The sequence below is a fragment of the Medicago truncatula genome, chromosome 5 (assembly GCF_003473485.1).
Source record: "Medicago truncatula cultivar Jemalong A17 chromosome 5, MtrunA17r5.0-ANR, whole genome shotgun sequence".
In the NCBI taxonomy this organism is placed as follows: Eukaryota; Viridiplantae; Streptophyta; class Magnoliopsida; order Fabales; family Fabaceae; genus Medicago; species Medicago truncatula.
The window spans coordinates 21,740,570-21,812,658 of record NC_053046.1 but is presented as its reverse complement, the minus strand read 5'-3'; the positions used below and the strand labels follow the sequence as shown (position 1 = coordinate 21,812,658).

The 72,089-nt window shown below is 34.3% G+C and overlaps 3 protein-coding genes and 1 non-coding gene across 9 annotated transcripts; 2 read left to right on the top strand and 2 right to left on the bottom strand.

Moving 5' to 3' along the window:
• Positions 1–21,920: 21,920 nt before the first annotated feature.
• Positions 21,921–23,343, bottom strand: LOC112422089 (uncharacterized). Its single transcript, XM_039834677.1, has 2 exons — positions 23,081–23,343; positions 21,921–22,773 (listed from the first exon to the last, which is right to left on the bottom strand). The coding sequence occupies exons 1-2, from the start codon at positions 23,341–23,343 to the stop codon at positions 21,921–21,923; spliced, it is 1,116 nt and encodes a 371-aa protein (XP_039690611.1).
• A 205-nt stretch (positions 23,344–23,548) lies between these two features.
• Positions 23,549–23,655, top strand: LOC112422255 (small nucleolar RNA R71). Its single transcript, XR_003012622.1, has one exon. It is a non-coding gene; the product is annotated as a small nucleolar RNA R71 (small nucleolar RNA).
• A 23,544-nt stretch (positions 23,656–47,199) lies between these two features.
• On the top strand, positions 47,200–51,078 carry LOC25494693 (transcription factor bHLH49). 6 transcript variants are annotated; one of them, XM_024784217.2, is made up of 10 exons: positions 47,200–47,495; positions 47,721–47,801; positions 47,995–48,915; positions 48,999–49,226; positions 49,308–49,373; positions 49,474–49,542; positions 49,902–49,973; positions 50,070–50,270; positions 50,527–50,614; positions 50,695–51,078. In XM_024784217.2, exons 3-10 carry the CDS (start codon positions 48,001–48,003, stop codon positions 50,730–50,732), a joined length of 1,677 nt encoding a protein of 558 aa, XP_024639985.1. In that variant the 5' UTR covers positions 47,200–47,495; positions 47,721–47,801; positions 47,995–48,000; the 3' UTR covers positions 50,733–51,078. The 6 variants fall into 6 exon arrangements, with proteins under 6 accessions (XP_024639985.1, XP_024639984.1, XP_024639983.1 ...); XM_024784216.2 differs by having other exon boundaries at positions 47,721–47,814; XM_024784215.2 differs by having other exon boundaries at positions 47,721–47,814; positions 47,991–48,915.
• Positions 51,079–55,576: 4,498 nt separating this feature from the next.
• Positions 55,577–59,505, bottom strand: LOC25494692 (protein SRG1). Its single transcript, XM_013598416.3, has 4 exons — positions 59,238–59,505; positions 56,696–56,943; positions 56,260–56,584; positions 55,577–55,974 (listed from the first exon to the last, which is right to left on the bottom strand). The coding sequence occupies exons 1-4, from the start codon at positions 59,466–59,468 to the stop codon at positions 55,714–55,716; spliced, it is 1,065 nt and encodes a 354-aa protein (XP_013453870.1). The 5' UTR covers positions 59,469–59,505; the 3' UTR covers positions 55,577–55,713.
• Positions 59,506–72,089: the final 12,584 nt, after the last annotated feature.

Below are 72,089 nucleotides of genomic sequence, written 5' to 3'. Positions count from 1 at the left end.
TATGCATCGAGGCAGTTGAGGATTCATGAATGTAATTATCCTACTCATGATCTTGGGTTAGTTGCAGTAATTTTTGTACTTAAAATTTGGAGGCATTATCTGTATGGTTCTAAATTTGACGTGTTCAGCGATCATAAAAGTCTGAAGTATTTATTTGACCAGAAATAATTAAATATGAGGCAGCATAGGTGGCTTGAATTGCTAAAGGATTATGAATTCGGATTGAATTACCATCCGGGTAAGGCTAATGTTGTTGCAGATACTTTAAGTAGGAAAACATTACATATGTCTGCTATGATGGTTAAAGAGTTGGAGTTGCTTGAACAGTTCAGAGACTTGAGTTTGGTTTGTGAAGTGTCGCCGCAGAGTCTAAAATTGGGAATGTTTAATATCAACATTGAATTTTTTAATAGTATCAAGGAAGCTCAGAAGGTATATGTGAAGTTGGTAGATTTTATGGTTGGGAACAATCAGGCTCAAGATAGTGACTTTAAAGTTGATGATCAAGGAGTGTTGCGGTGTCGGTATAGCATTTGTATTCCTGATGATACAGGAATGAAAAAGATGATTCTAGAACAAAGTCACAGAAGTAATTTGAGTATTCATGCAGGAGCTACAAAAATGTATCATGATTTGAAGAATTTATTTTGGTGGTCCGGGTTGAAGCGAGATGTGGCACAATTTGTGTATGCGTGTTTAATTTGTCAGAAGTCAAAAGTTGAACACCAGAAACCTGTTGGTTTGTTGACACCTTTAGATATTCCAGAGTGGAAGTGGGATAATATATCCATGGATTTTGTGACGAGTTTTCCGAATACTCCAAAAGGACATTATGCGATTTGGGTAATTGTGGATACACTAACGAAGTCGGCCCATTTTATTCCGATTAACATCAGTTTTCCTGTATCTCAGTTGGCGGAGATTTATATCCGTGAGATTGTGAAGCTACATGGTGTTCCGTCGAGTATTGTATCAGATAGAGATCCAAGATTTACTTCTAGATTTCGGAAGAGTTTGCAGGAGGCGTTGGGTCCTAAGTTGAGTTTGAGTTTGTAACACCCCGTTTTCCCAACTTAAAAATTTCACATATAAATCAAAGTATTTCAACATAAACGGAATGTCACACTTATTTTCATTAAATCATAACAGAATAAAATAACTATTTATCCTTCAAATTCAACAATATATCATTTATTACATCGCATCGGAATTTATTCAACATTTAAACATCTTTGGCACACGACCTCAACATAAAATCTCTTAAAGTCATTCCAACAACATGTTTATAAAACTTCATAAAATAATACGTAAGGAACAGAAAGCAACAACAAAATTCTCATCCCGTTACGTATCAGAGCGACCGTAAGACGACGACACGTGAGAGAGTCGACTCACTTCACAACTAATCTTGATTACCTGCAAGTTACCCAATTGTGAGGGCAACATTTCCAAGCAGAATGGGTGAGATTTCACATTCAATAATAATAAGCATATAATTCATCAAAAACATTTAACAACTTAAACTTCATCAATTAATAGCATTAACTCTTCTTATAATATTTCATTAATAAATCAATCAGCTTCTAATCATTATTAACTTCACATCATAAACATCTTCATATAAAAATATAAATCATCACATCATAAACATCATCTTATAACATCGTATATTTCACATCATAAACATCATCATATACAACATAAATAACAACGATTAATAAATATTAATATTTCACATAGTTCTTTATTAACAACTCATTGATAAATGACAACTTAACGACAACGACAATGCGACTTCTACAACTTAAACTCAACATATGCAACTTCAAATTCTTAATCATGCATGTGGTACCAACCAGGGCATCAAGCCCTCAACACAACATAAAGAGTATAATTATACTCACAGAGCATCAAGCCCTCAACTTAAAGAACAAAAGGTCACAGAGCATCAAGCCCTCAACGTATAGAGCAAAAGCTCACATGGCATCAAGCCCTCAACTTCAAATGAGTATGCATGGACTCAACAACTTACAACTTAGACAACTTCAACAACTCATGTGACTCCGATATCTTGGAACAACAACTTTGACCAACATATGCAACTAAATGATTTAATAATCAATAACAGCAGAGACAGCAACATACAACAACTTGAATCATAGCAACATTAATAATAACCACTTGGATGGTATAACAACATTATTTGTATATCATACAATATTCACGTAATATATACATCTCAAATTACCCAACAACATACTTCATATTAATTCAGATTCATTGTAAGACAATACAATTATATACAACTTTCATTCATACCCCAAAGACAAGCTCACGAACTCATTAGACCCTTTATACAAGGTTATTTCTTTCCTAAAAACATTTCTAGATGGTTAGGATAAAGTCCCTACACTTAGGAAGAAGTTTGGAAGCAATTGGAGTGAAGAAAATGCATTTTAAAAGTTTCTAGTCAGGCAAAATCGTAGCCCGATTTTTCCCCATCGCAGTACGATTTTTTTCGTGCTGAAACACCCCAAAACCTGGTAAAAATCGTAGCCTGATGCCTAAAATCGTAGTCCGATTTCTCCCTGACAGACAACATCAGATTTTCCAATTGTCACGTTTTCGCGCGTAGAATCTAAATTGTTAACCCGTTTTCAATTTCGTTTTCGCCTACACACTCCTGACACTTAGCTCTATCATAATCTACATAAAATCGATTTTCAGAACCTCACATAATCCCTTATTTGCAAAAACGTTTAGACACCGACTTTTCAAGCGAAAATCCCAATTTTCATTAATCCAACCCCAAAACTGGTTCTAATCATTGTACTATGAACAATTTAAGGTTTGAACATTGTTTCTTCATTAATTCAACGGGTTTCTATCATCTAATCAACCAATTACAACTTCTAACCCTAATTTCCCAAATTCCCAAAACTACAACCCACAACCTGTTAAATTCAATTTTCAGAATCATATACTCAGAATTATTAAAGGTTAGTCTCACCCTTACCTTAGGTTAATCGATCGAAAGCTTCTCCTCCTTAGTTCTTCTCTTCTCTTGGTTTCTCCCTTTTTCTCCAAAACTTTTTTCACGTAAAAACTATTCTGACCTATTTTCTCCTATTCATTCCCTCAGCCCTCTTTATCTTATTTCCACTTATTCCACTAAACTCTCTAAATTCTCAAAACAGCCCCTCATCTCAATATTATTTTATTTTCAAATCTTATTCTATTAAATAATAAATAACACCACTTAATAAAATAACAACACACCACATAATCATTTAAATCACATAAATCATATAAATATATTCTAAACTCAATAAAATAAATAAATAATAAAATATGGCGTTACAGAGTTCGGCGTATCATCCACAGACAGATGGACAGACGGAGAGGACAATTCAGTCGTTGGAGGACTTGTTGAGAGTTTATGTACTTGAGCAAGGAGGAACTTGGGATAGTCATCTTTCATTGATCGAGTTCACTTATAATAACAGTTACCATTCTAGTATTGGAATGGCACCGTTCGAAGCGTGTTGTATGGTCGGAGATGCAGAACTTCGTTGTGTTGGTATGAGTCCGGTGAGATTGTGATACTGGGACCAGACATTGTTCAACAGACTACTGAGAAGGTTAAGTTGATTAGAGAAAATATGAAGGTGTCACAGAGTAGACAAAAGAGTTATCATGATAAGCGTAGGAACAAGGAGATCATGTGTTTTTTAGAGTCACTCTTGTGACCGGTGTTGGACGTGCGCTAAAATCAAAGAAACTGACTCCGTGGTTTATTGGCTCGTATCAGATTTCGGAAAGAGTTGGGACAGTTGCGTATAGAGTGGGTTTACCACCACATCTTTCGAACTTACATGATGTGTTTCATGTGTCACAACTTCGGAAGTATGTTTCAGATCCATCTCATGTGATTCCAAGAGATGATGTGCAAGTGAGAGACAACCTTACGATTGAGACCTTCCTAGTGAGGATTGAAGGTCGTGAAGTGAAGAAGCTAAAAGGCAAGGAGATACCTCTTGTGAAAGTCGTTTGGGAAGGAGCGGCTGATGAAAGTTTGACGTGGGAGTTGGAGAGTAAGATGCTGGAGTCGTATCTAGAGTTATTTGAAAGAGGTACATTTTCAAGGACGAAAATATTCTAAGTGGGGGAGAGTTGTAACGCCCTATTTTATTATTTATTTATTTTATCAAGTTTAGTGTCTTTTGGCATAATTTATGTGAATAATTATGATGTGTTATATGTTGGTAATTATTAGTAGCTTAATATGAGCATTATTAGTGACGGAATATAATTAAATTAGATTAACGAGGCATAAGGGCAGAATTGGAATAAGGGAGAATATGTAAGTTTAGAATAGGAGAGGTTAGGAATAGAGAGTCAGAACACGTAAAAACAATTTTTGGGAGAAAAAGAGAAAGTGAGAAGTCAGAGAAGAGAAGAGCTTTGTGAGAAGAAGAGAAAACTTGTAGAATTCAGAATTTAACCAATCTAAGGTAAGGATGGGACTAACCTTCTTTAATCATGAGTCTATAATTCTGAAAAAGGGTGACTGCTTTGTTGTGCCTTCGTTTGCATGCTGTCAGGACTTTAGTTTTTGAGTTTTTGTGCTTTTTCACCCATTTTCTGATTTGAATTGGTCTTTGGTGTAAACATGAAAGTTGTTGATAATTGTGTTATCTTTCCAATAGTCTTGCTTTGACGTGAAAATCTTTTGTGGATAATTTAACATGTTTTTACGAAGATGTATGAATGAATTATTGTTGTTAAATATGATGTTTATATGATGTTATTCATGTTAATGAATTGTGAGATTATCATGCGAAGTTAATGTTGTTGTTGTTGCATTTAGTTGTGCATTGCATAATCATTGTCAAGCAAAATGGGATGTAGCCTGTCAAGCCGAATCACAACAATAGCGAAGGGAGCTGTAGCTCTGTTGTTTATAAGCGAAGGGGGTTGTAGCCTGTCAAAGCCGAATTACGACATTAGCGAAGGGAGTCGTAACTTTGTTGGTACCACATGCATAATCGCATGACATTGCATTTTTTGAGTCGTTTTTGTTGCATTGTTGAGTCGTTGTTGTTGCATTGTTAAGCCAAGTTAATTGATGATTTGTAGTTGGAATTATGTGACGCATTGTTAATGATGAATTGTTGCTGTTTTGTGTTGTTAAATTCTTTTACATGAATTATTGGTTATTAGCATTGTTAATGATGAATTGTTGCTGTTTTGTGTTGTTAAATTCTTTTACAGAATTATTGCTTATTATAATCGAAAGTGAAATCTCACCCCTTCTGTTTGAATGTTGTCTCTACGTGGGTAACGTGTAGATATCCAGGAGTAACCGCTGATGTGAGTTGATTCCTCGTGTCGTCATAAGAGTCATGCTCTGATACGTAACAGGATGGGGATGTTTTTGTGTTTTTTTTTCCTCTGTTACGTGTCTTTTACTAAGTTGATCTTGGACCACTTTTAGGTGAAATTTTATTATGTTGTTGAGATTGAGGCCTTAGTGCCAAGTATTGTTTAAACATTTAATATTTTTCGTTGCGACATTGTTTTAATTATTGAAAGCAATTATTTAAATAAATAGTGAATTTAACTCTATTTGTGTTAAATGATATTTTGACGAACGAAATGTGACATCCTGTTTGTGATTAACTCTGATTTATTTTATATTATTTATATGTTGGGAAAACGGGGTGTTACAACTATAATCAATATGGTGGGCCGATCACTTTTAGTTCGAGATCGGGAGTCAGTTCTTTGACTCAGGTTTGGTTTTGAGCTTTTTATGGTTTCTTTCGGTGGATTGGAGGTTGAGAGGTGGTGGAAGTTGATTGATCTTTTCGGGTAGGAGCTTTTCAAACGTGGCTCATGTAACACCCCGTTTTCCCAACATATAAATAATATAAAATAGATCAGAGTTCTTCAACTTAAACAGGATGTCACACTTCTATAAAAGATAAATAGAGTAAAATTACTATTTATTTAAACTTCGTTTGTCAATAATTTCAACAACGTCGCGGCGGAAAACAAATATTCTTTCAACAAAATTGGCACTAAGGCCTCAACATAGAAAACGTCGTTAAATCCAACAAATTGGTCCAACAATAAATTCATAAAGATAAATACGTAACAAAGGAAAAAAACATCAAAAGTCTTCATCCCATTACTTATTAGAGCGACTCCTAACACGACACGAGGAATCAACTCACATCAGCGGTTACTCCAAGTTATCTGCACGTTACCCACGTAGAGGCAACATTCAAACAGAAGGGTGAGATTTCACATTCAATAATAATAAGCATATAATTCTATAAAAGAATTTAACAGCACATAACAACATCTATTCATCATTAGCAATACTAATAAACAATAATTCAAGTAAGAGAATTCACCAACACAAAACAACAGCAAATCATCATCATAATTATACTTCATTATTCTCATCGTCAAGATAAATTAATCATCATAATTCAAATCATCATCAACAATGCTTCACATAATTCCAACTATAAATCATCATTTAACTTTACTCAACAACACAACAACATGTATGTGATACCATCAAATGCAATATCTATGTGATACCATCAGAGCATCAAGCCTTCAACTTTAATATGAATGATTATACATTCCAGAGCATCAAGCCCTCTACTTTAATATGAATGATTATACATTCCAGAGCGTCAAGCCCTCAACTTTAATGATTATGCATGGGCTCAACAACAAATGCAGCAACAACCAACAACTTCAACGACATTGACGACAACAGCGGCAATGACAACATCAACGACTTTGCATCATAATATCGTAATTCATCAATCAAAGATATTCATATAATAATCCATCAATCATGAACAACATCATATAACATCATATTCATCAACATATACATTCATATAATAATTCATCAACCATGAACAACATCATATTCATTAACATATACATTCATATAATAATTCATCAATCCTGAATAACATCATATAACATCATATTCATCAACATATACATTCATATAATAACATCATATTCATCAACATATACATTCATATAATAATTCATCAATCATGAGCAACATCATATAACATCATATTCATTAACATATACATTCATATAATAATTCATCAATCATGAACAACATCATATAACATCATATTCATCAACAAATACATTCAGATAGATATTAAATCATCCAACAAAGATATTCACGTCTAACCAAATTAGATTCATCACAAAATAGGTTAAATACTCTTAAACACCTTAATTGAACTCATAGTACTTCTAGTTTTGAGGTTTGGAATTATTCCATAAGTTTTGGATTAACTTAGAAACGGTTATGCTAAATTTTCATAAAATTTCACTAAAACCTCCTTGGAGTATTTTTATCATATCTCAAAAACTGAAAATCATTTTAAGTCAAACCAAAGTCATTGGAAAGCTAACAAAATTATCTAAAACTTTCATGTTTATACCAAAACCCGGTTCAGAGCGGAAAGGGGTGAAAAATAGTGAAATCAGAAGGATCAGGTCAACAAAACCACTGAACTTTCAGCCAACAAAATTGTGTCACGCCTGCAAATTCGTGACACGTTTTGACAGCATCAGGTCCAGAAATCAGCTTTTCAATAAGTGCGTTTTTCATCATTTCGCGCGTAAAATTCAAACCGTTAATCGGATTTTGATGTCGTTTTCGCCTACACGCTCCTGACACTTAAGTTTATCATAATCTACAGAAATTTCAAGTCTCAACCATCCCAAGAATCATTTCCCAAAACCTCACATAATCACTTATTGGCAAAAACACTTAAACATCGACACTTCACACGAAAAACCCAAAATCTCATCTACCCAAATCCCAAATTTTATAGAAAACTCTTCCTATGTTTATTCTACAACCTGAACATCAATTTGTACACTAATTAATTAGATTACCTACTCTTTTGACAATTAAATTCAATCTACCCTATTCTCTATAACATCAAAACTAACAACAACAACAACAAAGGTTAAACCCTTTTTTCAGAATTATACACTCATGATTAAAGAAGGTTAGTCCCACCCTTACGTTAATTCAATGGATTTACCTACTCTTTCAACAACCAATTTTGCAATTAACCCTAATTTCTATAACATCAAAACTAACAAAACAAAAACATGTTAAACCCCCTTTTTAGAATCATACAACCCATTATTAGAGAAAGCTAATCCCACCCTTACCTTAGATTAGATGATCGGACTCTACAAGATTGCTCCTCTTCTCACAAGATTCTTCTCTTCTCTGACTTCTCACTTTCTCCCTTTTTCTCCCAAAAGCAGTTTGCACGTATATTCTATTATGACTTTCTAACCTTTCTTTTTATAAACCTAACACATTCTCCCTTATTCCTATTTTGCCCCTCAGTCTCAATATTGTATTTTAATATATATATATATATATATATATATATATATATATATATATATATATATTTCTACACCAAATAACATAATATAATATAATATAAAATGCTACTAAAAACACTAACATATAACACAAAAATAGCACACATCACAATAAATTAAACAAATTACTCTAAAGGACTCTAAACTCAATAAAATAATTAAATAAATAAAATAGGGCGTTATAGCTCAACTTTGGTGTTGAGGACTAGGAGTTTATTTTAGAGGGTTGTTTCGTTGGGGGTGAGTACTGATGATGGGTGGTGCGGGATATCGTTTTTACAAAGGTTGTTTTCGTGAAGGCGTCTGTTTTAGATGGTGACGTGTATTTTTGTAAGTGTTGTCCTCAGGGGTGTTTTTTAAGGTGTTTTTTAAGGCGTCTGTGCGGGATATCGTTTTTAAGGTGTTTATTTTTAGTTAGATTTATTTTAATTACTTTTATTATGTGTTCATATGTGTTTGTGTGTGATTATTCATCATTGGGTGCATTTTCATGGTTTCCGTATTAGAAGGGTATTTTAGTCATTTTGAACTTAGGGGTATTTTGGTCATTTTGTGAGAACGAGTAAATTATAAGTTTTGGTGAGAATTACTTTTAGTGATTAGTGAGAACCGATGTTTTACTAAGTTACTAGAGTAATATTTAAGGTTTTACCGTTTAGTGACCATTGGCGATATTTTACCGTTATTGACCGTTATTAGTGAATTACCGTTAGAGTGTAGAAACATTTGAGATCTGAATAGAAATGGGTTAAGTCCATTAAGTGGAGGGTTAGGCCCATTAAGGAGACTTCGTATAAAAACCTACACTTATGAGAAATTTCCTCACACTTTCATTTATAAGATATTTTTGGAGAGAATAGAGAGAGAAAGTGTGAGCAAGAGGAGAAAAGGGTTAAAGAAGAGGACTTGAAGAATCAAGGGTTGGGAGAAGATCTAGGAGAAAAATTGAAGCCTAAGATAGAGAGATTAACCTAACTAAGGTAAGGGGGTTAGAATTCATCATAATCACTTATTGTAATTTTCAATTATTTGTATGAAAAGTGCTTAATTGGATGAATTGATTAATTGTTCATAAGTGATGAAATTCGTGCTCTAATTATGATGACATGTTTAGATGTATGAAGTTATGAATAATTGAATTGTGTTAGTTGAATTACATGTTCAAAGTGTATGAAAATGGGTATGTGTTGAAAATATGCTCAATTGGTGAATTATGCATTGTTGTTGATGAATTGTGATAAGTTTCATGATCAATTGTTGTTGTTATTGTTGTTAAGTCATGTTGTTGATGATAATTCATGGCTTGGGTTTGCATGATTCATGGTTTGTTATTGAGAAATGAGATGTTCTTGGTGTTTTGGTGAAATTTTTGAATTGGTCCAATTGTCAAGTGTTTTCAAGTTTAATTGAGTCTTTGTGAGTCTTTTTACTCATATTGACCTATAAACATGTTCTGGAAACGCAATTGGGCAATGAGGGATCAAAATTGGGGATTTTGGGTGAAAAGGGGTTCAACCCCGTAACAATTTCTGCAAAACTATGAACGTTCGCTTAGAATTTCGCTTAAGCGACCTGTAAGCGAGCATTCATACTGACTTTCTGGGTTAGGTCGCTTAAGCGACCAATTAGCGTGCTGGTAGGCGAAGTTTTCTGGTTGCTACTGGAACTCGTTCGCTTAAGCGAACATGTGGTCGCTTAAGAGAACTGGTGAGCGACCAGAAAGCGTGCAATGTGGTTTGCCACTGTAACTCGTTCGCTTAAGCGAACCAGGTGGTCGCTTAAGCGAACAGGTCCAGTTTTCAGCCACTTTGATCTTTGTTCCGGATCTTTGGGGGCTAATCCGAGCTTTGTAAAATGATTCCTTAAACCTGTTTAACTACTGTTTATGCCTCCAAACTCACTGGAACATGATTAACTTGCATGAACTTGAAATTATTCAATTGAGTCTTAACTTGGGAAGTTTTGGAACTTTAGACTTTTGTCGGAAACAAACTTTTCCAAACGTTGGAACTTATAAGTTGAACCTACAACTCATATAGACTTAGGTAAAACTTGTAAGAGTGGTCAAACATCTTAATCATGTAAAATGTGATATTTCGGGCGGGAATGTGAAAGGTTGTGAAATTAGGTTTTTCATATGAACTTAAGTTATTCTCTAGTTAATGACTAATGATCCGGAGGTGGCTTAAATTAATGAATACATTGTCGATTAAGATTATTTGAAGGTTTTCAACTTGTCTATTGTTATCACGATTTTGGGGTATCAAGTCATTAATTAGGCTTGAACCTTTCAATCTTTGATATTCTCTATTTTTTCTTGGGAAGGGTAAAATTGAGAAAACCCTTAGAAACTCTAAGCTCGGGGGTCGTTTTCGTTACGGGAAGGTGTTAAGCACCCGTAACAACTATAGTATTCTATAGGAACCGCTTTCCTAGCTTTATGTCTACGCTTTACTTTTATGCTTATTTATTGAAAAAGAGAGTTTATTTAGGTTAAGGATTTGGAAAGAAAGTGTATGAGATTTCATTTTATTGGACTTGGAGAGGTTTTGACCTCTTGCCTACATACCCTTTTAAGGGATCAAAATTCCATGTAGTTCTCTTCCAAAAGTATTTTTGGTGTGTTTCAATTGATTTTAGTTTTTGAAAATGGTTTTGAAGAAGAGAAAGAGGCCGTAAAGGCATGAGAGGAAAAGATAGTGAATTGTTGGTTCAATTATTAACGAAAAAAGTGTCTAAGTAGAAATTAAGATTCATTTGAATTTGATTAAGAAAATAAAGGAAAATACAATGGAGTTTTGACTCCAAGGTTTATTAGGAAAGATTTGAGTGATGGAATTAATTTGCTTTGAAAAATGAATATTTTCTAAGTATCGCATCTCCTAAACATACATCTAAAACGGTAAACATACAACGTGTGTGCGTGTCGGTGCTTGTGTCGGTGTACATCACTATAGAGAGTCCATTGTCCTTTACATTGCCCTAGTTTACATGCTATGGTCTTGTAAGGAATTAAAAGGAAATTAAACTACCTAAAATTACATGTCCATTTGACATAGAAATTAAAAGGTAAAGTGGCTAAACTATGAGAGATGGGGATGAAATGGTAAAATGCTCAAGAAATGGATGAAAAATAAAATAAAATGGTTAGTAGTATAAGGCATAAAATGGTAAGAAAAAAGTAAGCAATTGAATATGAGATAAAACAGCAAAATGACAACAATAACCAAAATATAAAAGGAAACATATTACTTGAAACACAAGAAACTAACAAAACATATTAAAAACAGTAACACAAGCATATGATCACTAGCATATTCATCACAAGATTGCATATTAATCACTCATACCATGGATCAAGATATTATGAACAAAAAGTGGCAAGAAATTGCACAAAATTCCACTAGAAAAGAAGAAAAACAATCAAGAAAATACACATATATTTTTATCAATTTTTGACATGTAAAAACAACACAAAGATATCAAAAATGCATTAAAGAACACATAGGGATCTTTTAGGAATTTTATGAGAAAAATTGAACAAGCAGAGGTTCAAACAGCAAGCAAACAAGGTGTGAATAGCAAGAAAATAGCAAGAAAACAAAGAAAACCAAAGACAGAGGCCCAAGCCCAACGCCTAAAAGCCTGGGTGCACAGGAACCACAGGATTGATCCAGGGAATCAAACCCTAGATCAAACGGCCAGGATTGAAGGGAAATGGACCGGTCCGGTTCACTGGCCTATATATATGTAAAGACACCGGTTTATTTCATTTGCAATACTCCTTTCTCTCTCTAACTCCCTCGCTCTCTCACTAGCCTCTCGTCTTCTCTCTTCTCTTCGCCGGTTTCTGGAAGGAGACGGCCGGAGAAGATGAAGATTCATCGGAATCTTCATCGACTCCGCCGTGAATTCCAGATTCCGGCGAGCCCTAACCTCACCAGAAAATCATGAATCCTACATCAATCAACTCGTTTCTTCACCCTAAACATGAATCTAACGCCAGAAATCACATGTAAGGCTTGAATCTTTGTAGATCTACATTCTTTGTTACGGTTTTGAAAATTATTTTTTTAGGTTTTCAAATTCTTTGAAAGAAACTGTTTGAAACCTTGAGGATCTACATGGATTCGTCCTTATTGATGCTTTTTAAGAAAGAACGGTGGAGTTATATGTTTACCTGTGATTTAATCGGAGATTTCGAACAAGATTTTTTAGAAATCTTCGATTTGATTCTGTTTGTTGATTTTTGACTTGAAACCGAAAATAAATCGGTGTTTCTTGCTGGTTTGATTCCTTCTTCTTCTTCACCGGATCATATTCTTCATCTTCTTTCTTTCTTCTTCTTCTTCAAAAACTCTGTGATCGTGCTTGAGTTTGTCACCACTTGGTGATGAATTCGCACTTGAATTGCAGAGGAAAACGATTCAATGATGAAGGTTCACCATCGATCACTGAGAATCGATGAAAATTTGATGAATTTGTTCATGAATCTGGTTCTGGAGAATTAGGGTTCTTGCTTGTTCTTGATGGTTTCTGAATTTTGATCTAACTGAATGGAGAGAGAAATTGGAGTTCTGTTTGTGATGTGGCGTGAATTGAATTGCTTTTTCTGACACTGTGCACTATTTATAAGCTGCCAAGTGTGCCTTTGGACCAGTGAAATGGTGACACCTGTACTTGGACTTGAAATGGCTCGGCCTTGTACAATTTGTGACTTGGGACCTTTCTGCAAAATAAGAAACTTGAAGGACTAATCTCCAATTTAAAAAACCTAAAAATGCAATTTTTAAAGAAATTGGGACCAAAATGCAATAAAAATAAAATTGGACTAGAAATTGATAAATTGGACAAAACGTAAAGTGAAATCTAAAATAAAATCAACAAAAGGACTAAAATGAACCAATTACAAAAATGAGGTATTTTAATGGGAAAAGACCAAAATGCCCCTAGGGACTAAACTGACTCAAACTGACTCAGATGCAATTTTTGAAATGATTTTTTAACAAAGACTCAACAATGATTTGTAAAACAAGTTGAAAAGTGTTAGAGACAAACACAGGGACTAAAATGGGTTCCACTGCAAGAAATGACCAAAATACCCTTGTACGATTTTTGCAAATATTTGAATTAAAATGCAAGAAAACAAAGCAATGATTCGGAGAGACCTTTTTTTAATGACTTGTAACACAAGAAAAGACACTTTGGATGGTTTTATGCAAGAAAATCACAGACAAAATCACAATTGAAAATACTTTGAGACAGAGACAGTAAAAGGTGCAGATGAAACAAAGTAAAGGTTCAGAGTAAAACAACAGTAAATTGACAATTATCAGTAGTAGAAAATAAATTTGAATGAGTATTTTTAGGTCCAAAATCAGGGTATAACATCTATGTTGTTTTGTCTTCGGACTTATCAATTGGCCGTTTGCCACTTGGTATGGTTTTTGGTCGGAATTGTTTCTTGAGTCAATTGTCTTATGAATTATTGTGACTATTCTTATAAGACTAAGTGACGTTGTATGAAAGAATGATTGTATGAGATATGTTGTTTATCATGAAATGTGTATGCGATCTTACTTAGAATGTAAGGAGTACTTGAATGGTGAAACTATATGTGATAGTTGATGTTGAATGACATTGTTGATTATTGATAATCATGTTAATGTGTGATGGTGAATACTATGAATTATTTGTGTATGGGCATGTTTTCTTGATAATGCAAATGTTGTGGAGATAATCAATATAATTGGGTCTTGTCCTATATATTGAGGTGAAAATTGTGGATTGTTGTCGCATTATGGAGTCCTTGTACATGTCCATGCATCATAGTCGTGTTGAGATTATATATGATGTTTTCTTCATTATTGGGCTCCGGCCTAGCAGAGATCATTAGTGATCTAGTTTGTGGACTTCAGTCTTGCAGAGATCCTTAGTGATCTAGTTTGTGGACTTCAGCCTTGCAGAGACCCTTGGTGGTCTGGATATCGGTGACGACCTTGAGTTGATTTGGTACCACATGCATATATGTGTCGATAGGTGCATATCATGACATGAGTCTTATTGATATATGTGTTTGGTGATTGTGTATGAATAATTGGAAACTGATATTTGTTCATAACACATGTGATTGGTGATTATTGATGTGAGATATTGGGGTTGATGTAAGTATATGTATGAGAATATTTTTATTGATCAAGTGCATGATGTTTAAATTGAAATATCCATGTTAACTGTTATTTGGATTATGATGATGTAATACTTACCCCTAGTGGTTTTGACCGCCTACCTGTCTGTATGGATGGGTAGACGTTGTGCAGGGTTAGTTGCTCGGTGAGTTTTTGTGCTTGGTGGATATCGGGAGTTTTCTCCGATATCGGTGTTTAGAGTTTAGTCGGCTCTGATCTAGGCTTCGTTGTGTCGGTCAAGATTATCTTTTACTTTGGATTTTGTTATGATTGGAGATTTACCCGTATGCTAGGATTTGTTGAAATTCATCTATGTTGATGTAATAATTGATTCATGACATATATATTTGGATTACTCTGGTTTATATTCCGCTGCAACTGTTGAAGTTTATATACATGTTTATTGGTTTTGAATTTTTGAATGTGACGTAGCCTCTATTTCTTGAATAAATGTATTATTCACATGTTTAATTGCTTTAATAGAAATAGGAGTGTTACATTCTGTCTATATGCGGCACCTTTAGTTTGTATTCTCAGTTTCACCGGTCTTTGTTCGTCTTGAGCAGGGACCTGAAGAATAAATAAAATTTGTTGTTTCAAAAAAAAAAAAAATCTTGATTACAATTTGCACAAGGACACACCATGAGACTTCTATGCTCTAGGACTCTACCTAAAAAATTATTTTTCTCAAGTACCCATGCAAGAGACTTCCCTACCTTAAGCACAACTGCTTAAGACTTTACCCTTTTTAATCACAACTGACTGAGACTTCCTAGGTGCTCAAGGTTTCATCAAGAGACTTGTATGCTCAAGCACACAAGCTAGAGACTTTCTAAAATGTTTACCCCAACTACAAACAAGTTAATTTGTTCTTACATTCTTTCTAACTACTGAGTGTAAACTGAACAAATGAACAAACTCACTCCTTAGGATTTCTAAGATATAAACTTGAAAAATAATCATAATTTTTTGCGCTATTTGATTTAACAGAGTTGTGGCACAGAAAAATAGCAGAGTCTTGTTGCTTCTTCTTCAGGTCGTCAGCTCCATTTATAGGCAATGACTTGAGAGACGTTGGAGAAGAGTGCCAACGTAAATAGAGTCGTTAAGAATCTTTGATCACGAATGTTGGCTCTTTGCCTGATACGGATAATCCCATTGGAAAGTACTTTGAATTTCCTTTGTTGAAAGGGGAATTATTTGTTCCTGATGTCCTTTACACGTAGACGAAAGAAGACAAAATAATTGCTCTACCAGATTTAGTGATAGAGACAACTCACAGAATAAGACAAAAGTTTACATGGATTACGGGTCCCTCAGATTCGAGAAGCCTAGTCCGCTTCTGTGTTTGATGCCCTTCTGTTAGCCTGTAATTTCATCATGCTCAATTAATGCTGTCAACATTTGTTGCCTTTTGTCTTTTCAGGAATCAAAGTCTTTTTTCTTCAACATGAGAATTTCGACATAGTTTGGACTTAGCGTTTAGAACAGTTTAAAAGCTTCAAAGTTCGACAAGACGTGAGTCAAGATGTAAATTTGTCGGTCAAGAAGTTACTGTCGAAGAGGAAAGAATTTCAATTCAAAAGCAGTGGCTAATAAAGTGTGGAGGACAAGCGGTTTTTCGATCGAAGGAGTGTTGTTTGCGGCAGTTACCTTTTTCCATTCATTTTTACTATGTATAAATAATAGTTTTTCATATGAAAAATAGGTCACAAATTATTTATAGAATTCAAGCACTCGAAGTACCAACTTCTGGAGAAAAGAGTCCGACATAATATACGTAAGTTGATTTGTCGAACCACCTTTACATTAATGCAATGCGATTTACCTTTTCTTTAAGTTTCTGCATTTTAAACTTTTAAAGTCTTTTACTTGCATTTCCTTTACTTTTTTCTGTCGAAAGTCACTACACAATGTCATCAGGTTCATAAAGCAACCTATGAATTTGATAAGCACTCACTCAATCTTGGAAAAAATTTGCACAACATGCCCTAGGATTTCTGGTTAGATCATTCTTGTCATAAACAAAACCAGCCCTCTTGTTTACTAATGGGACAAAACCGCAAGTGCATGGTTCTATCGAAGTAGTAAAAAGAGAGTATCGTTCCAACAGGTAGTTGTTCAATTCAATTAACTATAGTTGATGATTAGAGAGAGTTTAAGTTGCAAAGTTGGGATTTTTAACGGTTGAAAATAATAATAAATGAGAGCCTTGGGAGTATTGATCCGTCATGGCGACAAATCCTTCACAAACCAAACCATTAAACCTAGAACGTTATGTTAGACCTAGTTTCTAACTCTTTAGCCTATCACATCTCCTTTCGGTCTCAGTGAGTGTGTTCCTTTAGCAACCACGCCTATTTTCATGGTTGATTGCTATTAGAATCCTTGAAGTTCGAAACATTATATGTCTCAAGGTTTGCTAGACTATTTTCATGTTTCGCAATCCTTGTCTAAATTCACTAGTTCGAATATCAAAACTCCACTTTTATTTTATGAATTGATATTTGAGATGATGAATTAACAATTACTAACCCTCCAATTTCGCTTCTACAGTTTGATAATTGTTAATTCATGTTAAAAGGGTGAATTTATATTAGATACTAGGGTTACATAAGATTAGGATTTAAGGCTTGGTTTGATTAGGATTATATCATTAGACTTATCCAACAATCTCAAGACAAGAGAAGTCTACTCACTCATGTTCATCGTAGGCATGGAGAAGAAGAAGAAAAGCATAAAGTAAATAACAAAGAAATAAAGAAATAACTTTTATTAAGAAAGACAATTGTCAGTTATTGAATTCAAAGAATAAAAGATGAATTTTAATGATAGCTAGCTACTCTATTTATAGTCTTATGTCGACTTAAAACCTAAGCAACTATTCACTAGAATGTTCCACAAGAAACCACGGGCTTTTTTTGTCAAAACAGGTAGCTTGTTTCTGAAGCAAAAGCAGCAAAAGAGAACCCAGAAGCTTGGCACGGTCGTGCCAGTGGGAGTACGGGTCGTGCCATCTCTCTAACTTGGGGAGTGACATATTTTTGTCCCATATTTCGTATTTTCATCCCGAATCAGCTCCTAATCCTCTTTCTTTTGCTCCAAGACTCAATCTATCAAACATTCGTTCCTGAAATATAATAATATGCAATTGAAGTAAAATAGTTCTAAAAGGAAATAATATTTAAATAAAATAAACTTAAATCTAAATAAAACAAAATCAAATATTATATTAAAAGGCTTAATACATGCTTTGGTCCCTTAACTTATTTTTGGTTTTCATTTTTTTCCCTTAACTATAGTGTCTCAATTTGGTCCCATAAGTCTTCCTCCGTTTACTAATATGGTCCTCTCCGTTAGTTTTTTAATGTCTAAAATTTTTTATATGTTTTCAACCGTTTGATTGTAGGTTCATTGTATAAAACACTGAACTATCAACACCTAATCTTTTTTGTTTTTCTTCATCTTCTTCTCTCATCTTCATCAACATTCATAAAAAGAATATCCAAAAAAACTCAGAAAAAAACTTACATAATTAACATTATACCCAAAAGAAGAAAATCAATTTATCACCCACCTACACCCCCTTCCTCTCTATCACATGCATCAATACCATTCTTTTAATAATTTTCATATTCTCCAACAACAATCTTCTTGATCTTCTAACAATCTTCTCCAAATGCAAAAACAAAATCAACAAAATTTAAATCTCTATAATTACTCATGTGGTTTCCTCTTCTTATTCTTTTCATAAATAACTTCCAAAATTTCCACTTCTATGTAGAAACATCATATGCCCATAAACATAGAAACGAAGAAGAAGAAAAAAAACCCTAAAACATCATATTGCATAACATACCCAAATTCAAACTCAATTTCATTTATCTTGATACTTTTTCATCTAGAACATACTACAGAAACATCATACTGCAGGAATTTCAAATTCTGAAAAATGGATATGAGAAATGGGAATTTCGAATTCTGATAAATGAACTTGTTGTTGGAATTTTGAGAATTTAAATGGAATTAGAGAAAGGAGAATTTCACTGTTGTTGATAATGAGTTCTTAGTAATGATCAATTTCGAATTTCAAATGGATTTTGAGAAATGGGTTTTGTTTTCTTAATCAAGATGGAAAGAGTTAAAAATGATGTTTGTTTTTTTTCTTCAAATTTCCTGTGTTTTCGAATTTCAGGTTGTGGTTCAGTGTTGATTTCTGGTTCGTGTGTGATTTCTGATTGAAAAGAAGGGAAAGATGAAAAAAAATTAGTTGATATTTCTATGAATGGTTTGGATAAGAGAAAGGGAAGAGAGAGATATTCTTTTTATGTTGTTGTTGTTTTAAAACATTGTGTTGTTGTTCTGTTGTTGATGGGCTGAATTTGAAGAAATGCATTTTTTTTAATTCATGATGATGATGAAAAGAATTAAAAAGGGATGAAAATAATTTATTGATGTGTTGTTGCTGCTATTGACGATGATTTCTGGATTTTTTAAGAAAAAATCTGGGTTTTAATTCTATTTGAGGGTGATGAAGAAGAAGAAGAAGAAGAAGAAGAAGAAGAAGATGAAGAACGTGAAAAAATATTAGGTGTTAGTCGTTTACAGTAAAGTACAATAGACCCTACATAATTCAACGGTCCTCTTTTAAAGAAAAAATCAAATGGTTAAAATTAAAAAATTTAATACGGCCTATGGTGAACCACCTTTAAATATGTTTCACCTTAGAGTTTTGATGTTAAAAACTAACAGACAGGACCAAAAGAGGTAACGGCAGAAGATTTATGGGACCAAATTGAGACATTTTATAGTTAGGGGACCAAAATGAAATTCAAAAATAAGTTAAGGGACCAAAGCTTGTATTAAGCCTATATTAAAATAACTAATTAATGACTCATCAAACTCCCCCACACTTGAATCTTTGCTTGTCCTCAAGAAAAATGCATAAACATAGCATTTTATAGTTAGGGGACCAAAATGAAATTCAAAAATAAGTTAAGGGACCAAAGCTTGTATTAAGCCTATATTAAAATAACTAATTAATGACTCATCAAACTCCCCCACACTTGAATCTTTGCTTGTCCTCAAGAAAAATGCATAAACATAGCAGCACACACAAGACTAACATATGACAATTCAATTGAAAACTTATGTCTCCTCAAAGACTTTCATTTCAAGCGTACACTAATCACAAACTCAAGCATTTCTTGTAATCTTTATTCAACCCAACAATCAAGTTTCAAGAAGAAGAAGAAGAAGAAGAAGAAGAGATGAGGGGAGAGAGGAAGAGGAAAGCTCACATTTTTCATTGAGGTCCATAAGGAGGACCTTGGAGGTGGAAGTGCTCCATCATGTTCCAAAGCATTTGATTATTCTCTTCGGATATCATTAGTCTGGATAATTCAATACCTTGCCTTTGTTGCTCGGTGCTTATCCTTTCAACCTCAGTTTGCATCCATGCCCACCTTTCATTTTCAAAGTTTTCTCAAGTGTCATGGTCATGGTGCTCCTCATCATGGTGCAAGTTTGCACCTTCCTCCTCACCAACATTGTGCACTCCATGTACCTGAGGATCATCACCAACATACAAAAAATTTGCTTCCACCTCGGTGTTAGTCCAAGGGTTAGGAAGTAGAAATAAAATAGGCACATTGAGTTTGAGTTCATATGCCATAGGCGGACGATGCTTAATGAAGTTCATAGAAATGAGGGTTTCAATGTTAAGTCTATTGTTGCCCTCAATTGGATTTATCCCTTTGTCCTCACCCACTCCAAACTTCCTAGCACTTAAGGTAATGATACCACCTACCACTATCTCAGCTCTATTGTCGGGCCTAGCACCTATAGAGGCAAGATAATCAAGCAAGTAAAAACAAGTATTAATGGGGTTGTTACTAAGCATTGCCCAAAGAATTAAGAGCTCATCCGTCCTAGTTGTTCCTACCTCTTTCCTACCTCAAATGGTACAATCCATAACCCTTTGAAGTTACCTAAGCACGGGGTTGTGAATGTTACTAGCCTTATTGGAACAAGGATTGTATTGTCTTAAACTGGTAATGCGTTTCCAAAAGCTAGCAGGGTCATAGTCTTCCGGCTTTAGATCATGATTCCAAGAGTCATGGATGAACCTCGCATTTGCGAAGCCCATCTCTAAGCAAAAATTTTCAAGAGTCATCTCGTAATCAATATTCAAAATCTAGAAGGAGACTCTATGATCGGGGTTATCAAAATTCATCCTATCTTTCTTGAATTCAATAGAACTCAAGAACTCATAAGTGAAGTTTTCAAACCCCTTCATAGGTCTAAGCATTACAACCCATCCTAGGTTTCCGAGCAAGTTAAACACATTGTCTCTAATTCCTAGCACATCCAAACTATAAGAATGAAGGTATCTACAAGGATGTAAAGGTTTAGAGATAAGAACTTTATACCTATCCTTTTGCTTGTTATCCTTGAAGATTATGCCATGATTCTTTGTTGGAGCTTTCTTCTTTGAAGGAGGTCCTCCGGAAGAGCTTGTTCCTTCTTTGCCACCTCTCTTTGAAGCCATTGCCTTGACCTTGTTTGACTTGGTGTGGTTTTGGTGAAGATTGGGTTTTAAGAATGTTTTTGGTGGCAAAGGTTGGTTTAGCTATGGGGTTAAGGTTTAAGTAAGTTTTATGAGTTGGGATGTGAAGATTGGTGATGAATTTGTGGTTTTTGGGTTAGGTTAATTGGGGTACCAAATTTGGGTGATTTTGGGTTCGGGTGGATGAAAGTTGTTTTTGATTGGTGAGTTTTGTTTGAAATGATGTTTGGAATTGATTGGGTGAAGAAATTTTGTGATTTGGTGAAGATTTGATGGAGATATGAAGGTTTAAAGGTTGTTGGTTATGGAGGTTTTAGAGAGAAGTTTGAATGAGGAGAGATGTTTGTGTTGGAGAATGAAGGAAGAAGGAGATAAATTTTGTGGATAAACTCACCTAGAAGCCGCGCACGGTCGTGCCAGCTGGGGGCATGGGTCGTGCCAACCTTCTGGAGTTTTGGGGTTTGGCTTGTTCAGTCATGCATGGTCGTGCCTGTGGGAGCACGGGCCGTGCCAAGGTTCTTAGCATTTTAGGCTCAATTTTTTTTCGTTTTCTTGAATCATGTTCGGATAATTACCTACAAAACAACTTAAAACAAAAAAAACAAAACAAAACAAAACAAAAGCAATTAAATGCTTGGGTTGCCTCCCACGAAACTCTCTTTTAGAGTCATTAGCTTGACGGTTAGACAGTGTCCTTAGAAAGGATCAAAGAGATCATATTGTGTAGATGAAGCTAAGAAGCGTTCTTTCACATCATGATCTTTATACATGCAACAAGAATAAAAAGCGGGACCTTTCATAACATTTTCCAATTCAAATCCTACCATCACATTTCTCACATGAAAAATAATCCTACCATTCTTAACATCAACGATAGCACCCGCAGTAGCGAGAAAAGGTCTTCCTAGAATTATAGGAACATCATGGTCCTCTTCTATATCAACTACCATAAAATCAGTCGGGATGTATATCCCTTCTATCTTAACGGGGATGTCCTCAATAAATCCAACTGGTTGGATAGTAGAACGTTCAGCTAGCTTCAAGGTCATCTTGGTAGGTTTTTTTAATTCTCTTATTCTCATCCTTTTGAAGAGGGGCAAGGGCAACAAACTAACACTAGCTCCTAGGTCACACATGGGTCTATCTATGGTTTCACTCCCGATCACACAAGGGATAGCAAAACTACCTGGGTCTCTAAGCTTTGGAGGTGGCTTCTTAATGATTGCGCTACATTCCCTAGTTAAAGTTATTGTCTCATTATGCTCTATAGTCTCTTTCTTTGAAAAAATTTCCTTTAAAAACTTAGCATATAGAGGCATCCAAGACAAAGCTTCCGCAAAGGAAATTTTAATGGAAATCTTCTTAAGTATGTTGACAAATTTATTGAATCGAGCCTCCAAATTAAGCTTAGCAAGCCTTAATGGGGGAGGAGCTTTGGTCTTATCAAGAGGTTTCTCACTTTCTATCACATCATTCTCACCTGGAAGCTTAATATTCTCTCCCTTGGTACTTTTAGCTTTAGCAACGGTCTCTTCTAACTTACTACCCCTAAAAGAATAGCATTGACATGAGCTTTGGGGTTCACTTCGGTTTGACCGGGAAAGACTCCCGGTGTTTGAGAAGAGGTGGCCACTTGTTGGGCCACTTGGGATATTTGGGTCTCAAGCATTTTAGTGTGAAGTGGCGATAGAATCTACCTTAGTATTGAGTTTGGAAAGAGAACCATTCAGAAATTCAGTTTGGTTTTTGAGTTCTTGGAGCTGTTTAGATTGGTTCATGACATAGCTCTCATTAAAATTTCCAAACTTGATTTTTGAGCGACCCTTTGGTTGTTTGCATAGCCAGGTGATGCTACTTGTCCATAGGAACCTTGAGGGTTTTTATAAAAGTTTTGGTTTGGCTCGTTCCCATGTTGTATTGAGCATAGTTCATTTGCTGAACACCATTAGCAGCACTACCTAGCTGGCAATCTACACCAATATGACCAAAATTACCACAAATTTCACAAGGAGGATATGCAGGAGTAGGAGTGACAGCACTAACATTTAGTTTTTCAAATTTTTGGGTTAGTGCATCAACTTTAGCAGCAAGATGATCATGGTTAGAGACTTCGTACATACCTCCCTCTTTTTTAGAGGGTGAAGAAGCAGTGATGGCTCTCTCGTTGGTCCATTGACAATGATTCTGAGCCATGTCTTCAATCAAAGCGTACGCCTCAGTATAGTTCTTGTTCATTAGAGCTCCACCTACAACTGTATCAACAGTCATCTTAGTGGTATATGATAAGTCATTATAAAAAGTGTGGACTATGAGCCACTTCTCTAAACCATGGTGGGGACAAAGTCTAAGCATTTCCTTGAAACGCTCCCACGCATCATAAAGAGACTCCCCATCTTTTTTATTGAACCATGTGATTTGGTCTCTTAGTTTAGCAGTTTTAGAGGGGGAAAGAATCGGGCAAGGAATGATTGCCTCATTTGATCCCATGAAGTCATGGAACCAACTTCTAATGAATGAAACCAAGCACTAGCTCTATCCCTTAAGGAGAAAGGAAAGAGGTGCAGCCTTACGGCTTCTTGATTCGCTTTCAAAGTTCCGCTGAGTCTTAAGAAAGTTGAGATATGCAGATTTGGATCCTCAGCGGGCGATCCAGAAAATTGATTTTGCTGCACCAAGTTAAGTAGTGTAGGCTTGATCTCAAAATTGTTTCCCTCAACCGTTGGGTACACAATAATAGCTTTTGGCTCTTCCGTATAAGGTATTGCATACTCTTTGAGAGTGCGTTCAGCCATAGCAATATTATTTCGTGCCTCTCTCTTTTTCTTATGCAAATATCTTTCGATCTCGGGAATGAATTCTCCAAGACTTTTAGTTCTTCGCATAAAAAATTGAGAACCCAAGAAGTTAACGGTAAAAGAAAGAAAGAAGTAGAAGAATAACAGAAAAAAAAATTCTAATCACTAAGAAAAAGTTAATCAAATTAGTTAACTCCCCGGCAGCGGCGCCAAAAACTTGATGGGACAAAACCGCAAGTTCACGGTTCTATCGAAGTAGTAAAAAGAGAGTATCATTCCGAAATAGAGTTGTTCAATTCAATTAACTTTATTTGATGATTAGAGAGAGTTTAAGTTGTAAAGTTGGGGTTTTTAACAGTTGAAAATAATAATAAAAGAGAGCCTTGGGATTATTGGTCCGTCATGGCGACAAATCCTTCACAAACCAAACCATTAAACCTAGAACCTTATGTTAGACCCAATTTCTAAAGACAAGTTTTTCTTTAGCCTATCACATCTGTTTTCGGTCTCAGTGAGTGTGTTCCTCTAGCAACCACGCCTATTTTCAAGGTTGATTGTTATTAGAATCCTTGAAGTTTGAAACTTTATATGTCTCAAAGTTTTCTATACTATTTTCATGTTTCGCAATCCTTGTCTAAATTCACTTGTTCGAATATCAAAACTCAACTTTCGTTTTATGAATTGATATTTGAGATGATGAATTAATAATTACTAACCCTTCCACTTTTGCTTCTACAGTTTGATAATTGTTAATTCATGTTAAAACGGTGAATTTAGATTAGAAACTAGGGTTACATAAGATTACGGTTTAAGGCTTAGTTTGATTAGGATTATGTCATTAGACTTATCCAACAATCCCAAGATAAGAGAAGTCTACTCACTCATGTTCATCGTAGACATGGAGAAGAAGAAGAAAAGCATAAAGTAAATAACAAAGAAATAAAGAAAGAACTTTTATTAAGAAAGACAATTGTCACTTATTGAATTCCAAGAATAAAAGATGAATGTTAATGATAGCTAGCTACTCTTTTTATAGTCTTATGTCGACTTAAAACCTAAGCAACTATTCACTAGAATGTTCCATAAGAAACCACGGGGTTTTCGGTCAAAACAGGTAGCTTGCTTCTGAAGCAAAAGCAACAAAAGAGAACCCATAAACTTGGCACGGCCGTGCCAGTGGGAGCACGGGTCGTGCCATCTCTCTGACTTGAGGAGTGACATATTTTTGTCCTATATTTCGTATTTTCATCCCGGATCAACTCATAATCCTCTTTCTTTTGCTCCAAGACTCAATCTATCAAACATTCATTCCTGAAATATAATAATATGCAATTGAAGTAAAATAGTTCTAAAAGGAAATAATATTTAAATAAAATAAACTTAAATCTAAATAAAACGAAATCAAATATTATATTAAAATAACTAATTAATGACTCATCATTTACCAAAAACACCGGTAAACAAATTGGCACGCCCGGTAGGACCCTGTTTTTGCAAAATTTTTAAACTAACTTCCATAACTTTTAAAATAATTTTCTAACTATTTTTGTGAAAACTGTTTTTTAAGAAATCTATAACTGTTTCTATTTAACTTTTTGTGGAAATATTCTTGTTTGTGCATACATTTAAGAAGTGGCAAAACTTTGAAAACAATGACTAGACCCACCAATAGTGGTACTTTTGCATCATCACAGTCCTCTTCACAAGCACAATCTACACATGCATCTGCCCCTACAGTGGATGCTAGTGTATCAACGACCATGGGGGCAACCATGGCTATGCCAGTTTTGAGCTCTGACAACTGCTGCTGCAGCTGCAGTGACACAACCAGAAATGGGAACTTTTGGCCTCCATTTACTACTGGTGTACCCGTGTCTACTAGTTTTTCTGCATCTCCTTACCCTCTAGTTAGGGTTGGATTTGATGATAGGTTCATAACCATGCAGAACCTCTCTAGGGATCAAACTTATGGTATGCTAACTTCTATGATGGAAAATTTTCATAAAAATGCATCTGCATTTGCAGATCATGCAAATCCATTCACACCATTTAATACAAATAGCCCTTCAAGTTCTAGCATTTTTCCCATAAATGCTCCACCAGCCTTAACTACAAAATCAATGATGTCCTTAAGGCAACAAATGGATGAGAGCAACCATGAGATGGTTAATCTGTTAACACAACAAATTGGTATAGTGTTTAATCCTTTGATTCAAAACGTAAACCAAAGTTACCAAGCCTTAGCCATTCAAATAGGGAGGATTGCAGATTTCTTTGTTGCTCTACAATTTTTTCATCAATAGATTCCTCAAATCCAAAATATCCCATAGATTTAAAATCCTCAACATCTGCAAGTTGTTGAACCAATGGTTCGAAGACAAAAACTTGTGCCTCAACTCCAACTTGTTGAACCAATTATTCAGGCACAACCAGAAGTGATTTTGGTAAATAGGAATCATGATGCAGATGAAGTTGTTAGTCGAAATGGCTATTGGTGTCCTAGATTATTCCATTAGGAAGAAGTTAGATACTCAACACTGGAGAGATATGTCTCAGTTGGCCGATAGAGTTTGACAACTAGAAAGACTGAGGGCTGAAAAAGCTAGAACTCACAAATATAAAAGAGAAAAGGTTGCTTACATAGAAACCAATGATAGTGACCAAGAATTCGACATAGCCTTTCAATATATCGAAGATTGTGAGGTTAATGTTGCTGAACTAAAACCTGGGCCTCCTTATACATGCAAATTCTTGAGGCCATCTAATGGGAATAATCATGTCGAAACAGAAAATAATAAATATGTTCCTAAAACCTTCACGTTTGATGTGATTAAATGTGATGAGATTTTTTATCTCTTAGTTGTTAATGGTCAAGTGGTAGTGCCTAATGGTTTAAAAATTCCACCACTAGAGCAACGTAAAAAAAGAGATTTTTGTAAATATCATAATTTTTTTGGGACATAAAACTCCACATTGTGTACTTTTCAGGGATTTGGTTCAAAAAGCTATGAATGAATGCATACTAAAATTTGGAGACAAAACAAAGCCTCAAATGTTAGCGGATGTTGATCATCTGAAAGTTGTCGATGCAATGTACACTGAAGTTGCAGATTGCAATGTTATGGAGGCCATTGTTGATGTTGTCGAAAAGTTGTCTGTTGAAGCAAAAGTTGATGTTGCTGAATGTCAGATGGTGGAGGTTTCTGGAGACCCCAAAAGTGCTGATGAAGTCATTTGAGAGTCTCAATTTGATGAGAAGGTGGCTTACCTTATGGCTGAAGAGAAACTGATTGATTTCCTCAATCGTTGTAGGTTGAAGAACTCTAAGGTTATGGTATGCCACAGATGCAGTTTTGCGTTCGACAAAGAGGCTACTAAAAGTCTTGAGGGTTTTATTCCAAAATCAAAGAAAAGAGGAAAATGGTTTGTTGATCATAGACCAAAGTTTTCATTCACCAAACGTTATATTCATTTCATCAATAACTCTTCAACCACTAGTTATGTTAATAAGAATGGTCAAGGGAAAACTTTTGTGCCTCATGTTCAAGCTCCTATTCAGAAGTGGGTTCATTCAACCCATAAAAATGTTTAGTATGGGAAGAATAATTTGGTGAAAGGAAGTACCAGTACCACTGTTATAAAAAATGTTTTTGATACTGAAACTCCAAATGAGTTGAAGAAATATGCTGACAATAATAATTACAAAGGGAAAAATCTCATGACAAGGACTCAGTGGAGAAGGTATCAAAGATCCAAAAAGGGTGTTGCTGCAAATTTCGATGACAAAGGTGTTTACCCGAAAGGAAAGCAAAAAGTGATCGAAATAGATAAAAAGACTAGTCAAACAAAGGTTATCGCTTCCTCCTATCGAAGAGAATCTTGTTGGAGATGATGAAATAGATTCAAATTTCATGGATTCACAACCTAACTTCGAAGTCATATGCAATGTGGTTTCCATTTTACCTGTAGAATATGATGTTGTGTCTGAAGTTGAAAAATCAGAAGATGATTTTAATTTAGATGACCTTGAGAAATATAGATTCATGTGTTGTTATGCATCAAATTATGGCTATGATGAAAAATAGAAAGCTATATTAGAAAAATCAAATGGTTCTATGAAAGGCCATCTCAAACCATTATTAATTCAAGTCAACGTTGATGTTATTGAAGTTAACAATATGCTGGTAGATGGTGGTGTTGCTGTTAATTTAATGTCTTAGTCTTTACTTAAGAAGATTGGAAAATTTGACACAGATCTGTAACCTCATAACTTAGTTTTGTCGAACTATAAAGGAAAATCTGGACTTTTTCTTGGCGCTCTCCAAGTGAATTTCACTGTGGGAATTGTCACCAGATCAACTTTGTTCATGATGGTACCATCAAAAGCTAATTTCAAAAGCTAATAGGTGTTGTTCCGTCATCTATGCATCAGAGAGTTGCAATCTGGAGGGATGATGATATGGTTGAAAATATTGGAGCAGATCAAAGTTTTTTTCTTGCTAAAGTTAATCAAGTCACAAGGAAAACCTTTGAGAAAAATTTGGCAAATATTGTGCCATGTTCTTTTGCAGAATCTGGTTGCACTGACTAGACAGATGTGAGTTATGTAAGGCTTCACCCCACTCATGGTTTCATGTGGGAAAGGAAGATACCTGACACATAACCCATTGTGAAAGACTTGATTCCCCCAACTGGTGGAATGTTGAAGATAATCATGATGTTTGAGCAAGATGCTTGAAACAAGATTACGACTTATTTAGCCTAAAATAAGATCAAGAAAGCCTTAGAGGCTGAGTTACAACAAAGTCATCACCAAAATCACCATCAACATTTATCACCACAGAAACCATATCGTTTCACATAACACCAATCACAAATAGACAACAATTCACCAATCATAATAACCAACATAGTATACATCAATCAAACATTGATTCACTCTTATTTCATCACATTATCATAAATGGGTGGAATAATTGACGAGCCGGGTCCGTTAGATAGTCTACAACTTTAAAAGGTTAAAAAAAAGACTATAGTAATTTTAAAAGATAATTGTAAGAGATAGAAATAAGTAATTATAGGTAGCCCATAGGCTATCTATTTTAAAAGATGTCCCACACAAGCACAGTCCAAATATTTACTACCATCTGAATTAAGAAATTAAACTTTCCCAAAAGCCATTAGGAATAATATTCTGAAGAAATTTAAAAGCAAATGTCACCTTCCCTTGTATTCCAACGAATGACCACATACTGTGTTGAATATATTCACATTAATGATTTGGTTTTGAAACAAGCGTTGAAGACAAAACCACTGCAGAAGCATGTTAATATAATTGAAGCAAAGCATGACGTACAAGTATATATACAAATACAAATCCACATGATTAATCATAAGTTCATAACATGCGTTTTTAAAATTATTATAACACAAGAGCTAATGGTATTTTCAGGGCATAATTTTATCATGCATTGGACCATGTTAATTTGTTACTTAGTATGGGCAAAGGACAAATAATCAAATTAACAGTCTTTGATTAATTAAGGTTAAATAAAAAATTGCAAAGCTCTGCCTAAGAGATCTCGAATCCCCAACTCCTATCCCACGTTGATTTGGATGAGATTTGGTTGCTTGCTACTTAACTTTTTCAAAAGCAGAGCCATGCCAACCATGAACCAACTCTCACTAATATATATATATATATATATAAAAGTAATATTGTATTTTATTAACTTAATATTATATTTCTAAGTTCTTAAGTTATTAATTTTTTTTAACATGGAATGAAACTAATCAAAAGGGAATACACATAAAATGGCAAACAATCATAAACAGGTGGCACCCATTTGGGATTGGTAAGTGGTTGGTTTAGGATCTTAAAGTGTGCTTTTCTTAAGATCTCAGGTTTGATTTCCTCTAATGTTAATTTCGGTGGACAAATCTATACAGAGTTTGCTCAGGCTTAGAACGGGGCCTCTGCAAGTGGGTGGTGAGATTGGTCTCTTTGGATTAGTCGGTCTTTGGATCGGATACCGAGTTTTCGAAAAGAAAAAAATCATATACAGGTGGCTACACTCAATTTGCTGAGGTCTTTGCCTTTCTAAAATAAAATAAATAATAATAAAAAAATATATGGTACTGATAAGGTATCAAAACCCTTTTTCCATAAGGCTGTTGGCTTTTATAATCTTTTCTCCCTTGGACTACATCCCTCTCCATGTTTGTCTATAGTTTCTCATACCATGTACTCATTTGTATGATACAAACAAGATTTTCAGATTTTTAATAAAGAAATAGACAGGATTTCCACTAATCTGTGCATTTAACAATTTTCCATGTTAATTAATTCAGTCAAAAAACTTCCCATTTAAGTTATATACACATGTACACATCATACTTCCTCTCACACTATTTATAAACACCAATATTTACCGTTAATCATTTTTTAAATTGGATTTTTTTATTTTAAGTTTCTCCGCAATTAGTGTGTCGATAATCATTTGATCTTCATCGAATATATATGATTGTGATGATTTACTTTTTTTTGTGGTGGTCGGGGTTCGAACCTCAGATCTTACATATAGTATGTATTGTCTATACCAGCTGAGCTAAGCTATTTTACTTTTAACTTATAATCATTTGAACATACCAAATTTAAATATAAATTATCCTTTTTTTTTTAAAGCAACGGTAGTAACTTGCCAGAGCACCAGTAGTAACAACCTGCAACCAAGCAAAAGATAAAAGGAACAAAAACACTCACAAACACCCACGGAACAAACTTAAAGTTGATTCATAGTTGATGTGAAACTAAACCACTCACTTGAATCTAAAACCAATCTCCTTTAGTGATTGTAGTTAGGGTTAGGAGAAATTTAAAAAGAAAAGGTTCAAAGGAATGCTAACAACACACATTTTCTTTAATTAGTTAAAATTTACATGGATTTTACAAAATCATATGAGTCCAATATAAATTTAATAGGTCCTATATAAATTTTAATTAATCAAAGAAAGTGTGTGTTGCTAACATTTCTCAAATGGTTAAATGTGGTTTTACCCCATTATGTTTTAAAACGTTGCGATTTTGACCGTTTAATAAAAAAAATAACAATTTTGTCTTCTATCTTAAGAGAAATGTGCTATTTTGATCCTCTAACTTTATGAAAATATGTTTTTTTTACCCTTTATCTTTAGGAATACAAGATCTTTTGGTCCTTTATCTTCACAAAAAATTGCAATTTTGGCATCTATTTTTGGACACGCGGAATCTTCTCAGTAGCTTTGCAATGTTTTATAAAATTAAAAGGTAAATTTGTTATTTTTTGTTAGGAATCAAAATTACAATTTTTTAAAAGTTAAGGACGTACAAATGCATTAACCAAAAGAAAATGAAGAGGATTATAGAGACATTCTTACATGGTCACAACCATAAATAAATATTACTCCTTCCGTTTCAAAATGAGTGTCGTTTTAGCCAAAAAAATTGTTTTAAAATAAATGTCACTTTCAGTTTTCAATGCAAAAATTTTTTTTTTTTTTCAATTGTACCCTTCAATTAATACTATGTTACACTACTTTCAAAGTAATATTTTTTTCTTTAATGAAAAACAAACAAATAGGTGATTAGGATAATTTGGTAAAATTGCTATGATATTTGACTATTTTATTCCATTCTTTAATCTTTGTGCAATTGGCTAAAGTGACACTCATTTTGAAACGGAATGAGTAGTGTTTAGTTGCACACTTATTCCATTCATTAATCTGTGTGCAATTGGCTAAAGTGGCACTTATTTTGAAACGGAGGGAGTAGTGTTTTTTTTTTTTTTTTGGCTTTCGCACTGGTTTCCGATCCATCAAAGATGGACGACTAATCCGACTCATGCGTAGAAGCATGCGCACTGGTCAAATGTTGTTCCCTTGGGAGTCGAACCCGATATTTCAAGGGAGTAATATTTAGTCACACACATATCACAAGTCTTTTCCTCAAACAATTAAATCACTTTATTATCAATTTCTTTTTTATCATTAGAAAGAAAAAAATCATGTGTGTCCAAATACTAATCATTTTTTTTTTTTTTGAAAAAAATACTAATCTAGAATTTCTCGATATTATAATATCCCAAGCAATACAAGAAGCTATGAGATTCCACCTCTCTTAAACATGGATCTTTGCAATAATGCAGTTCCCAATGCTAGCTAATAATGACACAAGAATAAAAAAAAATAAAAGAGACAGTCAAAGTTTGTTAAAAAAATAGAACATGTTCATTAAAAAGTACTGCGTTCATACTTGCACTGCATCTCTGTTACTAGACTTGACTTTCTTTCCACAAATTGAAAATATGAACAGTAGTACTCCTACCAAAAGTTTACCAAGCCTAAAGTCTTATTAGTACAAAATGAGTATTTAATTAGAACTCATAGCATGCAAGTTGGTAATTTACTGTTGATAATGTTAGTGATGATAATGTTTGAGTGTTTTTAGACCCTAATTTTTTTTTTTTATCTTAGATGAAGTGGTAATCCATTAAAATACCTTCATTATTTACTGCTTAAGTTACGATAAGTCAGGCCAATAGAGGGCTATAAATATCATCTTTTAGAGTCTTCTCAATGCATGACAAATACAATACTAAACTCTAATATCGATTATTGTACTTTTGCAAGTACAAATTTCGACACTCTAGTTAAACTATTCAATATCCTTATGAAAAATTAATCACATCGGAACGTTTCCGCGGTCGAATCCATTTTGAATTTGATAAATGCATTGCTTGTGAAGTATGTGTTCGTGTATGTCCTATAGATTTACCCATTGTTGATTGGAAACTGGAAACTGATATTCGAAAGAAACGATTGCTAAATACAGTATTGATTTCGGAATCTGTATTTTTTGTGGTAACTGTATTGAGTATTGCCCAACAAATTATTTATCAATGACTGAAGAATATGAACTTTCAACTTATGATCGTCACGAATTGAACTATAATCAAATTGCTTTGGGCCGTTTACCAATGTCAGTAATTGATGATTATACAATTCAAATAAAATAAAAAAAGAATTTTTTATAATTAAAAATTATTTTTATTCTTAATAAAATAAATATAAAATAAAAAAGAAAATCAGAATAGTATAGAATAGACTATATATATAACTCTATAAATAATGATAATCTATATTATAGATTATATAGAATATATAAGAGATAAGAGAATAATCAAAATAAAATATTATTAAAAAAAAATTAAGTATATAAATTTGTTTTTCCTGGTCATATCAATACGGTCATGAAATTTCGATTTCTTTGTCTTTTTTTTTTACATATAATGGATTTTCCTGAAACGCTACACGATTTTCTTTTAGTCTTTCTGGGATCGGGTATTATATTAGGAAGTCTAGGAGTAGTATTACTTACCAATTCTATTTTTTCTGCTTTTTCGTTGGGACTGGTTCTTGTTTGTATATCCTTATTATATATTTTATCAAACTCCCATTTTGTAGCTGCATCACAGCTACTTATTTACGTGGGAGCTATTAACATTTTAATCATATTTGTTGTGATGTTCATGAATAGTTTCGAATATTACCAAGATTTTAATCTTTGGACTGTTGGGGATGGAATTACTTTGATAGTTTGTACAAGTATTTTTGTTTCACTAATAACTATTATTTCAGATACTTCATGGTACGGAATTATTTGGACTACAAGACCAAATCAGATTATTGAGCAAGATTTGATAAGTACTAGTCAACAAATTGGAATTCATTTTATCAACCGATTTTTTTCTTCCATTTGAACTAATTTTAATAATTCTTTTAGTTGCTTTGATAGGTGCAATTGTTGTAGCTCGCCAGTAAAAAATCTTTATAGAATTAGTAATATAAATCAAGATTTTTATTTTTTTTTCAATTCTATATTATGTATAAACTCTTTTTTTTTATTGCCAATATATTCTTTTGTTCCAGACTTGGTATATTCTTTAGTCAATTAAATCTGTTGAATTGTTGTTCATATTGAAATGAATCAAAATTAATAAGGAGTTGGTCAATGATGCTCGAACATGTACTTGTTTTGAGTGCCTATTTATTTTCTATTGGTATCTATGGATTGATCACGAGCCGAAATATATGGTTAGAGCCCTTATGTGTCTTGAACTTATACTGAATGCAGTTAATATAAATCTCGTAACTTTTTCTGATTTTTTTGATAATCGCCAATTAAAAGGAAATATTTTTTCAATTTTTGTTATAGCTATTGCAGCCGCTGAAGCAGCTATCGGACTGGCTATTGTTTCCGCAATTGCTCGTAACAGAAAATCAACATGTATCAATCAATCGAATTTGTTGAATAAATAGCATTAATTAATCATAATTAATAAAAAAATTCAATTCAATCAAATAGTGAGTGTAATATTTATCAATTCAAATTAATATGTATTCTACACAACTTATGATCATGTTTGCATTGCCTAAATCATAAGAAATCAAAGTATCCTCTTCTATTCCTTATTCTAAATTTATCTAGACATCTTTTTTGATTAACAATTAACAATATTATAACAAATCATTGATTCATCTGGTATATAAATATATGATTCATTTACGAGTTTACTAGATCGATAATTTTCATTTTTTATGTTCAAAAATTACTATAGATACAATGTCACATTCAGTAAAGATTTATGATACATGTATAGGATGTACTCAATGTGTCCGAGCTTGTCCCACAGATGTATTAGAAATGATACCTTGGGATGGATGTAAAGCTAAGCAAATAGCTTCTGCCCCAAGAACAGAGGACTGTGTTGGTTGTAGGAGGTGTGAGTCCGCTTGTCCGACGGATTTCTTAAGGGTTCGGGTTTATTTAGGGCCTGAAACAACTCGAAGTATGGGTCTAGCTTATTGATACGTTTCAAAAAACACCACACAAATACGTTTTTTTACTGTCAAAAACCCGTGCTAAAAAAAATATTTTGTATTAATAATCCAATCTTTTTTTAGAAAATATATTCTACTACCTTCATTGATAATAACTAAAAATATCATTCGTATCCTATTATTTCAAAATCCCGAATGGTCAGAAGATTTTAGGGATTAGAGCAGGGAAGTTCATATTAAATGCACCTATCAGGGCATTCCAGTATCCCACAAAGAATTGCCAAAAAACTGGTTCGACGAGGGTATTTAGATAAGGATCTTATACCCTTTTGTTCTGAAAGCTTGGCACAAATCTAAGGTACAATCTACTGAAAAAAAGAAGAAGAAAAAAGATCCACAGAAAAAAAAAATACTGAAAACAAAAATTTCTGGTTTTTAACAGATTATGGAACACTAGTAGAATCGTACCTTGATGAGGGTTTCCCAAGAGACCCACTTTCAATTTTTGGTCCCGTTTTAAAAACAATAAGAAAACAATTGAAAAAAGATTTGAAAAAGCATTTTTTTCTAGTTTTAAAATTTTTAAATGAAAGAAAAAAATGGTTTCGAACTATGTTAAAAAAAATAGAAAACTGAAACATCAAAAGGATTCTTAAAAGTATTCTATTTAGGTTCAAAATAATAGATGAAACAATAGATGTTTTAAATAAATGAAGGGTTTTTCTAATCTATGCAACAACATTGCATAGGATAAGGTGCAATAAATATACCTCTTTTTTTCAATATAGACTATTATATTAATTATTTTGTACTTGAAAAATGATTCTTTTTCTCTATCATATTAATCATTCTATTTTTTTTATAACTTATACTATAACAAATGCAGAAAAATTGTCTATTGATCAAATACAACAATATTTTTTAGACAAGGGTGTCATCATTATTAAAATAAAAAATCCCACTTTTTTTATATGTCCCTTACTTCTTCTTCCAACGACACAGCAAGATGAACCGGTTCATCTTTCTCCACTGGAGTCATATAGTGAGCCAAATGTCCAAAATAACGTTAACCAGACGACAATGTATTTTAGAAGCTGCATGCTTATTTTGTTCTTCAGCATTAGAAAATTTTCCTTGCATTTGTTACTGGAAATAATCTTCATTGTCTTTTAGCGTTGATTTTAGGCTTAATTACACTTTTGATCCTTGCATTTTGACCAACTCATAAAATTGGTCCTACCTCTTTTAAATCAAACAAAATCGTCCCTAAACTATATGTTTTTTGCAATTTTAGTCCTATCTCCCTATTTCCAACTCCAGAAACGCACATAAATGACAGTTTTAGTTCAACCACCTATGCTCAACCATGAAATAAACAAGGAATAAATCATGTGGGTACAAAGAATCTACTTTATTCAGCACACAAACCAAGAAAAATTCTAATTTCTAAGACATGTTTCAGGTATATAACATGTCTCGGAAATTATGTTAGTGTGCTGAATAAAGTAGATTCCTTGTACCCACATGTTTTATTCTTTATTTATTTCATGGTAGAACATAGGTGGTCGGACTAAAACTGACATTTTTTTTTGCGTTTCTGGAGTTGGAAATAGGGAGATAGGACTAAAATTGCAAAAAAAATAAAAAATAATAGTTTAAAGACGATTTTGTTCGATTTAAAAAAGATATAACCATTTTCGTCAGTTGGTCAAAATAGTAGGACAAAAAATATAATTAAACCTTGATTTTATGGGTTGTTGCTTATAAGGCTGTCATCAAAGAAGGCTAAAACACTTTATTCCATGTCTTATTTGTTAGGTTACCGTTCTTTTTTTTTTTTTTTATCAATGTTGTTGTATTTGGCTCAGAAAATCAATGTTGCTGTATTTGATGACACCCTTATAAGCAATGTTGTTGTTTTTTCCTTACTCCCAAAAAATCAATGCTTAGTCATAACGCTTATTTTTTTATCATTAGGAAAATTACCCAGAAATTTTTGGTGGCACCCTTACCTAAAATAATTTTGTATTTGATCAATGGATAATTTTCCTTGCATTTGTTATTAGATGTAATCTTTATTGTTGTAGGATGAAGTTATAAAAAAAAATAGAATGATTAATAAGATAGAGAAAGAATCATTTTTCAAAAACAAAATAATTAATATGAAAGTTTATGTTGAAAAAAGAGGTACATTTATTGCACCTTATCCTATAGAAAAACCATAAATGAATAACAATTACGGAAAATGTTACATAAACACCCTTTATTTTCATACACCTTTGTACATCTTATATACTAGGAAGAAAGAAGATGAGAGGAAAGAGAAAATGTGTTTGTGCGGGGTCCACGTGACCACATGTCAGATTTTTGAGTGGGTGTATTACCACCTAAGGATGTCTATGTATCATAATTCATTTTAATTACTGATACCCTTCTCCTTATTAACTCCAAGCTCTCAAAAATAATCTTGGAATTTTAAGCATCGATTTTTCATTATTTTCTCATTGACATAAACAGCGTGCTCGATCTATATCAAATAGTATATTCAGGATTATTTATTTATACATGCTAGACTTGTACCAAAAACATTATTCATGCTAGACATTAATTCTACAAACTGCTTTTTTCTGTTTCCATAGGCAGTACAAACAAACAAGAGAGTAAGATGCATATAAGATACTACAGATTAATTATCACAATAAGATGCCATAGACAATGTATCTTCTTTTCATGTTTTTTCCTCTCTCTCCCTAAGAACCTAGACAATGAACCTAACGTTAATAAAAATCCACAGTGCAAGACCCATATGGCTTGTTTTTATATATAGTTTATGATATATTTAATTTATTTAATATACTACACAAGGCAAAAAAGAAATGAGGAGATGACCCAGCTAGATTTGGGGGCCTTGACCAAAACAACAGAAACCCATATTAAAGATCTCACGCACTTCTTCCAATGTCTAATAAAGGACAATGTAATAAGACATGTTAACTTGTGCTCTTATAGTACTCCCTCCGTTTTAAAATATAAGCAAAATTTACTTTTTAGATTCATTATTTTAATGATGTATGTGGTCCATATTATGAGCTACATACATCATTAAATGAATGAACCTAAAAAGTGAATTTTGCTTATATTTTGAAACGGATGGAGTACATGTTAAACATTAATTTCATTCCATTAATGGTAAGAATTTAATGAAAAAAAATTAATATTAAATATTTTAAGCTAATAAATTAACACAATTTTCAATACATGATATCTATTAGTGAAATCCTTAACATGCGCCTTAAGGGCACAAGTTAACATTTCCCATAAGATAAAGAAAAAAACAACCCACGTAAGAGTTGGCAATGTCAGTTGCAAGCTCAAACTGTTAGACCATGTCCAATGGCGTTTAATGGGTATGTTGAAAGCAACATTCAACAAGTGAAATGCTCCAATGGTGGTGTTTAATGATGATGTGGATGAAAGAGAGGTTGAATGGTTTCAACAATGTTTAATTGACGCTGAGGAACACGCGGCGGGCTTCGGTTGGCCAGAAATGGCGCGTGCAGCACACGCGCGGACAGCAGCGCGTGAAGCTGCAGAGGCCGGAGAGAGAAACGGAAATCTGGATAGATAGGGACACGTGTTCATTTTTGATCGGTTATCCGGATTCTTATCATTTTAATAATTGGACCTCAATTATTTCGTTGTAAATTAATTTTTTTTTTTTTTAAAAATATCAAAATTCATGATTTTTTTTTCTCTATAAATAGAAACTTGGTTCATTTGATTTGGACACAGAAAAAAAAACCAAGTTTTTCACTATCTTAATCTTTTTTTTTTTTTTTTAAGACATAAAAATGGAATATATTAACAACGGCAGCGAACACCTAAGTACAAGATGTACTAAAAGTGCCGCCCCTAATAACAGTCAAATATACAAAATAGAGTCAAAACAATGGTCGATCTAAACTCAAACAAAATAAAGGATCCGACCACCATCTTTGGGTACCATACATGAATTTTGCTTTGTTAGCTTGAAGCCACCATAAAGAATGAAATCGAACTTTATCTGCTAGTTGTTCAACTGTGGTTTGGATATTATTAAAAAGTCTATTATTACGTTCGTTCCAAACCACCCAAACACAGTAACCAAATAAGTTGAAGGAATGACTGACGAGCCTTTGAGTGACCTGTAGAGTGAGTAAACTGAATGAAATGGTCATCAATATTAAGAGGGTCAGCACCTGACATTCCGATCCAAGACCTGATAAGATGCCACAATGAACCAAAAGTGGCGCAATGAATAAAAAGATAAGATGTAGTCTCTTCCATACCGCACCCTGTGACACAATTACATGCCTCGCCGTTGATTATGCCACGCCTTAGGAGATGGTTCTTAGTCGGCAACCTATCTCTCAATAATCGCCAAGAAAAAATGGAAACCTTCAGCGGCACCTACTTATGCCATATAAGATCTTATTATTACTATCTTAATCTTATTATTATCTTTCTATTAGCAAACTAAGTGAAGTTTTAATCTTATTTTTAGTGAAATGGATCCCAATAATAACCATTTCAACACCCAAAATTATTCTAATTACCCATTTAACTACGAAACTCCCAACAATTATCCAAATCCAAATCAATTTTTCAACCAACGTCCTCAAAACATACCTAATTTTGGTTTTACACCAAATTTCAACTTTCATGCATATTATGGATCTATGATGAGATATCCATCTCAAACACCCCCATTTAATGGTTATATGCCAATGAAGAATGAAAATTTTCCTAGTGTTGGTGCATCTCAATTTCTTGAATTTTCAACACAAATAACTCCTGGAGGAGTAACACCCCGTTTTCCCAATATAAAATTTTCAACATATTATCAGAGTAATCATCAAATAACGGAATGCTACACTTCTAAAAATCATAAAACAGATAATTAACAAATTATCTTTCAACATAATTATTTCAAAAACTCGCAGCAGATAAGTTCATCATCATTAATAAAGTCTTGGCACGCAGGCCTCATTAAAACATCTCATAAAAATTCAGTTCAACATCATAAATGAACACGTAAAAGAATGAAGCATGCATATCATAAACCCCATCCCGTTGCGTATCAGAGCAACCTAGGACTCAGTGAGGCAAGGCCACTCACGACAGCACAGCTGCAACCTACGCTCGATCAACTGCAAGTTACTCATACGAAGAGCAACATTTCCAAGCAGAAGGGGTGAGATTTCACAAAATAATAATATTAATCAATATAATTCAACAATCGTAATTAACAACATAAACATCTTAAACATCATTGCATCTTGATAATCAAATATCAAGTAATCACTTCATTCAATCATCATAAATAACATAACATCTTTCATCAATTGACTCGACAATGCGACAATGCAACCTAAACCTCTTATATGCATGTGGTACCAATACAGGGCATGAGCCCCCAGCATTATAGTATTAATATACTTTCAGGGCATAAGCCCCCAACATTATTTTGAGCAAATGCTCCATCATGGTGAGTACAAAGCTCCAGGGCATGAGCCCCCAACAAATGTATGCTAATGCATGAACTCAATCATCTAAAACATCTTAATCATCATCTCATATACATCCAATAATTTGGAGTTCAACATCATCTTATTCATCTTATAATGACTCATGCAACTTAGTTAAATAACAATGGCAGCATAGGCAGATCACAACAACAGCATAATTTCATAATATCAATTCATTTCAACAACATCTTGATCATTCAATAATATTTCAAGTAATGCATTTAATCATTAAATCACATTACAAACAACTTAGCAGTTCAAACAGCTTCACAGATTTCAGTTAACATCTTAAATAGGTCACATTACTACCTAAGGGTCCAACCCTAATCAACTTATGCGAAAAAGATCGCAACATACTAACTTGCATTCAGTTCTGGAAGTGCTCGCGAGGCGAGAGCATCTGCTCGCCATGGCGAGTACAAGCCAGAATTCCAACTTAAGTTGTTCTAAGCTAAATCAGGTTCAATCTCGTTCTAAATCATCATCTAATCTTTAATAAACATCTTAAGGCACTCAAAAGCATCTAAGGTTCAACTCAAAAGTCAAAATTACAGAATTCAACATGCTCTCTAGTCATGCTCGCTATGGCGAGTAAGGTTGCTCGATATGGCGAGCTACGTCTTGTAACTCGCGAGGCGAAGGGAAATGGCTCGCGTGGCAAGCGATGAACTTCATCACTCGCGAAGCGAGGATCATCATTCGCGAGGGCGAGCGATGAATACAGGCTCGGGCAGAATGCAGTTTTTACGAAAAATTCATGATCTCGCATGGTTCTAAGCCTAATTTCAATTCCAGAATTCATTCTAAACATAATCTAAGGTCAAAGGACGTTTTATGCATCAATCTAACAGCTTATTATCATTGGATCATCGATTTCACCTATTAACCCTAATTTCACAAACTTTCTAATTCAATCCTAACTTGTTAATTTGATCATCAGAATTGTATAGATTAACACTATTGAATCATTAGTCTCACCCTTACCTTGTATGAAGAATCGCAGCTCTCTATGGTGATTCTCCCTTCTCTTGGCTTTTTCTCCCTTTTCTCCAAAAACAGTGGTACGTACTAATTTTTCTAAGACTAGGTTTTCTTTTTTTATATCTCCTCCTAAAATCTTATCTTATCTCACTTTCTCCCCCCAAAACTCTCTAAAATCTCAAAACAACCCTTAACTAAATATTTTATTTTATTTTCAAATCTTATTTTATTAAACAATAAAATAAGTCTCATAACCTCATAAAAATCATCAAAACACATAATTCATCTAAAATCATCCAAATAATCTAAATCGTCATAAATCATCATAATTCAAACATATATTATATAAATATAATATAATTCGTCTAGACTCAATTAAATAATTAATTAAATAAAAGTGGGCGTTACAGGTGGCATGGCAGTTGCTAATGAAGTCACTCAAAATCCAGAAGATTCAACTCCTAAGAGCAAGAAAAGTAAGGAACCAGCATGGAACACTAAACAAAATTTGGTGCTAATTAGTGCGTACATTAAATATGGAACAAGTAGTGTTGTAGGGAGAAACCAGATAGGTGAAACATATTGGGGTAAAATTGCTGAGTATTGTAATGAGGTATGTAAAAGTGTAGTGATTTTGACAAAATCGTATCAAACCCATAATATTATTGAGGCGTGTATTCTAACTTTTGACATTATGACCACGTCATCAAAATGTCAAATTCACCACTAACTTAAATATACTAGTACATTCATTCCTAAATATAAGACCCTCTTGAGAAAAAATTTAGTCTCTTTTTATAAGACTCGTTTCTATCCCTAGAGAAGTCGAAAGCCAACAGAGGAGGTAATCTGTCAAACCAAGCAGTGTCAGACAAGTCATGTCCGAGGAAGCCAGCCAACGATTCCGAAGACGGAAAGGAATGAGATCTGTGTCCTTGAAAGCAAGAACAACCGCAGATGAATCACTTTCCACCCAGATATTCCAGTAAATAATCTTTATTTGGAATTAGGTAGAGGACCCTGGGAGCGGGTTGCATATGTTGCCTTTGTTGCCTTCTTCTTTTGCGACTTTGATAAATATGGAGTAAAAGGGACCTCTGCCGATGAAGCATTTTGCAAAGAATCTTTCAGCAACTCCATCTCTTTTTGTAACATTGGATCTACTGGGTCATCTTCCCTCTCCATAATATTTTGAACATTCGGAAAATCAGATGCCAAGGTTAGAATAGGTACCATGTCGTTTCGAACAACCGGAGAGCGGACTATATCATCTGAAACATTTTGAAGAGGCATACTAAATGATGTGTTAGAAAGTGCAGCAATTTGTGGTGAATCACCTGTTTGTTTCTCTTCATGAACTTCTGTATCAACAATCGTAACCTCCTTGTCATTGGTGCCTGTACTAGTTTCGGTTTCTTGTGTCTCAATGGTGGGGACCGTGAGCTCTTTTGCTTGTGGTACATTGTCCGTATTTACTTCCTCTTCATGGTCTATTTCAACAATCTCTAGTTCCTTCTGTTGAATTTTCTTGGGATCGTGAGCTTCAAAGGCAACCGAGGATCCATCACCATCAGGGTTATCTTTTGGTTTCCATTCATTTCGCTGTTTTTGGGAGTTCACTGGTTTCTTTCCATTATCAACTCTTTCTGCTTGCTTGTCCTCTTTCCTCGGATGTAACCAACGGCAAGAACTAACATTGTGGCCAATACTCTTGCAGTGTGTGCAAAAATCAGGAAGGCGTTCATATTCAATAGCAATTGGGAACGCAAACCCCTCTCTTTCCACCATAACTTCATAAAAAAATATCTTTTGAAAGGTCCAAATCAACTATTATTCTAGCATAGTGACCAAACAAACGGTTCTTGGTAACCTGATCAATGAGCAATGGAGTACCAACCGCCCCTGCTATCTCCAATAAAGTCTTCTCCATCCAATATTCTTGTGGCAATTCCCATAAACGGATCCAAACCTAAGCATGTGTTTGACGATGCGTGTGCATATTAAAGTCCTTCGACCATTCAAATAAACGAAGAACCCCTCGCTTCAAACTGACAGTTCCCGCAACCCAAACTTTACAGAAGTCTTCATGTGATGCAAAGGTAAATTCATAAAACCCCCTACGTAATGAGCGTAGACTCCAAGGACCAGGAAGTTTCCATATTGTCTGTAGCTTTTCAAAGACAGCCTTGGAAGAGTATGGAGTATCCCCTTTGTTGAGCATCAGTCTGCCCCGAAGGTTGGTCCGAAAAGCTTCTAAACCACGGACATAAGCTTCTTTTGAAATTTTGACTGACAACATGTCCCCACGAATTACAGGCGATGGAAGGGGTTCTGAGTAGATAACTGTAGAACCGCGTAATGCCTGAGCAAAAGAAGGTTTTGGAGCGGTAGCTTGTGTTGGTGTTTTAAGCGCAACTATGTCGAGAGCCAAAGTGGTAGTAGGTATGGCTGTCGACGAAAGCAGTACACAACAAAATTTGTGATGAACGTGTAACCCTAGTTGATTGAAATAGCCACTTACGTGATAAATACGTGAGTGGAGGAATCAATTGGAAAGCAATTTGTTAATATTTGAGAACTAGCAATTGAAGGAAAAAGCAAACCGATTGGAATGGGAAAGATTCACGGAGCGGCGCCGTCATTCTTCAATTCTTAATTCCCATTATTTTTTAAAAGAGCCTTATAATTAGGGACGAAGGCAGCAATATTTTTTTTATAAATGTTTTAAATTAAACTATATGGAATGCAATTTTAGTAAAATCCAAAGTATTCTTATTTTATAGGTGAAAAATGAACATCATATCATTACACAAGTTACAGAGTTTGAATATCTTGGATTCATAGTATAAAACGATAGAGAAATGATGTAAATCATCGAATTCAAGCGGGATTATTGAAATAGATAAGAGCCTACATATTTTATTTGATAAGAAAGTATCACTCAAGGCGAATGAAAAATAGTATCGAACAAAGGTAACAACGACGATGTTGTATGAAATAGAGTATTTGGCGTTGAAGAACCGACAATAGAATAAAATAGTGTAAATAGATGAAGATCTTGTGTTGGATGTGTGATAAGATTAGATGAAATTGAATTAAAAATTACAATATTAGAGTGTTGGGGGAGCATAATAGTAACATGAGAGACTACATACAATAAACTGTTCTCTCTTCGTATCATATTAAATATTTCATTTGAGTTTTACACAGATATTAAAAAATGATTAATAATGTTAATTTTAATAATAAAATATAAGTCAAGTAAATAGGTAATTACATCCCTCTGAAATTGTAAGTTTCGTCAATTACCCCATGACATTAACAAAACTTCAATTACCCTCTTGAAATTGCACACCGTTAATTAATTTACGCCCTCCGTCAAATTATATCTAGCTAGTCAACATGACGTTTTGCGAATAGCTCCCCTGAAGTTTTTACTTATGTGCAAAATGCCCCTAGAACTTGAAAATTTATATATTTTTTTCTTATCCTTGACTCAAAATATATCAAAGGCAAACAGTTAACTTTAATGTCAAAATAGAATATGGAACTAGAAACAACACATGAAACATCTTATTAAGCCATTTTCACTGCAATGAGGACACCTTTAGAATCCACACTCACCAATTATAGTAGATTTTACAACTTCCATAACACGTTTCACAACGAACAAACTTTATATCACCACAAGCCTCACATCCACTATCACCTCCTTCAATGTCGTCAATCCTTTCACAACAATCAAGTAATTACTCAAGCTTCTTGTCATCATGAAGTTTCTGAATTTCCTCAACTCCAGCAATGTTTTTCTTTCCAATAAACACTTTTGGTAATCCTCCTTTACCATAGTACCCTCCACCAAGTAACTCTTTTAACTCTTCATTGAATCCTAAATGTATTGACACATATCTCTCATCAACCCTTATGCCTAATCCTTTCAAAATCATCCTAACTTTGCAACAATTCTCATAAGTTTTTCTCACCATGCGTAGGCTTGTGAAATACAACACCACTTTTTCCTTCTTCTCATAAGGGGCAATCTTGAAATTCACAACAACATTATCAATAATATTCTTTTCCTCAATTTTTTTTTTTTTTTTGTATCCATCCCCTCTTGCTTCTCTTGCAATGACTTCTTGAATGAAGACATCACTTTACAATCATCAAAATTTAAAACTTTAACATTGAGATTTAAGTCATTTGATCTGTCCTCAATAATCATATGATGCACCTTTGGTTTGTGTAAATCAATGTCATCAGCGGCGAAGCTAGCAATATTTTTATGAGGTGGCCACATATAATTTTTTTAAAAAACATTAACAATGAATTTAACTATAAACAAAAACAATTCACAATAAATATTACTTATATAAAATGTACTTCATAAAATACACTTAAAGCAATAAGAAGGGATTATACCAAAAATGCAAAAGCAACGGATTTTACAAAAAAAAAAAAAAAAAGCAACAACAAAACAAATGATTGCACGTAAAAATCGACAATGGAAGAAATTAAAATTGATAGTAGCTATTTACAAAAGTCGAACTTGGCGATCCTTCAAAGACTCAAATTCATCTATAACTGCTTATGAATTTAAGTGACTTACAATGTCTTTTTCAATGTAAATAAAACATTGTTTCCTTTCATTTGTCCAATATATTTACTAATAAATTAATAATATTATAATTTTAATACAACAATACTAATAGGATGGATGTTGGGACTATATGATTTATGATTGGAACTAATAGTTACATATTAAAATTTGTTGCTATTGTAATATTTTCTTTGTTTAATAAAAAATAATACTATTAGGGATAGATTCTTCAATTTCTGCAAAACATGATCAAGTAATTCAAAGTTCAACTGAAAAGTAATCAAAATCAGACAAAATTATTTAAACTAAAATCGAACATGGGGTAGCCAAATATATATTATTAGGGGTAGCCAAATATAATAATATACCTACTACTCATTCAATTTTTTTTTTTTTTGGGGTAGCCATTGCTACCCCTTGGCTATACTAGGAATCACCCCTGAATGCCATCATCATTCTCCATGAAATTAGGCTTTGATGGATCAATATGCTAAAGTTAAGTGTTAATTGTTTGCCTTTAATATCTTTTGAGTCAGGTATAAGAAAAAAACAAAAAATTAAGTTCAAGAGGCATTTTGCACATAAGTGCAAAACTTCAGGGGGGTATTTGCAAAAGGTCATGCTGAATAACAGATTGTTAAACTATCATCTCAAATATGTTTTATTTTTTTCTTCTTATACACATCCCTCTATAATCGAACTCTTAATCAAAGGGTTAAAAAATCTCAAGTATCTATTTATCTATCTATCTTTTTTTTTTTAATCAGATAACCTAGTGGCTAGAATTCACTTTATAAGGTAAATAAGTGGGGTGTCTGGAATTCGAACCTCAACCCTGAATATAACAATACAATATCCCTGTCAACTGAACTATGTTCACGGGGACAAATATCTATCTATCTAATCTAGTACATTTGTAACTTCATGTTTGTCCTAATAAGCTTTGATTAAAAACAAATGTAACTAAAAAAGTTTACATGTACATGTACTACCACATACAATACAACTCAATAAATCCAATAAAAGAAAAATTAACAATGATTATAATTTTCTCAAAGTTGAGGAAGAGGTGCTTAAAGGGCAGGTCTTTAGATTATTTATTTTTAAGTATTTTACAATAGCAGTGGCGGTGGTTAATCATCAAAAGCTCTATTTTTTATGTAAGCGTGAGTGAGTGAGGTATATAAATGAAAATCAACACTCCTTTGCCATTACCCTTTTCTTTCCATTCACTATCCTTCAAATTATACTTGTTAGTACTTTGGTTTTCTTACCTTAAACTAAAAATTCACCTAAAATAAAAATCCAAGCTTATAGATTTTTCTCTCTCTAAAAGGGAACTGCAGGTTTGTTATCAAAGAAGTGATTTTTTGAATAAAGTGCTTTTGATTTGTGGGAAAAAAGCTTCAATAGAAGACAGGGTGCTAAAAGTAGCACAGGATCAGAAAATGGGTATCTTTCTCTTCCTACTTTTTCATTTAAAGTTAGGTCCTTTTTAAAAAAAAAAAAACTTGGGTTTGTTTCTGAAACTGTTTCTGACTAGGGTTTGAATGAGGTTATTTATTATGCTGAAATCAATGTTGTTTGCATAATTGACTGTTTCTGTAGACTTCTTTTCACTTTTTTTTTTATACTCTTTTTATTGTTTTTCTTTTCTCTCTCTCTTTCTTTCTTTAGGGAAGGGGGGTCCTTCTATTATGATAATTTGGTACTTACAAGCTTTGGAAATGGTAGCTGCTAAACTCGTGTGAACATTTGGTACATCTTTTTGGTACTTGGATTTTGTTTCAGCTCTTTGGCAATTTTCACTCTTCATTTATTTCATCTTGTTCCCTCTTTCTCTTTGTCTCTCTGCTTTTCTTTGACCCTTCTCTTCACTTTCTACTTTACTCATTTTTGTTTACTTTTACTACTTTTTTGAAATTTTCATTGATTTTCTTGTTGAAGATAGTTTGATATGAGTGACAAAGAAAAGTTTGAGGTGGATGGAAATGAGGAGGATCCTATGAGTTATTCTAGTGGTATGCCACCTGATTGGAGATTTGGTGCAAATTCATCTGTTGGGTTGGTTTCAATTGGGAATTCTATGAGTATGAATAGAGGGGATTTGATTGGTTCTTCATCATGTTCATCTGCCTCAATGGTTGATTCATTTAGTCCTAACTTTTGGGACCATTCCGCGAATTCGCAAAACTTGGGATTTTGTGACATTAATGGGAGTTCTTCAAATACAATTGGAATTAGGAAAGATGGGTTTGGTTTTGGAAGGGGTGGTCATGATCATGGAACACTTGAAATTGGTTGGAACCAGGCTAATGCTATGATGAAAGGGGATGGTTTTTTACCGAATGGACAAGGGGTTTTTCCTCAGAGTTTATCTCAGTTTCCTACTGATTCTGGTTTTATTGAAAGGGCTGCGAGGTTCTCGTGTTTTGGTGGAGGGAATTTCAGTGATGTGGTGAACGCTTATGGGGTTCCTCAATCCATGGCGATGTATGCCGGTTCAATTCATGGAACTAGGGATGCTCTTGCAGGCGTTGGACTTCGAGTAGCAAATGGAGGACCAACACAAGAGAGTGATGATCCGAATGTGGTTGAAGCAGCTACAAAAGGTGTGGTGTCACCATCTGTTGAGCAATTGGCTACTAGAGAAAGTCCTTTGAAGAATGATAAAAGCGAGGGTTGGGTTGGGTCTCAAGATGAAGGGAAGCAAGCTCTTGTTCAGAATGTTAATGATTCCGATGGAGGTGAATCGGGTGACGATGATGGTGGTCGTGGCGGACAAGATGGTTCCCCAATGTTGGAGGGTACTACTAGTGGAGAGCCTTCTATGAAAGGACTAAACTCGAAGAAAAGGAAAAGAAGTGGACAGGTACGGTTTGTTACTTTTGAGCTTTATTTTGTTGTGCGTGATTACTATTTTGCCTTATGTGATAGAGTTTTTCCTTGTGGTAGGATGCTGATAATGATAAACCCAATGGAACTCAAGAACTACAAAATGAAGGTGCAAAGGACAACCCTGAGAACCAACAGAAGTGTGACCAACAACCAACTTCGACAATTAAGGCTTCTGGGAAGAATGCCAAACAGGGCTCTCAAAATTCTGATCCACCTAAGGAGGAATACATACATGTTAGGGCTCGCCGGGGTCAAGCAACAAACAGCCATAGCCTTGCAGAGAGGGTAAGATACATTGATAAATTATGTCTTGTGAAAATGGAAAATAATTTGGATGAAAAATTTTAAACTGGATTTTCACTGCAGGTGAGGAGGGAAAAAATAAGTGAGAGGATGAAGTTTCTTCAAGAACTTGTGCCTGGATGCAGCAAGGTGGCTTTCTATTTTAAACCAGAGAAATTCAGTATGATTTATTATAATTGACTTTGTTGTATTGTTCTTCTTTTTAACATTTGAAATTTGATGTTTGCAGGTCACTGGTAAGGCAGTGATGCTGGATGAAATCATCAACTATGTACAGTCACTTCAACGACAAGTTGAGGTATTGTTGAATTTGAACTCTTATCGTTGTATTTTCCCACCAAAGATTCTTAATCTGTCTAATTGTTTTGCCCTGTATGTTTTAGTTCTACTTCATCAAAATAATAAAATTCATAATTTAGTAGATTTTCTCATTACCATCGTTTACAACTCCTACACTTTAACATGTACTTAAATTGACCTAATTTTGAATGTTAATCGTGATATCCTATACGATCACTGTCATATTTGTTTCAAGCACTGTTTTCCTGATTGTCATTTATGTTGAAATAATGTGTGACATATGTTTTTTTTTTTAATCACTTTTTGCATATTTATTCATGTTAAATTGACTCCGACCCATCTTTTCTCTTGTGCCAGTTTTTGTCTATGAAACTTGCAACAGTTAATCCACGGCTGGATTTCAATATTGAAAGCCTTCTTGCTAAAGATGTAAGTTGTTAATCCATTTGCATACCGGTCAGAAAAAAATGCTTACGATCTGTATCTGTGTTTGACATTGCATTAGTATATTTTGAATACTGTCAGGTTCTTCACCAACGGCCTGGTCCTTCGTCCACACTAGGATTTCCTCTAGAGATGTCAATGAATTTTCCTCCATTACATCCATCTCAACCAGGGATGATTCAGTCAGTGATTCCAAACATGGCAAACCCGTCCGATATCCTTCGAAGAACTATTCATACACAGTTAACACCGTTGAGTGGAGGATTCAAGGAGCCAAATCAGGTATTGATCCATTGCAGTTGCAAGAACTGTGATCTCCTTTGCACAATTTGTCTTTGTTCAAATGAGTACACACTCAAACTTTTGCTCTACAACATATTTATGATAATAAAAAACCACAGATTTATGGATGCATCATATTTTGTGTAGATTAGTGCACACGAGGAATGTTGAAAATCTTCCATGTACTTTCCTTTACATGTTTCAGTCAAATTAACCTTACTATATTTACATCATATTCTGATACAATTTGCTTTAGATGCCTGATGTGTGGGCGGACGAGCTTCACAATGTTGTACAAATGAGCTTTGCAACAACCGCTCCCATGAGTAGCCAAGATGTGGATGGTATAAACTCCCCAAACAAATAAACCTTTTTCTTATATTACATTTCCTCAATTAAATTACATTGTTATACGCTCTTGTAGGTACCACGGCAGCAAATCAGATGAAAGTTGAACTTTGATGTTACACTGCATTCATCTTCTTCACTACATCGCATATTTTGGCTTTTGTTCTTGTCAGATGGAAATAACTACGGTCAGAGTTTTACACATGACTTGCGAAACTTGAAGGCCTCGGGGGTAAGTCACACCCTACAGATGACTGGATGTAGGTCAGGGAAAGTATTAATGAATGTTACTATCTTTCGAAGCGTGAATATATATGTATCATATGTTTAGAAGTGGAAGTCTATTTTCCTCAAATAGGTTTGCTCACTAAATATAATTAAAGAATGTAAAGACAGGATCTCACTATGTTCGATCAACCAGGTGAAATTCTATAGCATTTTTTGTTGAGCTCTGGCCATATTTTAGTTTACAGTGTGTCATTATGGTTTTGAATTAAGGTGCTAGTTTATAGTGCAGTAAGTTTTTCCCCCCAACAAGTATCTTACATTCTTTGAAAAAAGAGTTTGGACTTATAAACTAAATTTTCCCCCCAACAATTAGCTACGTTATGTCGCGAGTACGTCTAAACTCGTGAAAAAAGAGTTTGAACTTACTTTTGAAAAACGAGTTTGGACTTTTACAAATAAGTCTAAACTTTTTTTCTAACTCGTCAATTAGTTTGAAACTCTTTTTTGACATATATCGGTGTCAAACACGTATTGGGCCGTATCGGATACCGAATGTGTCAGATACTTTGCTGCACATTTCACTATTTTGAAAATAGATCTACCAAATTTAGTAAGACACGGTAATCTCAATCTATAGAAATTGGAAAAAATGAAATTAGATTCTGTTTTTTTTTCTTCATGTAAAGAGAAAATGTGCAGCAAAATAATGAAGAAAATGGTAGTAAAATTAACAAGTTATGGAGAAAATAGTTTGAAGAAACTAGTGTAAAATTTGAATGCTATATTCTCATGTAAAGATATGGAAAAAACAAGATTAGATTGAAGAGAAAATAGGAATGCTTTTTGTTCAAAGAGAAAATGGTAGTAAACATTGGAATAAGTTTTCTTCTCCTCAATCTCTTTTAACTAATAAAATTGACGAGGATCTCATCAAAAAATTGGGAGTAAAATCAGTCTAAGTTAGTGGAATTCATTCTGTAAAAGATAGTAATGTGTTTTGGATTATGTTCACTGTGTATATAACTAGTATTTCGTTTTGCCCCCGTAAGGATGTGGCTGTGTCTCAGTTTATGATAATGTTTTTTTGTTTGTTGAAGAGAATGATAATATATGGAATGATGCATGAAATAATAACATGTGAGTAAAAGAGTAAGCAATAGGGTTCCTTTGTTTCTATCTCTCTCTTAACCATTCATTCTCTCTCATCTAAATAATTCGAAAGCAGAGGCACCCACGTTCGTTTTCCTACTCTACAATATTTTTGAAAGGTGTAAAACACGTCAAAAACACCCTCTAATATCCTATATTTTTTTAGTTTTTATAATCCGAACCAAATGTGGAGAGTAGGAAAAGAAATTGTGAAAAAATTAATAGAGGCTAATCATTTGTATTTTGCACTACATTGGACCCTTCAAATCAAACGACTACCTAATCCTCACAATCCCACTAGCAATACCTAAGAAAGCTCCAAACCAAGTTTATATTTGGGGGCGTTTGTTTCACCTCTACAAATTAATTTCTCAGAAATTTAAGATGAAAATGATTTATTCTCATATTTGGTAGACATTCACACAATCCCTTTGTGTTTGGTAACCATAAAATAAACATCCTCTTAACTAACCAATTAACTTTATCATTCTCTTTTTGCGATGTTTGATACAAAATCAAATGCAATCAACATTAACGGTGTAGGATTAGTATTTTAAACACCGTTCTCAATACACAACAAGTGCATGTTTGTATTCACGATTAGAATGGTAGAATGGTGAGTCACCACAATTTTAATATGAACTACAATTTACAGCTTGAAGAAAATTACAACTGTTAGAATGGGCAAGTCATCACAATTTTAGCATAAGCTACACTTTGAAACTTCAATTAAATAATACCAAACATGTCATTGCTTATTGTTCCCAGCAATCTTTTAACCAATAGCAATATCTTAAAGTTTAGTAGTAATGTTAGTTTTGATATCACAACCAATATTGTTCCTTATAAATAAATCTATTATGAAAAAAGTAATTTTCTTTTTTATATTTTAAGATAAAAAATAATTTGAAACATGCTAATATTCTAAACAACTAGATGTTCTCGTAAGCTTAACTCAGTTGGTTGGAACAAATGTATAAAATATGCAAGGTTCGGAGTTCAAACTCCGACCACTACAAAAAAAAAATAAAAATTCTAAACAACTAGATAATGACGTACAAGAGTAACATTCAAACTACAAAACTGAAGTCAATATTTCATTACTTTTATTAGCATTGCGTCTCAAATAGATATAACCACTACATACATCTCTAGGAATGTTTAAGCTTGACCATAAGAAGAGGACTTGTCAGTGAACCAAATTTAGTTCACATAGGCACAGATACACAAGTTCTAGTGCATTTTATAGGGAGGCAAGGCAACTTTGAGCATCAACGCATTAATGGTGTACTCAGTGCTGGAGGTTTGGATCCCCTCCAGTGACTGCACCATGCAGTAAAATCTTGTCCATTAAAAATTAATTAATGGGCAGAGAGACTCCACTGGAGAGGATCTTCTCCCCAGTGCTGCTAGCAACATCAGTTTGCCAATAGACAAACATCACTTGCAAGCTCTGATTAGTGAAGTCCATCATAAATGCCTCAATATTTTTTTCTTTCACAATTATAGTTATTTCCATAAGAAGATAGTGATAGTTAGTGGTGTTATGACAAGTCTTTGTTATGGAATGAAATGAATATTATTTCTCATGGTCAAGTCACACGTTTAGGTGTATAACTGTTGAAATTGATGCAAATTTCAAGATTATTCTATTAAAAATAAGGTTATATTTCTCTATTAAAAATACCCTTATTTTCTCTCTCAGGGATTATTCTATTAAAAATAAGATTATAACAAGAGAAATGATACTTGTACAATTATTTTGTGATAATTTGTAATAATTTTATTTCTCATACTCACATTATGTTTTTAGTTTATTTCTCTATTGCTTTGATTTTCGTTTGTAACAATTTTCTCTCTATACTCACATTATGTTTTTAGTTTATTTCTCTATTGCTTTGATTTTCGTATTAATACATATTTTTCTTTGTAAATCTATATTTGTCCCATAAGTTGTCATGTAAATGTTTATTCAAATAACACATCTGTTTCTAAAGAGTTGAGTTATTTAAACAACCATTTGATTGACAACTTTTGGGACAACCATAATTTTACAAAGAAAAAGATGTATTAACACAAAAACTAAAGTAATAGAGAGAAAGTAAAAACATACCATGAGTTTGACAGGTCAAAAAATGGTTGTTCTATTAACACCAAGATTAACTCATCTAGAAACATCTATGTACTAGCATTAAGTACAATACGAAAGCTCAATCAATAAATGAGTTGGACTATTAGGGTCGTTGTATCCGATTAGATCATGCATTGAGAATGATCTAGATGATTTTATTTATAGCTCTCTCTGACCCCCTGATGACAGGTCATCTTATGTTATTCTTAGCATGTTTTTCAGTTTATGCCACAAAATCTTGTTACTACTCATTCATTTTTCACTCCAATGGTAAACTTTAAAATACTTATTGGATCCCACAAGTTTACCACACATATTAATATTTTATTTTATTTTAGTTCGAGTCTTTCAACTTTTTACCATTTTAGTCTTGAGAATCGTGAAGTCTTGGTGATGTGATCCTAAAATTCTCTCTCTTGAAAAGAATAATAAAGTCATTATGGAATAAAAGAACCTAATTAATTTTGGGTTCAAAGTTTTATTTTCGTAGGTCATGATCTTTAACTCGTTTGAGGTGATCTGGAAAATAAAACTTTGAATCCAAAATTAATTAGGTTCTTTTATTCCATAATGACTTTATTATTCTTTTCAAGAGAGAGAGTTGCTTTAGAACCCAAAACAGACATATCATCACTTGGTTGCTTTAGAAAAGCATGGTTACTCCAAGCTGGCCAACTCCAATGAAAATTTTGGCAAAATACTCAACCACACGTCGACGGACCCTAGAAAATTCATGCCGTTGGAGTTGCTCTAAGAATATTCTAACAACACTTTATTATTTTCAATAATAACATATGTTATGAACATAGCACAGTAAACGTGGTGCGAGGCACTAGCGTAGATCCACCATCCACTTGATCCATCAATTAGGTTGATCATAAAAATGAATTGTTTTTTCATTCAGGTTAACATAATGAATTGTTAAATTAATTATTATTTAATTTGACATTTTTTGTGCTTGTTCTACATTTTTTTCATTTTCATGAAAAAACTTATAAACTTAAATTATTTACCAATATGATTTTGAATCCTTACAACGTCTATGTATGATTTCCCTTGTAGCTCACGTGCCATCCATCCCTGCAATTTATCTTACACATGTACGATGAAAGACGCATCATTCATCAATAGTTACAATACAAAACAACCATGATATATTGGTAATATCACAATCTTAGTCAACCATTATAGTTTATCATAACCTATGAAGCATGGACACTGACACACCGACACAACTAATAATTGGAAAAAGTCACATAATTCAGTGTAATTACAAGTGTCGGTGTCATGTCGGTGTCCGACACTGGAACACGTCTAATCCGAAGAGTGTCCGTGCTTCATGGATCATAATACATTAGGTGTAAAAACAATCAACACAAGTTCACCAATTACTCTCCCTTAATCTCATTATCATTACCTTCTCATGGATTTTCAATTTACCCGAGCAATCTAGGTCATCCACTAATCCACACCATTTATTACTAACATTTCTACAATTGCACCACATTAGCCCTGTTTTTAGCACAATGTTTGTTTGTGCTTGTTTTACATATTTTTCATTTTCATGAAAAAACTTGTAAATTTAAATTATTTACCAATATCATTTTGAATCCTTACAAAATCTATACATGATTTTCCTTGTAGCTCACGTGACATGAATCCATTAAGGTAATCAACTGCCCTAATTCTTTTGAACAAAGCAGGTCTTTCAGCAGTAATAAGGTCTGGTGTTGGACCTAGAATTTTGCTCATTTGAGCCCTATGAAATGTAGCAATTGATATCCTCTCATTCATTGAATTGATTGTTGCTCGATGTTCAATGCTTCGGTAAATTCCGTTAGTTAATATCTGCAAAAGGATTTTAAACATGAACAATAATTCTTAAAGGTTATAAATACCTCTAACCTACAGGTCTAATATCTATTACAAATAGCTTGAATTAAAAGATTGTATATGATATATGAACCTTTTTTCTTTTCTTTTCATGACACTAGTTTTTGCTTAAAATTTCAATATTTGTTTATTATGTATATTACGATTCATAATAAGATTTGAATCACTGTCTGGAAACGAGTCTTAAACTCATGATTTTAATCACAATTTGGTAACTATATTTTGAACAATTTGTATTACCTCCAACATGTCTCCAATGTTGACGACAAAAGCATCAGAGAGGGGCTTGATAGGAATCCACATTCCGTCTTTTCTGATTTGAAGGCCTTCCACTTCATTGACTTGGAGAAGGATAGTAAGGGCACCAGAATCAGAATGAGGTTTGAGTCCAATGACATGCTCTGGCTGGGGACATGGGGGATAGTAATTCATCCTCATTCCTTGATATATATCTTCAAAAAACTCGACAAGTTCGTTGCTTTTTATCTTTAGAGCTTTCTCCATACGACCAATTATCGTGACAGCTAGTTTTTTCAATTCTAAACAATAGTTCTCTAGATGATCTCTACAATGAAAGAACAAAATCTGTTATAAACTATATTTACCAGCAAAATCAATTACCTACTCAATAATGTGTAATTAAGCTAACAAATATAAATTGAGAAAGTAAGAAAACCTGAATGGTTTGGGAATATTAGGAATTAGATGTGGATGCCTTGCATCCGGAGGGAAAGTGTTAATGTAGAACATGTCTGCCCATTCGAGCTTTTGTTCATCAGATACAACAAACAACTGACCAAACCCCTGCACATCATTTGGTGTTTGCCAAAATTTCTTCTTCTCTTCCATTGGAAGTTTGAGAAATTGTTCAACACCTATCTTCATATTTTCAACAATTGGAGTGTTCACTCCATGATTAATAAGCTGCAATTAATTTCCAAAAAAATCTTAGAATGCACAAATTCATTTATTTTAAATGAAAAATAATTATCATTTAAAATTTCAATAATGACCCGTTCAGAACTTTTCTCAAAGGGATTTCAATTTTGTATATTGAAATTATAAAGTCAACCTGTTACTGCTGAATATGTTAGGAAACATGGTTCTATGGAAAGGAGAGAAAAGCTAAAAGCTCTACTATATTGATCAGTGTAAAATTGTACAAATGATGAAAAGAATTATGAAAAGCTTAATGCTGTATTAGTAATTCATCCCCGATTGGCTTTGAGGACATTTTATGTAAAAATTCGATTTCGAACCGAGGTCACCACATTTCCTCCTCCCCAGTGTGTGTTTATTTGAGTATGTGTCGGACACTAGGTCAACAACTAAATTAAGTAAATATGAAAAGTATTTGTACATAAGGTGAGACTTTGAGGAGGAGCGTACGTCTAAAGCCAACACCACCGGACCAACCCAAGTAGTTCACTAATGTCTCTAATAATGCAGATATATAGACAATTTCACGTTTTTCATATTATTTTGTGACAATAATTACATAGTGATAAACTTTTGACCCTTATTTTATCACGAGTCTCTGTTTTTTGAATTGATTTTTTTTTTTCCTTCAATTATCATTTTTGTTGCAATTTTGATCCAACGCATAATTTTAACACCCAAAATAGTTTTTTTTTTTTTTAAAAGGCTAAAAGAATTTATTAATAACTCTAAACCAAGCACAAGGTGTACTAGGATTAGATAAGGAAAAGAACAAACAGCAGTCTCCAAACTGATTACAAAAAAAGCTACCAACACCTGAATCACAGTTCCAAATCTCCCCAAACCACAAAGCCTAACAAAATACAACAGAATGCAATAACATAAATCCAATACATATGATCACAAAAAGATCTTCAAGAGAATTAATTCTGCCCCTTTAAATCCTTTACGCCAAATACCTTCTGTGAAAATGCACAATATAATAATACTCCTTTTACTTTGAAATGACTAGTTCTGCTCATAGCAAAACAATCTACTACTTGAATTCTTTTGCCACATATGCTAAACAGCCAACTTATGCCGCAACAGGAACAGCTACTCAATCAGAAAATTACCAATTGATGCACAGAAAAACGACATAAAAAACAACACTCCAAGGCTTCTAAAACAAACCCAACAGATACATTCCACCAGAAAATCTAACTGATATGAAAATTCAGTTCCTCATGTCTCCCAGACAAGCCCTCGGATTCACACACCAATGTTGCAAGTTGTAATCTAAATTCTTAGATTTAAATCTCAGCCAATTCCAAGATAATACCTTCACTTCCTCAACCAATTTTTCAATGATAATTTCTTTATTATGAAAGCATTTTGCGTTCCTTGCTTTCCATATACACCAAACACACACAAACCAAATCACACTAACACGTGATGAAAAAGCTCTTCCCATACTTATCAAACCTCAAATTGTTTGAAATGAAGATGTCCTTCATTTTGAAAAGCCGCCGATATTCCAAGCCATTAACACAAGCCAAACCACACACCTGAAAAAGGACACTCGAAAAAAAAATGTGATACCGATTCTTCACGCCCGCAATCCCCTACGCACTGAATGGAATTTTGATCCAAAACTCCTCTTTTGGAAAGGTTATCCCTTGTAGCTAATCTGTTTTGAAATAATCTCCAAACTAAACATGAGACTTTTAACGGAACCGATTTATGCAAGCCTTCGACCATATAGAATCCGAAGAGCTTGACACATTAGACATCAACCCCTTATATACCTCTTTAACTGAATACACATTAAGAGATTCCACTCCCCCAAAATCTATGTAGCAAATATCTTTCCACCACAAAGAAACTCCTCTATTCTCTATTGTAATAGACCCTCTGTTCAATCCATATTTATTTACTAAAGCTCTAAACCACAAACCAATCACCCCTCTTCCAAAGGTCTACACACCTTTTCCCATTTAACACCTAAAATAGTGATTATAAGCCTCGAAAGTGGTTAATTTTGGCTCCATAGGCAGAATTGGTATTTTATTTTCGATTCACATTCAAAATTGGGGCAATAAATCATCACTTATGAAGTCAGAAATTACATATTTTGGAGGTAAAAATCTAAGTTGGAAATAAAATTGCAACAAAATTACCAATTAAAGATCAAAAAGTTCAATTAAAAAAATTGGGACTATTTTTGTGATTGCTATAAAATAGAGAACCAAAATTGCAATTAAATTTAAGTAACTGGGGAGATTTAAAGCAATGCTAACCTGAAAGAAACCCCAGCCTCTGCAAGCATGGTCAAAATTTTGTAGCTCAGTTGCATCATCAGACAACAATTTATGCAGGTCGATAACAGGAACTTGTGGTAAAGAGCTTGTGTTAGAAACAGCAATAGGGTCTTGATTTGGATGAAGATATCGTTCTGGAATATTGGTAATGGGTTGTTTTACTAACTCTTGAACAGAAGGAACCAGGAGAGAGGTTCCCTTCATAGCCATTGATTTGATGCACTTCTATGTATTTGTATTTATTGAATGATGGATAATTTATGTGCTTATGATGATATACTCTATTCAATAGATTTTTTTTGTGGTATTTTTTAGTATTAATTGCACTTTTGGACCCCTATCTTTTCAAAAGTTACGGTTATGGCTCCCTAACTAATTTAAATACAAAACAGTCCCCTATATTTTGATTTTTTGACAGTTTTAGACCCCAGTCCATTAGTGAAGTGCCACGTATATTATTTAGGGGGTCAGGTGTGGATAAATTGTAGTTTATGATAACTTTTGTCAAAAAAATAATAATAATAAATCGTAGTTTATGACGACTAAAGTTCACACGAAAACTATCCGTTTTTTTTTTTGACAAACAAAAAACTGTCCGTTGTTTACACTATCCGTTGCTTTATTATTTTAACATTTGATTTTAGTCACCTTATCCCTGCTATACATTGAGTATTAGATTAGAGGGATTAATTTCATAAATGAAACTTTTTTATTGACAAAAATATTTTAGGGTGATTAAAATCAAATGTTGACATAAAAGGGAACTATTTATTTATTTATTTAATCCTTATTTTAACGTATGTAAATTATCAACAATATTTTTGATGAAAACTGTCATAACACAAAATTAAAGTTAAAGGAAATTTAAATTAGGAAGATCAATTTTTGAAAATTTAAAGAAGGATGAGAGAGAACTATGAGACATGACGGCGCTGCTCATTCAATCGGTTTGCTATTTCTTATTCTTCCTTCAATTACTAGTCCTTCAATTGTATTTTCCATTGCTTTCATTTCATGTGTATATATGCTTTTGGCAAATTCGGTGGGAATTGATTTTGTTGAAACTGTATCGATTGTTGGAATAGGTTCTTTTGATTGTGAACTGTTCGTGAAATGAGAGAGTTTTCTCCATCGGCTCTTCTTTCCAAAATTGCAGAAATTTGATTCGGTGGTTGATCACCAAATTTAATCATTACGTGATTGCATTTCTCTGGTCTTCTGTTTGATTTCGATCCCAGCTGCCATGTTCGATTGGCAGATTGAGATGTATGTTCCGGCAAAGCCCCCGAAGGCTGCGAGGGTTGTCACACTGCCCCCACCGGTTGCTTCTACGGTGATTTCGTTTGCACAAGCTTTGAAAGCTTTGACCAAGGCTGTTTCCAACGACAATTTATCTCAACCTTTGATTCGAGGTGAAAGAGTTAGCATCAAGATTACGCAGGATATCTATGAAAAAGGAATGACTGCTTGTAAGACAAATTTGCGAGGTAGGCTTGTTTTGAACAAAGGCGATAAGCCTTTTGCAACCAAAGAAATCCAGTCGAAACTCCAAAAACTTTGGAAGACAACAGGAGCATGGAAAATGATGTCTTTAGGAAGAGGGTACTATGAATTTTTCTTTGCAACAGAGATGGATATGCGCATGGTCTGAGCTGCGGGCACGATCAACTTGAAGTCGGGTGTCCTTCGATTGTTTGAGTGGTCCAAAGATTTTAATAAGTATACTCGGCGCAACACACATGCTCAGGTGTGGATTCGATTGCTTGAATTGCCTCGGGATGGAGCAGACACTCCGAGAGATTGCCAGTGCGATTGATACACCTCTTTTGATTGACAACGCGGCATCCAAGCGCTTGTTCGGTCACTATGCACGTATTCTGGTTGATATGGATTTCTCTCGCAAGCTCTTTCATGAAATTGATGTCGAAAGGGAAGGGTATTCCTTTACAGTCGAAAGGGAAGGGTATTCCCACAACAATCATTGAATTCAGATGTTCCCGTTCAGAAAACAATTGAGGTCGCACCTTAGGAGGAGGAAACAGAAAATGTCCCACATCCGCAACACCAATCTACAAGTTCAGATATTCCAGTTCAAAGACCACTTGAGGCGACATCTTTGGAGGCTACTTTGGAGATGGATGCTGCGTCCCAATCCCAAGGGGACAATATTATTGACCACTCAGATGACATCCCGGTTGTAACACCGACAATTATGGTAACTCATATTTCTCATAGCCCTGCTATTACTAATAATACTTTTAGCATGCAACTTGAGAATGTATCTGATGAGATAGCTAGAAATGATTTGGCGGAGAACCAAGAGCATATTTTATCCTCAGTCAAGGAAAAAACTTCAGATGTCAGTAGTATTGTGGCGCCGAATGGTGCTCCTATAGACCCGGTGTTGTAGAAAGACATAGATTTTATGCAAACTTGGCTAGGCAAAGGCTGCTTTGAATGAGGTACCATTTAAAGAGGTAGTTTCAAAGTCTCAGAAATTTATTTTTTTTTTGCAAAAGGCTTCATACGAAACCCGCTCTCAGGGTCCTCTTCCTCCGTTTAAATGATTTTTTTTTTTTTTTTTAAATATCAGGGGGATTGGTAATAATGATTCCAGGCTTGATACTACGTGGTTCACTATGTTGCATTCTTCTTTGTTGGCGAATTTTGCTAGAGACATGAATGGGATGCCTAATTATAGATTTCCTTAGCTATTTTGGTCCCTTATTTTTTCCTGTATATATTTCTTTTTCTTTTGAGGTTTTTGGCATAGTCCCCCTTATAGTAAATATTTTTCCTTTTTTTTTTCTTTAATAATAATACGTATTTAAAAGGCGGTAGAGGATGGAGGCTTCTTTTGGGTGCCAACCTAGTTGGAATGTTTCAGATTTCTCGGATGCCTAACCTCTCTCTTGGTCTTATCTAAAAAAAAAATATATGTTGGATAAATAGTTAAATTTTTATTAAAATTATACATCTAGAAGTTTGTGATTTTACCAAAAAATAAAGTTTGTAATTTCAAATTGTAACAACATGCTTATCTTTTTAAATTACCTCAACAATATAACAAATGTCATATAAAATTTTATCTTTTTTAATGACGTCAACAATTAGCATTATTTTCCTAAAAAGAAAATTAGTATTATTATAGAAAAATTTGTTTAAAAGTATAATTGAAATAATAAATAATCTAACCTAAGATCTTATATTTTCTTTAAACATTATTATAAATAATATTGTTCTTATTGTAGCGAGGTTGTTCATATTTTAAATGGAATTTAATTATTTTTTAATTAGTAATTTAAGTAATATTATAAAAAGAATAAAATAATAAATAAAATACATTTAATGAAGGGTAAAATTGGAAAGAGAAAAAGTAAGCCCAAATCCATGTACTTCCTTTATTCTAGCATTTAGACGGGCACTTCATGTCCGTCTTTCTCGACTTCTTATTGCGCTACTGCGTACTCCCTCCGTCTTTAAATATAAGCAAAATTGACTTTTTAGATTCATTCATTTAATGATGTATGTGGTTCATAATATGGACCACATACATCATTAAATGAATGAACCTAAAAATTGAATGTTAGTCTCACCCTTACCTTAACAAATCAAAATCGGCAGCTTTCTCTAGGTTCCTCCCTTCTCTTGACTTTTCTTCCTTTTCTCCATAAGTGAACGTACGTGAAAACTTTTCTAAACCTATTCTCTCCTATATATCTCTTTCCATCTATTTTATCTTATTTGCTCTTTTTCCCACAAAACTCTCTAAAATCTCAAAACAACCCCTCATCTCAATATTTATTTTATTTTCAAATCTTTTTCTATTAAATAATAAAATAAGACCTTTCAAATAAAATAACACACATCACATAATCATATAAATCACATAAATCATCTTAATAAACTCTAAACTCAACAAAATAATTAAATAATCAAAGAGGGCGTTACAACTCTCCCCAACTTATAAGATTTTCGTCCTCGAAAATTTACCTCAAGCAAACAACTCTGGATAAGACTCCAGCATCTTACTTTCCAACTCCCACGTTAGGCTTTCACCAATCGCTCCGTCCCAAACGACTTTCACAAGAGGTATCTCTTTGCCTCTCAACGTCTTCACTTTTCGATCTTCAATTCTCACCGGTAAAGTCTCAACCGTAAGGTTATCTCTAACTTACACATCGTCTCTTTGGATCACATGGGATGGATCCGGAACATACTTCCGAAGTTGCAACACATGAAACACATCATGCAAATTCGAAAGATGCGGTGGTAAACCCACTCGATACGCCACCGTTCCAACTCTTTCTGATATCTAATACGGACCAATAAATCTCGGAGTCAACTTCTTTGACTTCAATGCTCGTCCAACACCAGTCACAGGAGTGACTCTTGTAACACCCCGTTTTCCCAATATAAAAATTTCTTAAACATTTATCAGAGTAAACAACATAAACAAACGGGATATCACATTTAACATAATCCAATATCAGTTAAATAAAAATTTAAACAAATACTTAAACAATGCAGCGGAAAATTATCTCGTAAACCATAAAAATCGTTTTGGCACGTAGGCCCCATCAAAATATCTCAACAGTTAAACAATAATATAACATAACGTAATAGTTCACGTAAAAGAATGAAGCATGCATGACATATATCCCCAACCCGTTACGTATCAGAGCGACCTAGACGACTCAGTGAGGCAAGGCCACTCACAACAGCAAACTGCACACTTAAGCACGATCACCTGCAAGTTACTCATACTAAGAGCAACATTTTCAAGCAGAAGGGGTGAGATTTCTTAACACAATATTACGCATACCACTTATAGCTTATCAATCACTGCTTGATTCTCCTAGATAAAGAAGCCATTAACGAAAACATTAAAATACCATCGCGTTCCATTTGCTTCAGCTGCTTAGTAGATAAGAACTCTGCACCACTTTCCTCTTCAACGGAATAGAAATAAACTGACTTGCTAAAACAATTGATATGAACATGGTTGTACTCTAACCAATTCATACCCAGAATCACATCCATACCGTTCAACGGTAAACAAACTAAATCCATTTCAAAATCACGACCAAACATAGACAAAGGACATCGCAAACATACGAGAGAAGTAGTCACCGAACCCTTAGCTGGAGTTTCGACAACCATCTCTCCATTCATATCAGACAAATCAAGACCCAAAGCAGAAACACAATCGAAAGCAATAAAGCAATGCGTAGCACCAGTATCAATAATAGCAACTAAAGGAGTATTATTAATATAGCAAGTACCTCTGATCAAACGATCCTCATTCTCTGTCTGAGTACCAGCCAGAGCAAAAACTCGACCCGTAGTAGGCGCCCTCTTAGGCTGCTTGCATTGGGAACCAATATTACCCTCTTCGTTGCAATTGAATCACACAATATCATTACGCTTGCAATCAGCTACAATATGACCCTTCTTGCCACACCGGACACATTTCTTGATCTCTACAGGACACACATTACTCTTGTGGCCTTTCTTGCCACAATTGAAACAAGTAATCTCAGCTGGAGCATCTTTCTTCTTAGGCCGCCTATCATCGACCATTCTCTGTTTGCCCTTATCAGCAGGGGAACTATAAGGCTTAGGGCGACTCTGCTGGCCCTTGGTCTTCCGCTCATTCACAACCTTGTAATGAGCCTTAGTATCTTCCTCGTAGATTCTGCAGCTATTCACTAAATCTGCGAAAACTCGGATCTGTTGGTATCCGATCGCCCTCTTGATGTCGGCCCTCAAACCATTCTCGAACTTGATGCATTTCGAGAACTCAGCAGTCTCGATCTCCTTCTTTCCGCGAACATCTTCCGGAAAGTATCTTCTCAGGAACTCTCTCCTGAACACAACCCAAGTCACAGCAGCTCCATCTTGCTCAAGGTTAGGTAGCAGACTAACCCACCAATCATCAGCCTCCTCAGCTAGCTGATGAGTACCAAATCGTACTTTCTGGACCTCGGTGCACTGCATCACACGGAAAATCCTCTCAGTCTCTTTAAGCCACGTCTGGTCTCCATCAGGGTCATATCTTCCTTTGAAAGTTGGAGGATGATTTCTCATGAAGTTCTCCAACATCCTAGTCTCAGCATTCACTCCAGCATTTGCATTAGGTTGTTATCCCACAGCTTGGGCAACAACTTGTAGAGCAGCAGCTAACGCAACATTGTTCCTTCTAGCCATTTCTGATATTCTACAACAATCAACAACAACAACATAAGATAGTAATACAAATACTACTAAGACTCGACAAGACTCTTCTAATTGACCGGACGGACCGACCTGCTCTGATACCAATTGTAACACCCCGTTTTCCCAATATAAAAATTTCTTAAACATTTATCAGAGTAAACAACATAAACAAACGGGATATCACATTTAACATAATCCAATATCAGTTAAATACCAATTTAACCAAATACTTAAACAATGCAGCGGAAAATTATCTCATAAACCATAAAAATCGTTTTGGCACGTAGGCCCCATCAAAATATCTCAACAGTTAAACAATAATATAACATAACGTAATAGTTCACGTAAAAGAATGAAGCATGCATGACATATCCCCATCCCGTTACGTATCAGAGCGACCTAGACGACTCAGTGAGGCAAGGCCACTCACAACAGCAAACTGCACACTTAAGCACGATCACCTGCAAGTTACTCATACGAAGAGCAACATTTTCAAGCAGAAGGGGTGAGATTTCTTAACACAATATTATTAATCAATATAGTACAAATCATAATTAACATCATAATCAGTCTTAATCAACATTGCATCTTTGATAAACATGTATCACATAATCACAACTTTATTCATCATCAACAACATAAACATCTTTAAAACTCGACAAATGCGAAAATGCAACTTAGACACTTATATGCATGTGGTACCAATCGTCATCATAAGTATTAATATACTTTCATCGTGCGGAGGACAAAGCTCCTAAAAGTGCGGAGGACAAAGCTCCTATCATGGTGAGGACAAAGCTCAATGAATGCTAATGCATGGACTCTAACAACAAAATATCTTAATCAACTTATCACTTATACATCCAATAATTTGGAGTTCATCATCAGTTTACTCATAAACATGCAACTTAGTTAAATAACATTTGCAGCATAATCAAATCACATCAAGCTTAATAACAAATCATTCTAAACAATTCTTGATCAATTAACAATAATTCGAGTAAAGGCAATCACTCCATATTTCATTTCATAATCCCTTAACAATTCAAAAAGGCTTCACAGTTCCCAGTCATTATCTCTAATAGGTCTCACTAGCACCTAAAGTTCCTTTCCTAACCAATCCAAACGGCTCAGGTCTCACAATCCTCAAAAGCACTCAGTTCTGGAAGTGCTCGCGAGGCGAGAGCATCTGCTCGCCATGGCGAGTACAAGCCAGAATCCCAACTAAGGTTGTTCCAGGTTCAATCTCGTTCTAAATCATTCCCTAATCAATAGTAGGCACCTAAAGGTACTCAAAGGCATCTAAGGTTCAACTCAAAAGTCAAAAACTCAGAAAATGACATGCTCTCTGGTCAAGCTCGCTATGGCGAGTAGGGTTGCTCGCTGTGGCGAGCTACGACTTGTAACTCGCGAGGTGAAGGGAATAGCTCGCATGGCGAGCGATGAACATCATCACTCGCGAGGCGAGGATCATAGCTCGCTATGGCGAGCGATGAATTTTGGCTTGGACAGAATGCAGTTTCTACACGAATTTCATCATCTAACAAGGTTCTAAGCTTAATTTCACATCCAGAATTCATCCTAAACATATTCTAAGGTTATAGGACGGTTTCTACATCAATCTAACTCAGTTTTACCATTTGATCATCAATTTTAGGGATTTGACCTAATTTCAAAACTTCTCTAAATTAATCCTAACTTTGTGAATTATTCATCAGAACTATATCAATTAACAATACTGAATTAAAAGTCTCACCATTACCTTGTATTGAAGAAATCGCAGCCCTCTCTCTAGCTTTCTCTTGGTTTTCCTTCTTTTCCAAAAACAAACGTACGTGCAATGTTTTTTCTAAAACTAGGTCTATCTCTTTTATACCTCTTCCTAATATCTTATCTTATCTCACTTTCTCCCCCAAAACTCTCTAAAATCTCAAAACAGCCCTCAACTAAATATTTTTCATATTTTTATTTTCTTATCAAGATTTTATTTAACAATAAAATAAGTCTCATAATCTTAACAAATCATCAAAACACATCCAAAACAACTTAAATCATCTTAAATCAACAAAACTCACACATATATTATAAAAATATAATATAATCGCCTAAACTCGATTAAATAAATAATTAAATGAAAGTGGGCGTTACAATTCTCAAAAATACTTGGTCTCGTTCTTGAAACTCAAGGTCTTTCCTACGCTTATCATGATAACTCTTTTGTCGACTCTGCAACGCTTTCATCTTTTCTTGAATCATCTTAACCTTCTCAGTAGTTTGTTGAACAATTTCTGGTCCTAAAACCACACTCTCACCTGACTCAAACCAACACAACGGAGTTCTGCATCTCCGACCATACAAAGCCTCGAATGGTGCCATTCCAATACTAGAATGATAACTGTTATTGTACGTGAATTCTATCAACGGAAGATGACTATCCCAAGTTCCTCCTTGCTCAAGTACACAAACTCTCAACAAGTTCTCTAACGACTGAATTGTCCTCTCCGACTGACCATCTGTCTGTGGATGATACGCCGAACTCAACCTCAACTTAGAACCTAAAACCTCTTGCAAACTCTTCCAAAATCTAGAAGTAAACCTCGGATCTCTATCTGATACAATGCTCGAAGGAACACCATGCAACTTCACAATATCGCGAATATAAATCTCCGCCAACTGAGACACAGGAAAACTGATATTAATCGGAAGACTTCGTCAATCTATCAACGATCACCCAAATTGCGTCATTCCCTTTAAGAGTATTCGGCAAACTCGTCACAAAATCCATGGATATGCTATCCCATTTCCAATCTGGCACATCTAAAGATACCATCATCCCCGTAGGTTTCTGATGCTCAACTTTCGACTTTTGACAAATTAAACAAGAATACACGAACTGTGCCACATCACGTTTCAACCCAGACCACGAAAACAACTTCTTCAAATCATGATACATTTTCGTAGCTCCCGGGTGAATACTCAAGCTACTTCTATGACTCTCTTCAAGAATCATTTTCTTCATCTCATCATCGTCTAGAATACAAATTCTACCTCGGAATCTCAATACTCCCTGATCATCGATTTTAAAATCATTGTTTTCAGTCTGATTACTAGCAACCAACAAGTCTACAAACTTAACATCAACTTTCTGCGCTTCTTTAATACTTTTCAGAAATTCATTATCAATCTTCTGCATTCCTAGCTTCACATTCTGAGATGACATCTTGCAAACTAAACTCAAATCTTTAAACTGTTCCAGCAACTCGAGCTCTTTAACCATCATAGCTGACATATGCAGCATCTTCCTGCTCAAAGCATTTGCAACAACATTAGCTTTACCTGGATGATAGTTCAACCCAAAATCATAGTCTTTCAGCAATTCAAGCCACATTCGCTGTCTCATATTCAATTCCTTCTGATCAAATAAATATTTCAAACTCTTGTGGTCGCTGAACACTTCAAATCTCGAACAATACAAGTAATGTCTCTATATCTTAAGTACAAAGACCACTGCAGCTAACTCAAGATCATGAGTAGGATAATTTCTTTCATGAATCCTCAACCGTCTCGATGCATAAGCTACTACCTTGCCATCTTGCATAAGAACACCACCTAAGCCCAACTTGGACGCATCACAATATACCACAAAAGGTTCGTCGGACTTTGGTAAAATCAAAATCGGAGCCATCGTCAATCGTTTCTTCAATTCACTAAAACTGTTCTCACACTGAACATCCCACACAAAGGCTTTACCTTTATAAGTCAACTGCGTTAACGGAAGTGCCAACTTGGAGAATCCTTCTATAAATCTTATGTAATAACCAGCCAATCCCAAAAAGCTTCTAATCTCTGTAACCGACTTAGGAGTCTCCCATTGCGATACTGCATCAACTTTCGAGGGATCTACTGCAATATTACCACTACCAGAAATAACGTGGCCGAGAAAACTCACCTCTTTCAACCAGAATTCACACTTTGATAATTTAGCATAAAGTTTCTTCTCTTTCAGCACTTGCAAAACAATCTTCAAGTGCTCAGCATGTTCTTCTTCAAACTTGGAGTAAATCAAAATATCGTCGATGAATACAACCACTAAGCTATCCAAAAACGCATGAAAAATACGATTCATGTATTCCATAAACACACCTGGCGCATTCGTAACACCGAAAGGCATCACTTTATATTCATAATATCCATAACGTGTTCTAAAAGCTGTATTCTGCATATCTTCATCTTTCACTTTAATCTGGTGATAACCCGACCTCAAATCAATCTTGCTAAACACACATGCACCCAATAACTGATCCATCAAGTCATCAATTCTTGGAATTGGATACCTATTCTTTATCGTTACTTTGGTCAACTGTCGATAATCAATGCACAATCTCATGCTACCATTTTTCTTCTTAACCAGCAATATAGGCGCTCCCCAAGGTGAAACATTTGGTCTTACAAACTTCTTATCAAGCAAATCTTCTAATTGTTTCTTCAACTCGGCCAACTCAGAAGCTGACATACGGTAAGGTGTCATAGACACAGGCTTCGTACCCGGAACAAGGTCAATTGAAAATTCAACTTCTCTTTCTGGAGGCACATCAGGAATTTCATCAAGAAAAACTTCTGGAAAATCACATACAACCTGTAGCTTATCAATCACTGTTTGATTCTCAACAGACAAGGACGCCATCAAAGAAAACATCAAAATTTCATCACGTTCTAATTGCTTCAGCTGCTTAGTAGACAAGAACTCTGCGCCACTTTCTTCTTCAGCAGAAGAAAAATACACCGACTTACTAAAACAATTAATATGAACATGGTTGTACTCTAACCAGTTCATACCAAGGATTACATCCATTCCACTCAAAGGTAAACAATCCAAGTCAATTTCAAAATCGCGACCAAACATAGACAAAAGACATCTTAAACACACACGAGAAGTAGTCACCAAACCCTTAACTGGAGTTTCGACAACCATCTCTCCATTCATATTTGACATAGCAAGACCCAATGATGACAGTCAGTCATTCACTATTTTTAGAGTCTTTTTTATAATATTTTTGAGTTCACAAGCAAGCTTAAGCAACAAGAAAAGCAAGAAAAACCGAAGAAACTGAACAAAGGGAATCATGTCACGATAACTGAAAATCGTGTCACGGTTGTTGAAAACATGTCACGATTTAGAGCACAGGATGAGGTTCATTCGACATTGGTTAAAACGTGTCACGATGGCTATTTCGTGACACGATTTTAGGAAACATACCATAGTGGCAGCATATATTTTTGAGTTGATACACATAATACATGGAGGTGTCGCTAGCATTAAGAAAACTAATTGGGCTTTGACCAAAACATAGCAACTAGGTCACTTGTGTGATATAAAACGACAAGCTCCACATCACAATATTCATTCACGCTGGTGACATCACTTTTGGTACAGTAGATTCACGATTTGGAAAGAAAGGCAGCCGTATTCACACTACAGGAGAAAAAGAAATAAGGCTTGCACATGGAGATGAAAACAAAGAACAACACCGATTGAAAGAAAATTGAGGAGCAAGCCGGCAGCGACGGAACTCTATCGGTTTATTTTCTTTACTATGTTGTTTATTCCTTTTATCTTGTCTAAAGTCTGAGATGATTCTGTGTAACCCTAATTGAACCATGTTGCTGTGAAACTCTATTTATTGTGAATAACAATATAGTTTTAATTCAATTCAATTGCTCTTAATGCTTTTTATATCCTGATCAAATATAAACATGATTTAGTGAGAATGAATGACTACTGACTATAACTTTCTACTTAGACATAATTGAATTGTTCTAATAAACAGGGTTAGTCTATAAATGGATAATCGTTTGTTAGTGATATTAGGTTAACGTGCTTAAACCTTCAAAGATTATTAGATCACCTAAGGAATTAGGGGCTGTAGTTTGAGAAGACGGTTCTAAGTCAAAGGATTGATTAGGACTATTTTGTTAACTATCGTGGAACTAGAGAATCATTCATAAGAATAGGTGCAGTATACAAATTAGGGGAACATAGATGATTCGAAAGACTTGGTCTCATCTCTCGCTTATTCCTTTCCAAAACTATCTTTATTTTATGTTATTTACTTTTATTGCAATCAAATCAAATCAACTGCCTCGGGCATAAAATATTTTATACATTCTAAATATTTACTTTATTGCTAAATTGAAATTAACACAGTCCTCGTGGATACAAACTTATTTTATTACTTCGATACATTTTTAGTACACTTGTTAAAAGTCTATCAAGTTTCTGGCGCCGCTGCCAGGGTCTGTTGAGTCATTTCAATTTGGCAATTTTGTTTTTGTTTAGGATTTCTGTCATTTATATTTTTTGTATAAATATATATTGAAAAAAAAAAAGATTTATGTTCTTCGTTTTCTTTTCATTGTACTGTGCTACTAAAAAGTTTATCCAAGCTTTGCAGCTACGATAGACAGGTTACGCCTCTATGACACAGAAGAGATTTGGTCATTGCAGTATGAAAAATATATGATATCTTTGAAGATAAAATGTTTGGACAGTAAAATCTCGCTATTAAATGAGAGACGTGACAGTTATGAGGTGGATCAACCAGGTAGTAATTG

Coding starts and splice junctions, on each gene's coding strand:
- LOC112422089 (XM_039834677.1), bottom strand. CDS start 23,343: ATGTACGAAGTCTCTAACCATGATCATCTTGCTGCTAAAGTTGATGCA. Junction 22,774..23,080: donor CTCAAGGTTCCTATGGACAA/GTAGCATCACCT, acceptor CTATTCTTTTAG/GGGTAGTAAGTTAGAAGAGA.
- LOC25494692 (XM_013598416.3), bottom strand. CDS start 59,468: ATGGCTATGAAGGGAACCTCTCTCCTGGTTCCTTCTGTTCAAGAGTTA. Junction 56,944..59,237: donor GAGGCTGGGGTTTCTTTCAG/GTTAGCATTGCT, acceptor AATTAATTGCAG/CTTATTAATCATGGAGTGAA. Junction 56,585..56,695: donor AATATTCCCAAACCATTCAG/GTTTTCTTACTT, acceptor CTTTCATTGTAG/AGATCATCTAGAGAACTATT.
- LOC25494693 (XM_024784218.2), top strand. CDS start 48,001: ATGAGTGACAAAGAAAAGTTTGAGGTGGATGGAAATGAGGAGGATCCT. Junction 49,543..49,901: donor CACTTCAACGACAAGTTGAG/GTATTGTTGAAT, acceptor CTCTTGTGCCAG/TTTTTGTCTATGAAACTTGC. Junction 50,271..50,526: donor GATTCAAGGAGCCAAATCAG/GTATTGATCCAT, acceptor AATTTGCTTTAG/ATGCCTGATGTGTGGGCGGA.